Source organism: Hoplias malabaricus, unplaced genomic scaffold, assembly GCF_029633855.1.
Source record: "Hoplias malabaricus isolate fHopMal1 unplaced genomic scaffold, fHopMal1.hap1 scaffold_229, whole genome shotgun sequence".
Classification (NCBI taxonomy): Eukaryota; Metazoa; Chordata; class Actinopteri; order Characiformes; family Erythrinidae; genus Hoplias; species Hoplias malabaricus.
The window spans coordinates 1-60,133 of record NW_027100824.1 but is presented as its reverse complement, the minus strand read 5'-3'; the positions used below and the strand labels follow the sequence as shown (position 1 = coordinate 60,133).

At 37.6% G+C, this 60,133-nt stretch overlaps 3 protein-coding genes across 4 annotated transcripts; 2 read left to right on the top strand and 1 right to left on the bottom strand.

Annotated features, from left to right (window-relative positions):
• The first annotated feature begins 11,736 nt into the window (after positions 1-11,736).
• On the top strand, positions 11,737-32,971 carry LOC136681738 (zinc finger protein 704-like). Its single transcript, XM_066658717.1, has 7 exons — positions 11,737-11,834; positions 13,876-14,117; positions 18,812-18,912; positions 21,446-21,695; positions 24,216-24,323; positions 26,344-26,465; positions 28,021-32,971. The coding sequence occupies exons 1-7, from the start codon at positions 11,765-11,767 to the stop codon at positions 28,130-28,132; spliced, it is 1,005 nt and encodes a 334-aa protein (XP_066514814.1). The 5' UTR covers positions 11,737-11,764; the 3' UTR covers positions 28,133-32,971.
• A 1,927-nt stretch (positions 32,972-34,898) lies between these two features.
• Positions 34,899-43,688, bottom strand: gss (glutathione synthetase). The gene is made up of 13 exons (XM_066658716.1): positions 43,594-43,688; positions 42,702-42,847; positions 42,090-42,235; positions 41,728-41,803; positions 41,428-41,567; positions 41,172-41,288; positions 38,753-38,833; positions 38,526-38,603; positions 38,379-38,448; positions 38,069-38,263; positions 37,668-37,749; positions 37,395-37,584; positions 34,899-37,222 (listed from the first exon to the last, which is right to left on the bottom strand). The coding sequence occupies exons 2-13, from the start codon at positions 42,834-42,836 to the stop codon at positions 37,099-37,101; spliced, it is 1,434 nt and encodes a 477-aa protein (XP_066514813.1). The 5' UTR covers positions 42,837-42,847; positions 43,594-43,688; the 3' UTR covers positions 34,899-37,098.
• Positions 43,689-57,526: 13,838 nt separating this feature from the next.
• LOC136681739 (small ribosomal subunit protein eS21) lies at positions 57,527-60,101 on the top strand. 2 transcript variants are annotated; one of them, XM_066658718.1, is made up of 6 exons: positions 57,527-57,572; positions 57,964-58,049; positions 58,761-58,824; positions 58,936-59,007; positions 59,438-59,493; positions 60,037-60,101. In XM_066658718.1, exons 2-6 carry the CDS (start codon positions 58,000-58,002, stop codon positions 60,044-60,046), a joined length of 252 nt encoding a protein of 83 aa, XP_066514815.1. In that variant the 5' UTR covers positions 57,527-57,572; positions 57,964-57,999; the 3' UTR covers positions 60,047-60,101. The 2 variants fall into 2 exon arrangements, with proteins under 2 accessions (XP_066514815.1, XP_066514816.1); XM_066658719.1 differs by lacking the exon at positions 60,037-60,101 and having other exon boundaries at positions 59,438-59,497.
• Positions 60,102-60,133: the final 32 nt, after the last annotated feature.

The following is a 60,133-nucleotide window of genomic DNA, read 5'->3' as shown; positions in this document are numbered from 1 at the left end:
TGGAAAAACAATGTAGTTGACTCACTGTGGTTTTAAAGAGCTTAGAAAATTTTACTCAGACAGTCATCGTTAAAACATAGCAGCCAAGGAGCTGCCAGCAGTCAGCTTTTGTACAAAATAATGTTGTTAGATCGTCGTATTTCTCTAGCATTGAAACAGGAGGAAACCACAAACCGAAATCAATCTTTACAGTGATTGCTTATTTATTTACGAACTTCATAGTCTTAGACTGTTAGGAATGGTCCGTCCGTGGGCGATGGGACATGCTGAAATTGTCGGTGAACGACATTGTGGAGATTGGCTTGTGTTCGGTAGTGTCTTTGGTTAAAGAGGATCCAGGCACTCTATTCTTTCTCTTGTGAGACAACGCCCTGTCCAGCTGTCCCTGGTCTTCCCAGGGGGATCACACACACACACACACACACACACACACACACACACACACACACACACATACACCCTTCAACACAGAACATAGAAAATGGGGCAGAGAGCAATGGCTATGTTACCCAGCGTCCATCATGTACAATCCTCTACTACATGACTGTATGCATGACTTTGCAGACTTTCTTAAACTACTTAATAATGGCATCTGCTATGCGATATTGACAAAATATTATATTGTAAAAATAAGGTGACAGTATGTTGGCAAACAATATTACGGTCACAGTCAAGTCTTCAGAATCATTTCACAAAATATCCTAATTGGATTTTGATATTTTCACAACATACTTTGAAGAGTTTGCATACTACTCTAAAATTTTACTTTGTCTACATAAGGGGTGGACAACCCACTGCTCGCAAGCTATTTTCCTGTACAGGTGTGGCTCTCCAGTCATAATAAAATAATCTAGATGTTGTTCCGTGTACATTTGGAGCATTTGATTTTCACTCTGAAATGGGGAAATGGGCAAACACGTTTCTGATTTGTAAACAGAAAATCACAAGGAAATGGAAGGAAAATACTTCCTCTGGTTCTGGGGCTGTGGTCAGTGCGATCCGTGTTCACTTTCACTTTTTTACCCCAGGGCACACCCCCAGAACTACACTCTGAAATCATCTTACACACAGTAAAATAGACGTCTCGCAGTATCTGCCGCTGTGTCACAGGACTCTGGGCAAGAACGACGGTCACTGTCTTTGAAATCTTTTCTTCCTCACAGTCCTGCGACATGGGGCAGATATTGCTCTGAAATATCCCAGTCTGGTTTCAAAGCCGTCCCCCTGAACAGGGTCTCTGTTCACAGCAGTATACAATCAGAGTAATCAGAGATAATGAAGAGAAGTAGACTTCCAAAGAGAAAATTCTTTGAGCATCTGGAATTGAAAGTTAAGAAGTTGTGGTTGCTGCAGCATTGGTAGTTGTGAGCATGCATAATTGTGTAAATACATAGCTTGTGGCTCCTGTTAGTAATGTGTGAGGTTGTTTTTGGGTCTGATAAGTTGGCGGGCTCCAGGGACCTGGAGGTTGTGGGTTTGGTGTGTTCTCCCTGTGTCCGTGTGGGTTTCCATAAACTTAATGAAGAACTGACTAGGTTTGAATTTGAGCAAAATATCAGCTATAATCTTTTTTGGATATTATCAGTTCATGCATCGTAGGGAAAACAAGTTGGCTTTACTCAAGACAATAGATGGAAACAATAGTAAAACTCAAAGATGTTCCTTTTTCTAATCCTAACCACAAGACAAATATGTACGTAAAGGCCCACCTTAATGATTTTATTTCATTATAACAATACTACATGTGTACTTGCATAAAGATGGTCATAATACTCAATCCAAATGCCCGGAAGCTAGCAGAACCTAAACGTCTTTAGATTTCTCTCAGTCTAACAAACAATCTCTAACACAAATCCTACTAAAGGACAACTCCATGCACTAGATTTCTATGGTAGCATTCTGTTAAACAATGCTTTAAACAAAAATCTGCCTAAGGAAGGATCCTCTGCATAAATGTGGTAGATGTGAGGATGTTATTAAGCCAGCTGATAAAGATGGAGCAGCTGTTGTTTTGAAGAAAAAACAAAAGAAGTTCTCTCACAGCTTTCAAATAGCAGCTTTTATAGACAGAGCGGCTTTGACATCCCTTCCACAGTTACAGTTCTCCATCTGGTCGACTATTCATCATGCCATTTCTGCAGAACACCTCCCTGATTCTGCTCAGAACCTAATTGTATCCTCACTGTAGCCTCTAAAATTCATAATGAAAACAATCTTGAACGTAATTTGGAAAACATTCTAAGAACCAAACGCTACCTGCCAGCTCTCAACTTTTAACTATGAATGCGAATGGAGTTTTAAAATTATTTCTTCTTGTAAAACCTGAGGAGACCCTCTCACTGACATACCCTTCAGTCAGTCAGGTCTTATTTTAACTGTAGATTTTGTTTAATATTTTACTCACAGATAAGAAGTTTGAGTATGAGCTCTAAAATGAAATTTTGTATGCGAACCCTTTTGAACTGTTTACTGGACCTGGAACCACAGTGATTCGGAAATACACATGACATTTTTGGTTTTGCTACATGCACATTGAATCAGTTCCAACTTTTTATTTCTTCCACCCAGCGCTGGCACATCCTGGCATGAGGACATTTTCTGGATGTTTCAGTTAAGTCTGAGAATTCTGGTTTAAATACCACGTTCTTTATAATCATACAGACTCTCGTTGCTATTTACAGTATGACTTTTTATAATCCAGTGCAAAAACCCCATCCCTTACACACAGCTACTAAGATTCAGCACTTATGCAACAAGAGGGAATATTTCCTCCAGATAAGGACAGAAATGTGTGAATATTTTCACAAGTGTGGGTTTCTACAGGACACTGTCCTTTGCCTAGATAGCCAGAAATTCTTTGGTACTCTTTGGTAATCATTTAACAAATAAAGTGGTGGCTAATAGGGCTGGACAATAATTCAATATCAATAAATATTGCAATATACAATGTTTCGATAACAATGATATAAGCTTTAAACACATTTTCAGTATTTTAATATACATCATTTATAGCATCTCTTACTGACTTACGGGCATTGCCCAATTTGAAATTTGAAATTAATAATATAGACACAGTTAAGAGGTTAATGTTTGACAGTGATGTTTCTTGTTTGTTCTGTGCATTTTTATCTGTACTCTTTATATAGGTAATAGATTTATATCGCATTGACTAAATGTAAACATTTATTGTGATATATATATTGACCATATCGTCCAGCCCTAGAGGCTAATGTTAAAGTTAAAAACGTCTGTATTATACAGAGACCACATCCCTTAAAAAGATGTATAAAAGACGTAACTGCCCCAGATGTGGTACATGTAAATTTAGGAGTTGGTGTGTTCTCCCCATGTCCGCGTGGGTTTCCTCCGGGTGCTCCGGTTTCCTCCCACAGTCCAAAAACACACGTTGGTAGGTGGATTGGCGACTCAAAAGTGTCTGTAGGTGTGAGTGAATGTGTGTATGTGTCTGTGTTGCCCTGTGAAGGACTGGCGCACCCTCCAGGGTGTATTCCTGCCTTACGCCCAATGATTCCAGGTAGGCTCTGGACCCACCGCGACCCTGAACTGGATAAGCGGTTACAGATAATGGATGGATGGATGGACACTAAAATGGTAAAGTAATGAAATGATTCATTCCTCTAATCCTTTCCCCCAGGTAATCTCTGCATATGCATTCGCTCATTAATTTTGACACCCACAACATATTAAAATGTTATTATATATAGTTTTTTGTACTTGTGTCTGTGATGTGTAGACACTATGTAAAACTAAAAGGGGTCTGTTCAGAGTCTTAAAGGCCTTAATCTGAATAATCTTTGAACTGGTGAATAAAGTGTATTTAACTCTGTGATGTGACAGATCTTTAAAATGATTTGTAGTGTTGTGATACAAGTACCATTCAATTTACTGTAAAACGGACTGTATTACAGTTACACTCCCCCCATGGGACTCATCACTGCGCGCGTGCGTGTGTGTGTGTGTGTGCACACGTTCAGACATGCTGAAGCATGAATCACACTCCATAATGTATTGGAATGTGATAGTGGGCTGTTGCAGGAAAACGCTGAGAAACGGAAAGGCTCAATGTCAGGAAGGAGTGTGTGTGTGTGTGTGTGTGTGTGGCGAGTTGGCTGGGAGAGGGAAAGGGGGTAAGCTATGAGTGTGTGGGAAGAGCATGTTGAAAAATTATCTTTCAAAGTTGAATGCAACACTGAAGTTTTGCTGTTACTTAGCTAAATAAAAAACTAAATTGGCACTTATTAAAACAGATTGCTTACCCTCTAACCCTTTGCAGATCATTTTTTGTGCTTTTTGCTGGCTGACGATCTATGCAAAGTAATCATCCTCACACCCCCTCATTCATAATCAGGCTTCTGACCATGTTCCTGCAGGACCTGGTATGTCTTGTTTTGCATTTCTAAAAGAGTCGTCCACCAGGGGTCGCTAGAGAGCTCCTTGTGAATTAATTTACATACAGTACCAGTCAAAAGTTTGGACACATCTTCTCATTAGTCATTGGTGCTATAGGGCTGTTCACTCTATAGAACTGTGTACCAGCCCCTACCTCTGCACAACCCAAGTTATAGCCTCAAACACATTAAGAAGGCGAGCAGTTCTACAAATTAACTTTCGACGAGGCCACAGCTGTTCACTGAAAACCATCTGAGGTGACGACCTCATGAAGCTGATTGAGAGAACGCTGAGAGTGTGCAAAACTGTCATCAAAGCAAAAGGGGGCTACTTTGAAGAATCTAAAGTATAAAACATTCTGGTTTATTTAACAGTTTTTTGTTTACTACAAAGTTCCATATGTGTTCCTTCATGGTTTTAATGTCATCCACATTCATTTACAATGTAGAGAATAATAAGAAACAAAGAAAAACCATTGGATGAGAAGATCCAAACTTTTGACTGGCACTGAACATTTACAATATGTGGAAAATGGCCAAAAACATAAGAAACCCTCACTGTGTGGGTGTGTCCAATCATTTGACTGATACTATGTAAATACCAGGGATCAATTGCACCATTTTGTAAATTGAGCAAAATATTAATATATATTTGAATGACTTACATGATGCAGGTGTTTTCAGGTTCAAAATACAAAGCAAGGCTTGATTAAGTTTGCAGGGGAACAAATGACAGCAGTGAACAGTGGAGCAGTAAAGGCATATATACTTTTATATGAAATAATACAGTTGTTTTTTTCTTATTATTAACTGGAGTGTCGTATTAGGTTGGAGACTAACCCTATCTGTGTAAGGAGCGAGTTTTCACTATGTTTTCTAACACAGCCTACATAACAACCAATCAAATAAAAGCATCCGTCCACTACAACAACACAGAGACCAGTACGCCACGCATATGTAGGTGCGGGGACGAGAACACTGATGCAACAGCAGAAAATATGTTTATTTAAAGGTGAATGAATATGTAAACGGAAGTGTGTCCTCACGAAAAAATGGGACAGTAGGCATCCCAAGAAGGATGATTAATTTTTCGGGACAGACAGTAAAAAAGAGAACAATCCCGGGAAAACCAGGACATGTGGAAACACTAGTATGACGTGTGGCTGGACCCAAAAATGGAGAAACGTCACGTGTGGTGACACACTGAACATGCAGATGCCAGCCCTCAGCTTGTAATTTGTTACTTTTCCTAATGTTTTAGATTTTAACGATGGTATGATTTCAGTAATGGTATCGAGGTATTGTATCAAAAGTCATATTTTTGGTATCGTGATGACATTAGAAGGCACACATCTGTATATTTTAATGGACAATTCATTTGTTGAACTAATGGGGGAAGAACACTGTGGATTTTCTATGGTTAAACACCGGGACAGTGCACTAACATTTGCCAGAAAGATTTCCAAATTCTCTCTTATTCCCTGTAGATGATGTTGTAATGTACTTTCATGTCGTAAATCAACGAACCATGTAGAAAAACAGAGGTGTACAAACTGTTGCATAAAGTTGCACGTAAAGAACATGGCAGTTTGAAAGGTTACTTCTTTAATACATCGCTTCGAACGTGCATTTCCCCTCTGGCCATGCTCTCTTCATTTTCCACACTCCTCCTTTCAATCTATCCATCCATCCATCCATCCATCCCTCCTACTCTCTCCCGTGGAGGCCTTTCTTGCTCCAAGTTGAGCTGCACAAGGAGCTTCTCATTGTGTGTGCACATCCAACCACCTCTCTCTCTCTCTCTTTCTCTCTCTCTCTCTCTCTACCCCCTTCCTTACTCCCTCAGTCTGTGTTTTTCTGATCGAAAATGAGGTGATTGCTTCATACTTTATTTACGCTACTTGGTTCATTCGCTTCTTTTCCACTTCTTGTTTTTTTCCCTTGTTCTTTTTTTTCACATAGATATTTGGAATCTGACCCAGTTGAAGCAAAGGGAAAAAGCTCACACAAACACACACACACACACCCGCATGTGCACACACACACACACACCCGCATGTGCACACACACACACACACACACAGAGTTTTGGCAGATAGTGAAGTGGAGGCCCTGTTTTGCCAAGTCTCTGGGCTTTGGCTTGCAGAGCAGTCCCAAACCAGTTTGCTCTGGTTGTGTATCCGTGCAGTCAGGCAGGGCCTGGGAGGAGGGACTCCTTCATCCAGCCCTTAAAGAGCCAGTGGGGTGTGTGTCTGTGTGTATATGTTTGTTTTTATATATACAAGAGTGTCCAGACTTGGTCGGAAAACCAGAGAAAAACTGGGCTAACGGAGCCTACAAACAGAGGCCAATCAAAATGGAAGAGTGAAAAGTGTATTTTACAATAATTGTTTAAAAGAAAATAGCAAAAAAGCTTAAAATAGTGAGGCTTAAAATGATGAAACAATTGGGGGAAAAAGTCTGTTCCTTTAATTCCCATTGATAGTTATAAATTAGGAAATACTATTTTTTTCGTATAGTCATGATAAATTGAATACATATGGGCCATACTGTAGGAACCCTTATGAAAACAAATGGCATTGAGAAAGACAGACGGACCTCCTGTAAACTGTCTGTCTCTCTCTCTCTCTCTCTCTCTCTCTCTCTCTCTCTCTCTGTCTTTCTCAATGCCATTTGTTTTCATAAGGATTCCTGTAGAGAGAGAGAGAGAGTTTACCTCCTGTAAACCAGGTTGTTTTGTGTGAGAATATGCACACATTCTGCACCTCTCTCTCTCTCTCTCTCTCTCTCTCTCTCTCCCTTTTTCTCATTTCCCTTTCTTCCCGCACTACATTTGTCATTTCAGCAGAGGTTCAGGCTGAAGAGCAAAATGAAGACTTCAACCAGGAAAGGAAAAGCAGGAGTGGGATCAGACTAGAGGAGGAGGGGGGGGGGAGAAAGAGAGGAAGGGGATTTCTGATTATGTAATACAGAGACAGCTTTTCTCTGCCTTTCTTCTCTTTGTTATTAGTTTAGTGCTGACCAAGGTGAACTGTGTGCACAACTTAATTGATGCACATTTGGTTCCTGCAAAATCTTGATTGTTTGTGACAGAAAGTACATTTAATAGTGTCTTATTTTAACTTCTGGGTTTTTCATTTTTTTAAAATTTTTTTTTACATATTTTGCTTTGATATGTTTAGTAATAGTTTCTGTACTAATCCATTTCAAGTGAAGTTTTGTATATTTTAAATTTTTTTGTCAAATGCTGAGATTTTTCAAATGACAAAAAAACAACAACAACAAATTACAGATGCTCAGTTTTTTGGAACCAGCGCAGTTGTATTTAGTCAAAGTTATTTTTATTATTAAAGTTGTAATATTTTGAAACATTACACATTACACATAAGCAGGTGAATTGGTGAAAATGTGGGCAAAATGATTGGGTATAAAATGAGCATTTAAAAAAGGCACAGTCTTTGCAAAGATGGGTTATAGCTCATATTCTTGTGTCAGACAGTTAGCAAATTGTCTAGGCCTGTCGTAATCTCATAAAGTCTGAAATATTGTGGAAATGTCCTGTGGTCAACAACTTGTTTGTGGGAAAAACAAATGGTGAGCTCTCCATGCCAAAGGCAAAAAAAGGGACTGTTATCAGCAAATGGTGCAAAAGCCAGGATCTGTCATGGTATGGAGATGCATCATTGCCCACAACATGGCTGACTTACATATGTGTGAACCTATTTGTAGGTGATCTGGACACATAAGACATTAGGAGAGACATATGAATCAATCAAGGCAAAGGTTTTTCCTGCAAAGGCCATGGTAAGAAAATGCCGGACCTCTTTCTGCACGTGTTACAACGGTGCTGCTTCATAAAAAAGTGATTGCATGTGCTTGACTACAGCCACCATAGACATTTGAGCAGAATGGGCAAACATTAAACACGCCAAACCGTATGAATTCTCAGTTCGTAAACTTTTAAAAAGCGCAATTAAAATGAACTCAAAATGTTTTTAAAATGAAACACGCCTCTGTCCCAAATTTTGCTGTGTTTTACTGGAATCAAACTCTAAACCACTGATGATTCACCCAGAGTTCTCCTACAAGCACTCTGCTAATACCAGATTTCTTGCTATTGCCAGCATTGGATGTGTTTGTGTCTAATTATTTTCTTTGCTGATTAAAAAATAATACATTGAACTTTAAAGTAGAAAAATGATATACATAACAGTACAAACACATTATTAGCATTTTAAACTTGACACCTACTCTCAATACAATGGTTTTTATTTATATAAACTGTGCTGTTTTTGTAATGGAATGTTTTTGGTCAATGTTCTTCCAGTTACTGACTGTATCCAGCATATTTATTCAACAAAACATCAACAGTATGTAATGTAATGGCACGTATCATTAAATTAAACCACTTGTTTCTCTAAACTCTCCCTCGTTGTTTTGAGGAAGAAGAGAAGGCCACTCTAAAACATGTTACACATACACAGATGTTCGTTCATAAAAAATTGTTATTAGAATGTTCAACACAACCATATACACCCCTAACAAAGATCTGCAAACCTGAGTAAACACACAGGTCCACACACATACATAAATAAATAAAGCTAATTATCTGGCTGTACAGTTTGACCATACACCAGAGACCGTGAAGCTGGGCGCATGTTTATTGTGCTGGAATTTTCCATTACACATCATCGGCTCTCTGGGCTTTGGAGTATTTTAGGGAAAATGGTGAGATTCAGATGAGCCTAGTATTCACTATGGGTTTAACATGGTGAAGAGAGCACAGCCAGTTGTCCACAAACTTCTGGCCATATATTATATGTACAGTGTGTATATGTAAGGTGTTGAAGGTAGTGTAAGGACAGATGAACTAATGCAAACAACTGGCCAACATAAGCTACTCATTGCTGAGGTAAAAGTGACCATAGCAACATTTTAAAGAATTTAAAGAAGGGAAAGTGCTAAACTGCAGTGATGATTACACAGAGGAGTGTGATTAGGAGTGACTTAGAATTTGATGCCTGCATCACTCTCCAAAAACGCAGGGACAGACACAATTAGAGGAAAAGTTTTATAGAAAATGAATGTCACATTTTTTTGAAGCATTATATAAAAGATATAAAAAAAGCATTTAACAAAGGCTTGGATTTTGAAAGCAAAAATTGGCTGTTGCTCAATTCCTTTTGCCAAACTTTATATGAGATTTGTCAGCCAGTTAAAACAGAACATTTTTCAAAGCAAGATCGCAAAGAGTTTAGGTCTTTCACCATCTACAGTCCATGTCACGAAATGTTTCAGGGAGTTAGGGTGGAAATGCTGCTGAATGTGTGAGACCATCGAGCCCTCAGGTTATATTGTTTGATAAACAGGCTAATGTGATGAATACAGCCATGTGGGCTCAGGAGAAGTTTGGAAAAGAACTGCTTTATGAGGCTATGCCTTTGCATCAAGAAAGGCAAGTTGAAAATGTATTCTACAAAGAGGAAGGCTTATGATAATTTTGAGCAGAAAAGCCTGCAAGTTTCTGGACCCAAAACATACGAGATGGACAGTGGAAAACAGTCAGAAAAGTTTTCATTAAAAATTTTGTTTAATGAATGTTGGATCCTATGTGGCAAAGATGAAAAAGACCATTCTGACAGTGACCACTGAAAAGTAAAATCAAGTTATCTGTCATGACAGGACTTCATCATTGCCTATAGCATGGGTGATCTGCATATATGTAAGGGAGCTATTGATGCGGAAGCTTGTAATGGTATTTTGGAGAGACATATGCTGCCATCTTGACAGTGTCTATTCCCATGAGCTTCATGAATATTTCAGTAGAACAATGCCAGGCTTCAATCTGCACTAGTAACAGTGTAAATAAGAAAACAGTGTGGCTTTGTGTAAACATACCTCTGTCCCAACTATTTGGATTGTGTTAGGCATTCAATTCTTAAATTTATATAATAGGTTTGTCATTGAAAACACTAAATATATTTTTTGTCCCTTGTTAAATAAAGGTTCCAGTGAATTACAAATTCAGTTTTAATTGCATTTTTTTAGAAAATGTCCCAATTGTTTTCTGAAAACTTGTTTTTTTAACTTGTCTGTAAGTTTTTATTCCATTTGAATTACCACATAAACTCATTTGTAACTTGAATTGTTTAGTTTTGATGCACTTTCGGTATTGCAGTTAGCATCTTAAGAACTGGCAGACATTCCCCCTTAAGTAATGCAAAATGACCCACCTGTGGAGCAGGAATAGATCAATATCCTTATCTTGGTTCATGCTTTTCAACTTTTAGAGTTCTCTCCGTTGTCTTAAAACCTCCACATGCCTCTGAAAATAAGCAGGGAGAAAGAGACAGCCTAGCATACTGAATCTATTTTTTTTTTTTTTTTTTATAAATAAACCCGTTTACAGACACTGGGTCATTGTGACTATATTAGACCTGTTTCAGGCACAAAAACAGACTGGAGAGCTAGCAAATGGTGAAGAAACAGCTTCAGAATTTTATATATATTTATTGTGATTTTTTTTTTATTAAAATGTTGAATGTCGCCTTTAATGAGAGACATGAGGCTTTTGGGTGATCATCAAAGAGACAGAAGACACTGTTACAAGGTTTTAGAAATATAGGGGCTTGCTGTAATGCATATACACCTGTATTCCGTTTATGTGTGGTAAGAGTTACCAAGTAGATTGCGCATTACCTCAGTGTGACAAAAGAGGACTAATTGTAAAACTGAAATAAGAGTAGGTTATAATTCTTGTATTGTGTCCCCAATGTACCCAAGTATTTTGACTGATGGATTTGTACAGTGAAGTTCAAGAATAATAATGCAATTGAATTACCTTTTTTAAATAATTTTATATTTTGGCATGAAACATGCTGAAACAATATCTTTCAGTGGGTGGTGACAGAGTCACAATGTTTGCAGATTTACACAAATACAGATATTTCCTGTACCTTAAAAAATAATGAGCCTAGACCTGTGCCTTTTTGTGTAATTTAGGTACTGGTTTTAAATAGTAGGAAATGTTAATATTTGTTTTGTTTTATTTTGCTTTATAATGCCCTGCATATCCCTCTCTACCAAGTGGATTTAAGATGTCTGGTTCCTATCTCTACTATTATGAACAATTCAAACTCAGTAAGTCTCACTGGGATGGTGCATTTCACATCAGTGCACTCCGAATGACTTCATGTCTTAGTGAGTTAATCATGTAGAAATTTTTGAAAAATGAGCGACATAGCCATTTAAATAAACACCAATCTCTCTCTCTCTCTCTCTCTCTCTCTCTCTCTCTCTCTCTCTCTCTCTCTCTCTCTCTCAGGAAGCCTTCAGGTCACGCTGATAAGGAGGTGATGGCAGCGACTGTTCTGACCACGCTGTCTACCAGCCCTCTAGTGCTGAACACATCCTCCAGTGCTTCAGGTGGGATTGCCCTTAACCTCTCGATTTAATTTCAGTTCATTTCCATTCAAGGCTGCTTCACTGGTGTGACTATATGAAGAATCATCTCAAGTTCAAAGCTGCAGTAACCAAAGTACATTTTAAGGGCAAAACCAGCTCATCTAAACTTTCTTCTAAAAAAGCAGGGTATTAAGAAGTAGTTGGTCTCTCTTTGCAGCAAGAACAGCTTCTGCTCTTCTGGAAAATGTTTGACTATTTTTGAACATTGATTATATGATAGCATTCAGACACAAACAATAGTGAGGCCAAATACTGTCATTGGATGATTATTTCTGGATCCCAGAAGGTGCTCCAACTCATCCCAAAGGTACACAGTGACTGAATTCACTTATAATGAGAGGTGTTTAAATATATTTGGACATATAGTGTAGATGTGATAGCAGTCAGCTTTTTTGATACCCCAGCACCAACAGAACATCATCTTACCCTGGTCATAGACACAGTAGAGCCAGTTGCCATGGCTGTCATCACCACCCAGATTGCAGTCTGTCGTCATGGGCCAGGATGGGCTCTGTCCTATTTATAGCACCATGCCAAGTCATGTTGTGGTTTGCCTGTGCTGCTGATTATCTTTTCAATCAAGCAAAAGCTGAGCGGATTTAACCCTTTTATCTCAACTTCTTTCACTCCCAACCCTCTTTCATTGTATTTATAAAGGGAAGAGAGGTTGTCAGTACCATATTGCATCAATCAAGGTTGATTGATGCGATTTTGTAGTTCTGCACTTACAGACTATAATCCATCTGTTGCTCTCTGTGCTTTGCTTGCACAGTTTCAAATCAAATCAAATCAGAATGAAACAGTTTCATTCTGTTCTGTTATTTAATTTTTTTTATTTTATTCTATTATTCTATTTCACTGGTCTAGGCCACCACAGAACAAGTACGATTTGGGTGGTGAATCATTCTCAGCACTGCAGTGACACTGACGTGCTGGTAGGAGTGGATCAGGCACAGTAGTGCTGCTAGAGTTTTTACACTACCAGTAACCTGCCATTTAAATGATACAAACTTTGAGACTCCCAACAACCCTGCAAGAACTGGTAGTGAATCAAAATAGTCTTCCTAAAAATAAACATTAATTAAAGCTGTTGCTTTGAGGGATTAGACAATAACAAGCCCCACTATTACTTCACATCTCAAACATCTTGCAGTCCATTTGTTCAATGTGAAATGACAGCTCAGCACCATGAGTCTGAAGGAATGTGTAGTGGTCAAACTTCCATAAAAGAGAAACTGCAATAGATGGCATAATAGAAAACCAGACTTTAATGTGGCTTATGTTGTAAATGATGCAATATGCTTTGGTATATTTTTATCGATTTAAAGGAAAGTACAGGGATACTGTGTAAATTCAACCTATTACTTTAATTTTTAACTCTGGAATCTTGTTAAATCTTACTATGCACAGCTCATTTCAGATTCAGGGGTGTGGGGGTGCGGGGGTTGGACTTATTCATTCCATCTGCCCAATCTGCCAAACTGCTTGGCAACTTCACTCCTCCTCTCCAGAGCTCCATTTAGTGTAAACAAACTGACATGTGCTGATTAGTTAAGTCGGGCTCGGCATTCTTCTGAAGGGAAATGGAATTTTCAGGAAATTTAACTTCACTAAATACATATTTGCAGTGTGTTTCCAATGCCGACTCTAATTCGTCCTTTTTGACTCTCTGACTCTGTAAAATTATCTAAGAAATCAAGATCAAGTCCACAATTTTACTTTGAGACAGTCGGGAAATGTTCCAGCAATGACATTTATCAGTGTTTTTTTTTTTTTTTTTCTTCTTTTTTTATAGAACCTGATTGTCATTCATTCATTCATTCATTATCTGTAACCGCTTATCCAGTTCAGGGTCGCCGTGGGTCCAGAGCCTGGAAGCCTACCTAGAATAACTGGGCGCAAGGCGGGAATACACCCTGGAGGGGGCACCTGATTGTCAGACCGATTTAAAATAAATGCAAAACCAGAATACGCTCAACAGTTTTGTGTACTCTACTTACAGGTGCAGTCCCAGAACCCGCCTGCAGGGGGTGGAAGGAGAGCCTGTCAGCTAGCTACAGCAGCTCCACCAGTGGAAACTGGAGCTGGGACGCCAGTGACCAGTCTGTGCCCTCCACACCGTCCCCACCCCTCTCCAACGATGTCAGCAAGAGCTTCCTGCTTTCCTCACACGGTGAAGACAATATTGAAGAGTCTGAGAGCACACACTTCCTGTTTGAGGACCCCATCCCCCGTAAACGGAAGGTAGAATCCAATGTTTTGATTGGAAATGAAACGGTTCATTTCAGGTTTATATTGAAAAGTTTCCAGAACGTGTTTAACGAAGCGATTCCAAAGTAAAGTAGTTGTTCAGAGAAAAAAAAAGTAATTTCTTAATTTTAAATAATGTAATTCATAAGCAAAGAGATATTTGCTTCTGTGATGTTATTTTGCTTCTTTTGAGTTTAACTCAAACTTCAAATGTCTCTATTGGCACTGTCAGAAATCACATAAGTCTGAACTAACCAAGGTTATGATTTTCCAAAGAAAGCAAAGGACAGACATTTAAATGCATCTTGGCTGACTGACATTAGAAAAGAGAACAATGGTGATTTATTTTGCTGAACGGTTGCATTAAGAAAGGCTTGTTTCCTATCAGAATATGCAGGCCATAAAGGTGGTAGGGGTGTCACTGCAGTAGATTACATCAGATTTCCAGGAGCTGATTGTATGTTTTTAACAATTGCACTGATTTTATCTGACTATAGCAAACAAGACACGGAAGTGGGTTTTGAACACTTTTAAATCTTAAAAACACACACACTGTTCTCCATCATTCAAAGGGTTTTGGCCTCTTTAGTGAAAGCCATACACTTACACTGTCCTTTCTGTGTAAGAGGCCTTATAGACTTAATGAATACAGACTAAAACACAGCAGTGTTCAACTCCACGCTGTCACAGAGTAATTGCTGAGGTTGTCCAAAAGCTGTTACATACAGTGAGTTACAGGCCCCCACTGTTCTCTTGGCCCCGTGACAGAGGCTTCTGTCACCATCTCAACTCCAAGAGCCATGGAGTGTTTTCTTTCTCTCTTCTCTTCTTCCATCTCTTTTCCTCTTTTCTGTTTGTGGAATGTTTCCAAAACATCAATGTGGTTTCAATATCAGGAAGCTATTAGCTCTCCTCCCCTTATCGCCTAGTTGTGGAAGAAGCAGGGATGGTGTGTTTAGTGAAACATAAAATGCTGTAAAACGTCCAAAATAATGGGTTCATTGCAGGAGGGGGGAAATGTCTAATGTGATTTAAACATTCCAGTTTTTTCCAAAAGGAAAACGGTAAACCGGCTTAAGTATGTAATGACTGTATCTGTAAAAGGAAAATGAAGAGATCTCTGTAGAGATGGTATTAATACTGATTAGTATTGTACAGATATCTGCCAGTCACTGAAGCAATTAATTAATATCAAACAGTATTATATTATCTGGAGATATACAACAAATAGCTTAAGGTAAATATACTGCAAAAAAAAATAAAAAAATTAAAAATAACATTGAGCAAAAGAAGTAGGGCAGGTTGCAATTATCAGCATCAGCTACAAAATGTTTCCCTCTGGAAATTGCTTTAAAATCAAGACATTTACCTGAACATAAGACAAAAGAAGCTACTTAAAGCTGTGGAAAAATGTCCGCTTTGTGTCACTGACAGTTGTAAGTTACTATTCATATTCCGCAGGAGACTGCAGTATTGGTGGTAGATATGATGTGGGTTTTTTTTAGATGCTAAGTACCTCATGGAACTGGCTTAAATTCACTCACTCACATACACACATACATACATACTTGCACACAATTAGACTAACATTCTCGCCACAGACTCACATTTTTCAATGCTTTACATCCAAAGACATTCTGTGCCCTTGTTCTTTTTAACGCTGATGATTAGACCCTGACCACAAATACTTTGCTTGTGGAGAGTAGGCAATTCCACTTATTATTTCACTGCATGTAGAAAGCCCCAAAACCCTAATATAGTTTGTAGCCAATATAAACCACACCGAAAGGAAAAGGAAATCTTAAGATCTGTTGAAAATTCAACAAAAATTGAACAAAGCATTTTTTTAATAGCATAGAAGAGGTAGTAAGACTATTCATATTACACATGTTTATATAAACTTTGGTTCAATTGTCGGAGATTGTCTAGCCTTAAAAGGGCTTAGTGGAATCTGAGAGGCTATTTAATAGCCTAGGATGGTGTCTGGAAAGGGTTAACTTTGATCAAACCTTCAGAAAACAGCTCTCTCTCTCTCTCACTCGCTCGCTCTCTCTCTGTTGAAAGATGACGCAGATACACACCCACTCACTTTTAGCAGTGCAGGCCAGGGCTTGCTTCTGTGCTCAGTGGGAAAATTGGCTGATTGTAGCATTTTCTCTAGCTGGTCAAATAAAGGGTTTATATTTCTTTACATTTATAGTTTGGGCATTCAGCATCCCAGGTTACAAAAATGCTTGGCTGGTCACTCAGAGAATGTATCCTATCTATCTAGCAGTGGTGCAGGATTTTCTTAGTTATTATTATTGGTCCAAGTGAAATTACAAGTGATAACTTGGCGCCTTTCTTGTGCTTGCGCCTGTAAATTGTCTATCGTGTGGACATTTGCACAGTTTCTGCAGAGATTTCTCCATGGTGAAAACTAATTTAAAATGTAAGCAATGCTCAGAACACGTACAGACAGATAACGATGTAAACACACACAGCAGGTTAAACGACAAGATACTCTCAAACACCACAGTGCAGGAGCCCCGCTTATATAAAACACAACAGATATAGAGTCATTTATCGTCTGAGTTTATTACTGAAACATAATGATGAACAATTACAAACACTTGCTCAAACTCTCTCTCCCAGCTCGGTGCTGCACTAATTAGCGTCCCTCGAGAAACCATTCATACGGAACCAGCAGTAAATCTTTGATAAAAGTATAAATCGAACTACACCTAATAAACTTAAAGGATAAAATTAAAAAGTATAGAAATGTAAAACTACTGAAGAAAAGGCTTGTCCTATGACTAAATTTTTTTTTTTGCTTTAATCCAATATGAATTTGCTTTAATTACAATAAACATAAAGTCATCGGTATTGGCTACTCCAAGGTGCTATCTAATTATAAGTTATGATATCAGCCCAAACAATAAAAATAAAAAATCAAAATCGGTGCATTTCTACTTTCTAATAGATTAGAGATCAGACTGCACATAAGGTATTGTCAAAAGCAAGAGTCAGTGCTCATACTTACCTAGAACGATACAAAATACAGGATTTAAAGGCTTCATTAAGAGCTAGCACTTCATGTAGCATTTTAGGACATTGAGGGACTATGCTGTTTAGAGAACCAGTGAATGTTCATTACATTAGGTTCCAGATGATGGGTCCTGCTGGGATGTGCTTAAAGCTTGTGGGTTCTAGTTTAATGAGGATTTAGTGAGGATTGCTATGATGAAGGCTCCCCTAGTGAATAACCGCCATCAACTACAACTAAAACAGTGTTCTAAGAGGCCTGGCCTCTTACTGTGACTTAGAAAAAAGTTGACAGTGTGAGTATAGTAATGTTGACATATTCTTATTTGAATTACCTAATGCATAATTATGTAGCAGGGTTTTCTCTGTGGTGTTTCTTTCTTCAGAACAAAACTTTCCACTGGTTAGGACTGGACTGAATTTGTCTGATTAACTACAAACATAATAAACAAGTAACAGTTTAATCACGCAATAGCATTCTGATTTCCTGTAGAAGGGATATATTTTGGGAAGAAAACATCACTATAGACCTGAAAGTTCCTGTCACTTCACTGAGTGCAGTCAGATGTTAGAAAACCTCAGTGGCAACTGTATGACAGAACTCTTTACTGTTAAACAATTACAATATAAAATATAAGAGAATCCTATAGAGGAACTAGCTGGGTTTTGATATTTATGGCCTGAGTTAAAGGCCTAAACATTAGTCACCATTTGCAATTGAAAACACACATAAGTGTCTTGCACTAGGTGCTGTGAGAGAGTAGCATAAAAATGAAGGAGAAACGGACTGAAGACATAAGATTTAGAAGAAAATAGGTTGGAAAGTGAAGTGGGTGTGAATGCATAACACACAGGTTCTTACCTGTGAGCTCTCTCTATTCTTTACCTTGTTAACTTTGGCATTAAGAGTCTAAAGCATCTATGAGGCATTATGAACATGCTGATTATGTAAGAGCCAGGGTCTGGAAAGAGGTTGTGGATAGGGAGGGGCCATGCATAATCAAACTTCCATGATAATTAACATTAGTTTTCTTGTCTACATGTGAGTGGATTTACAGTATTCTATCCTTTTAAGTTTATTTACTCTTATTAATTCTTCAAAAAAAATTTTTTTTGCTGTTAAATGTATAATATGTACAGCTTTTAGCAAAGAGCAATTAAAAAAATATAGCAGAAATCTGTTAAAAAATATCCAGAATGATGAACAGGGCCGTGTAGTATTTTAAACTAACTTAACTAAACTCGATTTCAATAACCCTTTGTGTAATTGGTATTCTGACATGTTATATTGCTATTTAAGTCAGTATACTTTGAAGGTTTTTATTTAAAAGATAAGGATCAAATATATCGTGGCAGTCAAACAATGTTATCTAATACATTATAATATAATACAATACAGCACATAACTACTTTAGAGATTATAAATGCTGTGTGTGCACATATCAAAGTCTGTGCGGCTAAATTCAGAAATTACAGAAGCATTTTGTCCCCTCTCTAAGGCTGACATAAGCAAAGGTAGCTAGCAAGCAACATGAAGCTGTTAATGTTCTGTGCTGCTGCATGCTACAAATATTGCGTATGACGAGCCCAGCACAATTCATGTTTAAGAAACTCACTTTTTTTTTACACACAGTTCTTTTGTTTTTCCTTTGACTATGTTTCAGAACTCTGTGAAGGTGATGTTTAAGTGCTTGTGGAAGAACTGTGAAAAGGTCCTCAGCACATCCTCAGGGATCCAGCGGCACATCCGCACTGTGCACCTGGGGTAGGTATCCAAGAGTAAGGTAACAAAACACACAGAGAAAGAGGGAACAACAGGTGCAAAGGCTAGTTAGTTAACACCGAGCTGTAAGAGTGGCAGGTTTTGCAGTGGGGAAAAATAATTAAAAAAAATATATATATATATATACAAATAAATATAAAATTTTTAACCCATTATTATGAAATGTATTGGAGTATGGTCTTGCTGTAATGGTTACAGCAGCATTGTAATAAAATTTGAGATGCTTCATGCATAGGTAAAAATATAGCTGCGCTCAGCTGGTGGGAGGACAGAGCTTTAGAAAAATCTGTAGGGCTCAGTTTGTCTTTGTCACTTTATGATGCAGCTTAAGTGTGCTATCCACTTACCCACCTCCATTAAGGGAAGCAGAAGCTAGATAAGCAAAAGAAAACATTCTGATGGCAGTAGCCAGTATGTTTTTATAGCCTCTTGTTGCTATCCTAACACTCCCTTTCTATTTTGCGGACACATCCTGTTACAGTGTGGTCACCACTGCCCCCAGCTGACTATTTACTGATAGGAGACACAATGCTGAAATATTGTTAACAGAAGGGCTCTTTTTCTAGACTGATTCAGGTTTGAAATTTTTAACACAAAAGGTTGCTGTGTATAGACATTTTTTTTTAAATAGGGTTGATATAAAATTTTTATATAAATTTGAATATAAAATTTATCCCATTTTTGACATTTTCTTCTGTTCTTTGATTGTCTGATATTAACACTATTTAAACAATAAATAAATATAACATAATTTAAGCAGATTCATCTGGCACTGTTGTAGGAAGTATCATTTTTTAAAAATATCATTGAATATGTTTAAAAAAAAAAAATAGTGCACATGTGCTGCGCATGGACTTAGTTAAATTTGCAGACACATCTTGATTCCTTCTTTCAAGCATGGTGTCCTCTCAACAGAGGAAATGCAGACACAGCTTGGTGCTAATGAGTTGTGTGTGTCAAAACCAAGATGCAGGCCAAGACATTTTTTTTTCATAATCAAAGTATAATGTATTTTATTGAATATATGATTTATAAATGTTATTATTGTAAATTTACCATGCTGATTTTAAAGCCTTAGTTGCTAATAAGGTTTATACTCTGAACAGGTTTTGGGTCCTCTGTAATTTTATTTTTATCCGAATAAAACATGTCTGTGTTTTCCCCCAATGTCTTTGGGAAAAATTACAGGCTGAATTATGAATTATTTTTCACTCAGCAGCCAGCTGATCATTTTAATCCTGGCTTGATGCTTTCTGTATTTTAAAAGGTAGATCTTGCCTTGGATAAAATAAGAGTTTGGGCACTGCTCCTTACATTCTGGACTGTGAGTGCTCGTTTTCAAAGATGCTTTCAGAAATTATTTTCTGACCAGCTATGAATGTGAAAGGGGTACTGAACCAGTGGCATGGTGTAGGTGTCCAAAGTTCTCTGAAGAACATTATATACCTGGGAGAGCATTATCAGAAAAAGGAAAAGTATGAAATCAAGTCAAATCAGTGAGAGAAGAGAGATCATGCAGGCTGATAAAAGGATTATAGTGACAGCTGCAGGAATATAGTGTTATTTTTAAAATGCACATTTTCATCAACGTATTATATTGCCAGTTTTTGACAAAGTTGGTGCTTTAGCTTAACATGATATAACTCTGGAATAAAACCTTGCTCACCCTCTAGTTTTTCATTGCCATCCGAATGCAAGAGTTTTATCACAGAGGTGGATTGTACAATGTTTTATTACAGATGCCCCCTAAAAAAAATGAATCCAATCTGAACATGCTTTAGTCAGACTTTGTCACGATCTGTGACCTGAAATAAATGGATGAAAATAAATAATAATGCTCATTAAGTGGTTATTGTTTCAGACAGTTGTAGCGATATGATGAACAACATGTGCAGCTAACCCAGTTACAGCAGTAGCTTCTGTCAACTGAGCTGGCCAGAGAGATTTTTGAGACTGTGTGGCCATTTCACTAGTTACAGCAAGAGGGGCGTGAGAGTGAAGACAGGTTGGCCCGCTCTAAATTAAGGAAAGTTGATGCAAAAAAGAGAATATTTTTGGTCAGTTGTCCTGTATCCAGTTACATGTTCCCAAAGTGTGGCATTAATCACAAGCAGCAATGTGATATGTCACGATGAGACCAAGCTCAAAAAAAAAATCCTGTGCCTTGGACATTTCTTGACAAAGTTAGAAACATTATTGCTACAAATGATCTGAATGACATGCTCCATACAAAAATCCACAGACAATAGGGGAGATTTCTTTATAGTACGAAATAAAACATTTTGTTTTGGTTTTCTGGGCTATAATTTTCTTGAAGTTGAAATTCTTAAGCCAAAATTTTGATTATTCCAGAATTAGGCTAAATCCATTTCCAGGAAACTGACTGTTTGTGATTTAGCCAGTAGTTTATTGACATGTCACAAGCCAATTACAATGGCCATAATTCCAATAATAAAAATATGTAATAAACAATAGAGTGTGCTCAGCAAGCTACTTTCTATATGCACCCATGTAGGCGTAACGGGGATTCAGACTACAGTGATGGTGAGGAGGATTTCTACTATTCAGAAATTGAAGTGAACATGGACACTCTGTCGGAAGGACTCTCCAACCTCACACCAACTTCTCCCACCACGGCTGGACCTCCCCCTGTCTTCCCCCTGGCCAGCGAATTGATACAGTCAGAGCCCCATATAATCCACAGTCCACTCAGCCAATCAGCTCCATCCACACTGTGCCACATCCGGACTGACCACGCCTACCAGGTAATGCTCATATTTGGTAATGCTTATTCAGCACCATATAATCACATGCTATCCTAATCATTTTGTTTATAAATTCAATTTAATCATATTTTATGAGCTGGTCTTGTAGGATATAATATTTAAAAAATGATTTAGCACATTTCTTTTGTGCTCATCAGCAGCAATTTGTGAAATAAAACATATAAAACAACCCTATTTTTTGTGATCTGGAAACATGGGATAAAATCATTCGTTCTGATTTTGTGCCTCGTCTTACATAGATAGCAAAGTTGTCCTGACTCCTTGCCAGGTCTTTGCTATCACAGAGCTGGAGTACAAAGAGGAGGTTAAACAGCAGATCAAATACAACAAGCACTGAGAAGCCAGAATGGAAAATCTAAACTGGAGAAGAAAGGCAACCAAGTGAAAGTGACAAAAAGTTAGCTCATTCTCAACAGGCTCTGAAATCAGTTGTTCTGAAAGGGCTGACAAAAGCAGGTCACACTTTTTTTTCTTCTTTTTTCTTTTTTCTTTTTTTTTTTTTTTAAACAGTTTCTCAAGAGCCCATAAATATGTTTTGACTCAAAAATAAAATTGTAGACATACATCATACAACCCCAATTCCAATGAAGTTGGTACATTGTATAAAACATAAATAAAAACAGAATACAGGTATTTGCAAATCCTTTTCAAACTATATTCAATTGATTACACTACAAAGACAAAATATTTAATGTTCAAACGAATAAACTTTATTGTTTTTTTTTTTTTTGCGAATATTCACTCACTTTGAATTTGAGGTCTGCAACACGTTTTAAAAAAGTTTGAACAGGTGCATGTTTACCACTGTGTTTCATCACCTTTCCTTTTAACAACACTCAATAAGCATTTGGGAACTGAGGATACTAATTGTTGAAGCTTTGTAGGTGGAATTATTTCCATTTTTGCTTGATGTACAACTTTAGTTGCTCAACAGTCCAGGGTCTCCGTTGTCGTATTTTGCACTTCATAATACGCCACACATTTGCAATGGGAGACAGGTCTGGACTGCAGGCAGGTCAGTCTAGTACCTGCACTCTTTTACTACGAAGCCACTCTGTTGTTACACGTGTAGAATGTGGCTTGGCATTGTCTTGCTGAAATAAGCAGAGACGTCCCTAAAAAAGACGTTGCTTGGATGGCAGCATATGTTTCTCCAAAACGTGTATGTACCTTTTAAGCATGAATGGTGCCTTCACTGATGTGCAAGTTCCCTATGCCATGGGCACCAACACACCCCTATACCATCAGAGATGCTGGCTTTTGAACTTTGCGCTGATAAAAATCCGGACAATCCTTTGCCTCTTTGGCCCGGAAGACACGACATCCTTGATTTACAAAAACAATTTCAAATATGGACTTGTGAGACCACAGGACACTTTTCCACTTTGCGTCAGTCCGTCTCAGATGAGCTCGGACCCAGAGAAGCCAGCGGAGTTTCGGGGTGTTGTTGATATATGGCTTTCACTTAGCAGGGTAGAGTTTTAACTTGTAGGTGGAGTGACAAACTGGTTTTCTGAAGTGTTCCTAATGCAGTGCCGCCTGAGGAATCGAAGGTCACAGGCATTCACTGTTGGTTTTCAGACTTGCCGCTTACTTACAGAGATTTCTCCAGATTCTCTGAATCTTTTGATGATATGGATTGTAGATGATGAAATCCTTAAATTCCTTGCAATTATACGTTGAGAAAAGTTGTTCTTAAACTGTTGCTCGCACGGTTGTTTACAAAGTGGTGAACCTCACCCCATCCTTGCTTATGAACGAATGAGCCCTTCGGGGATGCTCCCTTTATACCCAGTCATGACACTCACCTGTTTCCAAATAACCTGTTGACCTATGGAATGTTCCAAACAGTTGTTTCTTTTTTTAAAGATTAAATATCTTGTTTTTGTAGTGTATTCAATTGAATATAGGTTGAAAAGGATTTGAAAATCATAGTATTCCGTTTTTATTTTATGTTTTACACAACGTCCCAACTTCATTGGAACTGGGGTTGTATACAACATGGCCTTTACTGCTTTAGGTTTTCTCTGGGTAACATTATTTTTGTCTCAGTGTTTGTTTGTGTTGGCCATTTTTCAGGTGTTGACACAGAAATCTGCTAATGAAATAATGCACTCAGGGGATGGATTTTTTGCAAGCGGCTGTTCCTATGGCAACCTTTTATTCAGCACGATTAGCTTGTGTGCTTCAGCTCCTAGTGGAGATAGATAATGTTTTCAGCAGTGTGCCACCAGGCAAGATACCAGAGAAGTGAATCTTTGAATTATAGGCTGGAGAAGTAAGATGTAAGGCCAGATAGCAGAGAAGAATATCTTTGGATTTCATACAAGGGATCTCCTAGGGGATCTCAGAGAGGAATTTGTATCTGTGAGTTTTCAAACCTGCAGTGAGCATAAGGGTTATGAGTAGTTCTTAAGAAGTGTGAAGTATGAGGACTCCAGGGCCCAGTAACTGATGCTCAAGCAGCATGGTGTTTCATGCGTGTGTCCTACTTTTCAGGCCACTGCTCCCGTCAACATTCCCAGCATGTCCTCTGAGCTGCCCCACAGCCAGAGTGCCATCAGTGTCTCCTGGCAGCCACCTCCTGTTATCTTTAAAGCCCCATCGGTCAGTGAACATTTAATGTTTTAAATTATGCCTTCAGTATGTATAGTGTGTGTATATATATATATAACTTTTTTTTTTCCATTTACTTATTTGTCAGTCATTTTTCTTCAGCATATAATGCAACAACTTCAATAATTAATGCAATAACATATAACTAACTTAGAATTAATGGAACAAAGGTAAACACAAGTTTTGCCTTTAGTGTAACCCAAACCAGTCAAGGTCAGCACTCATTAATTGCAAATGTGGGTCCACCTGTGTATTTCCTATGGGACTCAATAAAGAATAACTGAGAAACAAAGCTGGTCCCTCATGTTTTAATTATTTAAAGAAGGATATCTGCTTAAAAATAATCAATAATATTAAATAAATATTTATTATTTTGGTTGTTTTTAAAACATTATATATATAAAATCTCCAGGGTAGGTTCATATATGTACATTTTCTTTTGTTACTTCTGTTTTATTATGTCATTTTGTTTCAAATGTAAATATATATATATATATATATATTCTCCCATATGTTTTCTCATTGTGTTTTTTGGCATAATTGTTACAGTGCAAGATTTTTTTGCATGTCCTTACATTGCCCCATGTCTCCTGCATGTGTGGGGGGCTTTTCATTTCTTGCATAGCTTCCTGTTTCCTGCCTCACATGCTTTTGCAAAATATAAAGCAGAGAATAGCTACAGCCTGTTAGAATAAATGACAACTCCGTTTCAGTGCTCAGTGACTCCAAAATTGGTTCATCATCTGTGGAGTTGTATTTGTGTGCTTTCTCACATTAATGTTAGGCAAAGTAAATCAAAGCCATGTCTAAAATATCACTCCCAAAATAAATGTTGAACTATAGCGTCATGTGCACAACCAGAGCCAAAAATAAGATGGAAGTCTGTCTAAAAATAAGACATTCAAAACCAAATTCGTATTCAGCTTGATACATATGTAAGCAAAAATGACCTTATTGATTGAGTACTGTGTTCAATACTGAGCTAAATAAAGATTGCAATCTGAATATTCTGAAATTACTTACTCATCACTATTATTTGCTGCATCACTTTAGTCTATCACTTTAGCTCTGACTGAATTGGAAACTTTTTTTTTTTTTTTTAAGATATTCATCTGATATTAATTGTGTTTAAAGCTATAATTTTTTTGGTACCTTTTGTATATTATAGACAAAATGTATTTTCTAAGTTAAATTTGAAGGCCAAGCAATGATGCCATACTGAGTATTTTTAGAGCACAGTGACAAAATTAACAAATTGCTATTTAATGCTGATTTAAAACATCAAATTGTGTTTCTGTGATAGAAAGATACAGTGTAATAGCAGTAGTAATATCAGTAGGTAATATCAGACCTTCAGGAGTGTGTGGTCTTTGTTGGTAACTGATGTGTAGCACTTTGAATCACGGTGCTTTCCATATAAAAAAACTGAGCGTGATTGTGTATAATGATCAGAACTAGGTGAAAAAAAAATCAATGAGCTGTTCCTCTAACAAATACATAATATACTGTCTGAAACTGAACTAATCAGCTAGAGGATCACAATAAAAATACTGAATTGTTTTCAGTGAATATGAAAAAAAGTATAATTGCTCAGTTTTAATAATATTTCATTATGATTTTTTTTTTTTTTTTTTTATGAATAGATGTTTTCAGAAACACTCACCCCACACACATGGGTAAATATGTTTAATCAGTATTGTTAGGTTAAAGCCTTTTTGAAAGTTGATTTGTCAACTCCTCATTTGTTTTGCTTTAATAAAACAGATTGAAGTGATATGAACAAATATTAATATTATTTAGGGATAATTTCCAATCAAAATAAAAATCGATTTCATACTACAAATATTTTCTATATCACAGGATTTTTCTTTTTTTATAAATAAATAAATTGAATCATATTATGGCACAAGTATTGTGACTGTATTCTGTATTTGAACCTGTGGACATTCTGATCCCTACTGTTTGTACTGTTTGATTCTTACTTCAAATCAAAACTTGACTCTTTTTGCAGGGTGCAGTGAACCATGTCCGCACTGTGAGCATTGGGGAAAAGAGACAGCCCGTCACCCACACCACTGCCAGCAAGACACACACCATCAATGTACCCACACCCAAACCCATTGCTGGAACCAGGTACAGCCTGAGTGTGTGTGTTTAAGAGTGTGTAAAGCTTAGCATTAGAACTGCCACAGATTTTTCAATTTCAAATTAAGTTAATGTAAATGGTCGTCTGCAAGACAGTATTCAGTAAACAATATTACTGTGATTAAAATTGAACACAAGTCAAACACAAACATAGCCATGGTGGTGATTCAGTATGGCAGACAAACTGGAGCCAAAAACAACACTTTGCTAGTGAAAACACACTGTGGGTATAGGCTGAGGCTAATGCTGATGTTGATGTTTCTCAGCAGCTTGAGTTTCAAACTAATAACCTGCTATTTATATGAATAGCATTTACATGGCCACTTTATCACAATGCCTAATATGTAACAGGACTTTTTTTATTTTAACCAGAACAGTGTGAATGTGTATTGCCACTTGTAAACTATCAAATAAGGTTTATGTAGACATCATTTCAGTATCAATATAATGTTACCGATTTGAAGCATAGCATAATGGACATAATGGCATTATGTCCTTCTGCATACTCCTACATTCATAAGAAAAGAAATACAATTTTGACATGCATTTTGGAGATGTAGACTTTGTGGTAAATGACAAGAAGAAGAAGCTAAATAAATCAAACAGGATCTTTATTTGCATGAATAAATGAGTCTGGGAGTGGAGGCTTTAGTTAAACTTTAAACGTCTTGGTCTATTAAATGGCATTATCACTGGTCAAATGCCAATTTTTATTGCTTTGTACTTTGGCTGAAAACCACAAACGGGAAAATTTTAACGTCTTTCTCTTAGCATTTTTATTTTACTTCCTACAGTAGAGATCACATGTGCCAGAGTTTCTAAGTTCCCCGATATTCTTTATCAGACTAAAATATTTATTTATATATAAATGTTGTTTTAAATCAGATATTGGTACTTAATTAATGAAATTAGTTTAGAACAGATTAGATAATTAAATTAAAAAATAAATAAAGGTGAAAGATTGGAGAAATTGAGGTGTCACTGTCATATAATGAATATGATAATATTGAATGTACTAAGGCAGTTTCTAATATTCTGTCATATACTCTTCAATATTTCAATTACTATTCCAGTAACATAATTAAACATTTAACCAGTTTGGCATTGTTAATAATTCAGTTTTTACCAAGGCAATACATTGTTACTTTGCATTTTAAATGCATTTCAAAGGAACTTTTATGTTTCCTCAAATTGTTGGTAGAAACGAGGCACAACTTATTGTGAGGATAAATGTTAGAGGTTTGGGTTTTTGTCAATATCTGGTTTTTGGACTTCTATTAGCAGAGAGGTGCACTTTGGATGTGTAAATTATTAGTGATTTTTTGTGTTTGGTTTTGTATTATATTATTATTTTTTCCCAAAGCGAAAATGTGTTGTTCTCCACTTCCTATTGTTTTAGATGATATTGCCAATTTTGGGTATTTTAATTGTCACATTTACAAATTGAATTGTACTGTAAAAGTGCTTTGCTTTTATGAATTAAAATGTACTTTATTCATAGATACACGCTCACACTAATGCTCTCTAACTTCCTGTTGCCTAGAAAACCCCGTGGAGAAGCAAAGAAGTGTCGCAAGGTGTATGGGATGGAAAAGAAGGATCTGTGGTGTACAGCATGCCGCTGGAAGAAAGCCTGTCAGCGCTTTACTGACTGATCCTGCTCTTTCGCTTCCAACCAAATGAACTCTTCCATCACCCAGTGTTTCACTGACTTGTTTTTGACGCCTTTCTCTCTAGAGCCCCAGAATGGACTCTTACTTCAGGGCTGAGCCACAGTCGAGGCGAGGTAAGGAGTAAAGTGGGTGGGATGTGGCTATTTCAGGAGGTGCTTTTTGTCCTCCACACCACAGCCAGCAGTGGAACATATTTCACTCTTATGAAACATGCAGAAAAAAACAAAAACAAAAACAAAAAAAAGGATAAAAGACAAAACTCAGAGGTAAAAAAAATTATTTGTCTTTTGCAGAACTATTCTAAGGCAAGAACTTTCTTCTTTATGGATTAAGAAAAGAAATCTGAAAAAAATACAAAGCTGATTAAGAAGTTTAAGATCCTTTTTTTTTTCACATGCAGCATGTGTTCATTGAAAGGCGGAGGTTGAAGACTTCTTTGTGTGGCAGTCTTTATAGAGTTCTTTTTTGTCAACAGTGTAAGCTATTTTTATTGAGCTGTTTGGTAGTTTTGGCTTGGTTTAGTTTAATCTCATAATGAAATAGCTCCAAATCAATAGTTTATTTGAACCGCCTACTTTACAAAACTTCTCCCATTATTTGTTTCTTACATGGATTTCAATTTAACCAAAGTTGAACAGTCTGGCACTGGTCCTGACGTCTGGTCTTTCTGGGCCTTTGCTTACGTTTTAAGCACTATTTCACCAGACACAATCTCATACAATCTCAATGATTTCTTGTTAATCAACCACAATCATGGTTATCATGTGTTGGGGAGCAAATAATGCATGCTTACATGCTTTATGCTTAGTAGCTTTATAAACGACAAGGAAATGGCTATGGCACCAAGAGGGTTTATATTAGACCTTCAAATTTATTACAGTAAGCAGTCAAATTAATTCCCAGATTATTACTCACTTTTGTCTCTTATGACACTTCCAAATAGATTTGCACCTTTTGTGAGTTTCCTCACTTCATCAGGTTGGTTGTTCTGATGGGAAAATTTGAGAATATTTTTTCATGAAAGCCTAGTTCAAGGCCTGATTGTGTTGCACCAGCCATTTTAGCTTTCTCATATGAAACAAAGACAATATCGCAACTTTTTTTTTTTGTGAGGATCACAGTATTACTTTAGCTTTCAATGCCTGTTGCAGCTGATAAGACTTGAAAGCTGCAAAATGTGATTTCAAGAAAACATATCAGACAGTTGATTTCCACAGTTGAGCTGTACACCTAAGAGTTTAAGAAGGGCTCAACTCATGACCTGTTTTTCTAACACACAGATTATTCCTGCGCAGAAGTACTATTTGAACAGGATCAGTTTTATATGGGGACACTGGGTAGATGTTTCTCAGTGATTTTAGTCTTGTTTCCATCTCCCAATTCAGTGATTCTTCAGATTGTTTACTCCTGAGCCAGTAAAGATTCCAGCACCTTTTACCCTCCATAAAAGAAAACGTAGAAATGATTGAGGTTTAACTCATTTTCTGCAATTTGTCTTTATTTACATGGGGTCAATATTACAGCATATCCTGTTGAAAAATAGAGTCAATGCACTTTAAGAAGCCATTAGATATATTCTCTTAGGCTCGTATCAAGTTGATTTGTATTGTCCCACATCCAATTTATGACAGTGAAATATATAAATGACAAAAACATATAAACATATATGTATATATAAGTTTGTATGCAGCAGTGCTGACTGTGGGCTTTAAGTTCCCACGCAAATGACAAAGGTAATGGTTTTCTCATAAAACAATCCATCTATTACATTAAATTATAGATGTAAGGCAATGTGTGAATAGCCCAGATCTTTGTGCTTAAAATAACACTAGGTTGTAATTTTAACTTAAAATTACAGCTACAAAATCATTGTGATGTTTCACTGACTTGTAATAGAGGGAATACTTCCTGTGATTTAGGTGGAGGGTAGGAAGCCACACTCCCTCCGTTCTCCCCCTTGATTTCAGGACAGTCGGGGGAACCCAGAAGCAAAAATACCAAATCTTACATAGTGTTCCTTTAATAGAGAGATTTCCCAGGTAAATTAATATTAAACATTACAGACATTCTTTGGTGATGCGTCCCGATGAAAAATACATCCTGTCTAAATAATACTACAGAATAAGAAGATTTTCACAAGTAAGTGGAATGTTTAGTCCAAGATTAAGCTCATTCTGTGTGCGGAACACCATATAATAATCAGTGTTTTCATCTTCGAGGGATTATTTGCTTCCCATACAGCATTATAACAATGCAGAGTCAATAATGATGCATGAATATCAGCTTGCGGCACTTACAAGAAATTGCTACTTTTTTTTTATGAAAGGAGGATGGCGCTTATCTTGTAAAAACTGATTGGTGATGCCTCTCTGAATGTAGACTCTGCCATATGTTCCACTGTGCTAGCCATTCTTTCTTTTTCTTTTGTTCTTTCTTTCTTTTTTCCTTTCTCACCTCAACTTCTCTTTGTGCTGGTGATTTAACCAGCATGGCTGCAGACAATGACTGTTCACTTGTGTAAATACACACACACACACACACACACATACACAGACACACACACACACACACACAAGCAGGGTTGCCATGTTATCCGACCCCAGTGAGTACGGGCAAAGCCATCTCTGAGCTGTCTCCATGACAACACATTGACTTGAACTTATAACCTGACTTTTGATGATGTAAGTACAATAACGCTGAACAGTCATGAGACATGACTGTATAAAAGCATGTAGTTCATCAGTCAGCTATAAATCATGCAAATTAAAGGCGCAATTAATGCTTAAATTATTTTGGAAGACCTCTGCGCCTTGCCATTGGCTGCTTACTTTTCCAGTCAGCCGTGCAGTCCAGTCAGAGCTCACAGCAACTTTAACCCGTCTCCCTTGGTGGTCGAGAAAGAAAGAGAGCAGATCCCTCTAGTGGTCATAAACTTCACTAAGTGCCAATAAGAAGAACAACAAGAGGGAAAGGAAAAAAATGATAAGAATTGCACTAACTTGTACTGCACAAAAAAGTGTATTTTTATGTGGCGTTTTTATATGCATAAATTTGAAGTTTTAAAAAAGTTTTATGGTCGTATAGTAACTGTCTGGGTTAAAAAAAATAGGGTCAGGGACTGGGCCGATACTCAGGCTCCCCAATAATAAGCTTTCTTGGCGGTACTTGCGACATTGTGCTACATTGGGCCTCACAATACAGGTCCACTGAGTTATTAGATTGGCCCTGATTTATATCGTCCAGACTACTCGTATCTGGAGTGTCACTGCCTTCACTTCTGGTCTTGGGAAAGACCCGTTCTTGTTGATGCTCCCGGCTTGAAACATCTTTGTATTCTGTCTGTTGTGTGTTCATGCAGCACTTCTTGTTACCTCTCCATGAGAACCTAACCCCAGTTTCAATCTCCCTGTTAACAAAACATAAGCTGATCTTCAGGTGAACTTACTGCTAACTTGCTAAACACACACCTGTTTTTTACCGAGGGCCTGTAACTTCATCTGACTTCAAGAGCAACTGCCCAGTCCTGCTGCTAGCGCACACTAATGATGCATTTGGACAGTCCTTGTAAGCTTGTAAAAACCTGTGAATTACTGAGTTCACCACTGGGAAGGTGCGCTTCCAGTTTGTGCATACTAAAATGACATTCCCAAAGTATTAAAAGTACAGTAGCACATGTTAACATCACAGTTATGTAGATATGTATCTTGTCCTCTGATTGTACCGGAAGGTTCTGTCTTTATCCCATAGTTACCATTCTTCAGTTTCTTTTTTGAAACAGTGTATTACATCATCATCTACACATTGATGTGCGGGTGATATATACACTGAAACATGATATAAAATGGGATCTTCTAGAAAGTCTGCACCAGCTCAATGACAGGCTTTGTTTAGAGGGTTAGTATAATCCCCCAAGCACTGGTATATATTTGTAAAGGCAATGTAACTGCCTTTTCTTTTCTTTTCTTTTGGGCTGGGTTAGTCACATATGTCAAGTTATTTGAGCTGTGAAGTTTCATTGGCTGTTCGTCTCTGACATCACTAAGCACTGAGCAATCTGACAAATTTGCCAGTTCCAGTAACGGCAATAACTGATAGATTTTCAGGTTTTACACGTTCACAGGGACTGTCTAAACATGCCATATATCACATCCGAAAAGGACTCTTTTGTTCATTGGGCAGGTCTGTTTTTATACTTTTCATGAAGGTCCTCAGAGAGCCGTTCAGTACCTCTTCATTTCCCAGAAATAAGGGGCTAACAATATTTCAGCTCTGTCCAGCCAAGTTTCATGTGTGAGTTCCAGAACAGAAAGCTTTTATGGGGGGGGGGGGATTTTGGATGCAGCTATTGGGGGACGGGGTCTCTCAGGGAATGGGAGAGAAAGAAGCACAAGACAGTGACACTTCAATAGATGCAGGCAGTTCTTTCAGGTTTGGAACCTGACTCTTCAGTTATCCACAAATGCCATGTTCATCTGTTTTATATTTGGGCTACTTTTGCCATGGCTTTGTTTTATAATGTACAATGGAAACTTTAAAAGAGAGAGTTGTTTTTCTATTTTTTTTTCAACTGAGAAACTATACTGAAGATAACCTGTAAATATTCGACATTTATGGTGGGGGGGAGTCGAGGGTGAGGGGGGAGCAATGATGAATGTAAAATCTACGTAAATAAACACCTGTAATTTGTCATTGTTTAGAAAGCTGCATTCTGCAAGATTGAACCACTGACTTCTTTGTTTTCTAAAGATCAATGAATATTTTTAATTTTCACATGCTATAAGAGACATTTTGGTTCGGTGCAGAGGGTGTATTAAAGAGGCGTTCCACTGATTCTTTTGCACATTTTGGGCATAATTCAGTTGTTGAGATGTAAAAAATATATATAAAAATGACATGAGACAAAAATCTTTACCAATATCTACAACACAAATATATCATTTTATTTACCATCGCAAAACTATATCCCTTCCCAGCATTATGTTCTATTACAACTGTAATAGAAGGTATCCTCATGCATTAATTTGCCTTATTACCTGTTGTGTGTGCCTGTAAACCATGAATGCACTTACCAAAAATTATTTTGGACCAAAACCTTACCTTAAATCTATATTATATATGCAAAAGTGTGCAGACACTCCTCCTTTTTATTGATTTAAAGTATGTTGAGGTGCATCTACTATTGACACATACAGGGGTTGGACAATGAAATTGAAACACCTGGTTTTAGACCACAATAATTTATTAGTATGGTGTAGGGCCAATACAGCGTCAGTTCGTCTTGGGAATGACATACAAGTCCTGCACAGTGGTCAGAGGGATTTTAAGCCATTCTTCTTGCAGGATAGTGGCCAGGTCTCTACGTGATGCTGGTGGAGGAAAACGTTTCCTGACTCTCTCCTCCAAAACACCCCAAAGTGGCTCAATAATATTTAGATCTGGTGACTGTGCAGGCCATGGGAGATGTTCAACTTCACTTTCATGTTCATCAAACCAATCTTTCACCAGTCTTGCTCAATCAATCAATCAATCAAATTTTATTTATATAGTGCTTTTCACAACAAAAAGTCGTCACAAAGCAGCTTTACAGAAATCCGGGTCCAAGCCTCCTATGAGCAAGCCAGGGGCAACATATTTGCTGTGCGTATTGGTTCATTGTCGTCCTGATACATGGCACCGCCTTCAGGACACAATGTTTGAACCATTGGATGCACATGGTCTTACTGGTGCAATGTGCAATTAATGAAGATTGGCCACCAGTCTGCTCCAATTTAGCCATGAAACCTCCCACACTAAAATGACAGGTGTTTCAGTTTCATTGTCCAACCCCTGTATATTCGCAAGTCCTCAGAAAAGTACCAAACAAAGTGGAACACATTGAAGCAGCTCTACATGAGCTTAAGGTCCCCATGCTCAATTCCAATCATGGGCTAGAGGGATGTATATGCGACCCAGCATTGGAACTGCATTCTCTTTAGCATTGGAGCATCACTCAATATCTTTGGGGTTAGTTGGAGTGGATTTAAAGATCCAACATTGATCATCTAAAAGCTGATGAGAAGCTTTAATGTCAGCAAAATGAGACAAACTACATAGCAATAGCCTTCATTTCAGAAAGAGTGTTGGATAAGTAAGTGTCCACAATATTTTGGGCATATTTGTGTGTATCATAAAACAATGTCTCAGGAATCGGACAACACATTTATGACATTTCTTCTGACAACGTCCTGTAAAAGGAGCTTTTATAAACATGAAACCTTTTGAAAAACTGACTAGACTGGATTATTTTACATTAAAACTCTTTGAAAACCTCAGTACTTCAAATGAATTATGCATAACGTTTGAAAAGTGAGTGGAATTCCTTTTTTTGTTTCTTAATGCATGTAAAATGGGTTGTTTCAATTCTCACAGAATGCAGCTCTGAGCTTTTCTAGCATCTGTTTCTGCAGCATTACGTTATGAACATCCTTTCGTACCGATCAGTGTTTCTTTTTTTTTTTGTTAATTGAAATGCTTTAATTGTGTACCTGTCTTTTTTCTCTCCAAATACTGAATTTTCTGTACGAAAAAGTCTGTGTGCCGTGTTGTCTACCGTTTGTCAGGCAGGAAAAGGTTCAATCTGAGTTGATAACTTTGCTTTTTGAGTTGGTCCTGCCCTGCACATTCCAACAGACTACTTGTATGTGTCTTCTTTCAGCATCACTGACTGCCTATCAGTCCTTACCCAGGAAATTAAGCTAAACACCCAATAAATGTGCAGTTTCATTTCTCATCCTTTCGCTTCTCTTTTTAACAGATTTGTTGCAATGTGAAGCGTAACAGAGCAAACAGACTTGTATATTAATATACATTTAAAAAGCAAGTGTGTATCAGTTTCAATTGACAGTTTTACTGAGCATAATACTCTTTATCTGTTTCCCATCGCCTTACAGTCTTTTTTTTCTGTCTTGGCCCTGGGGTTGTTTTCTTGTGGCCCAGTTTGCCTTTCTCGAAAAAAAAACTGTTCTCTGATGTTTTAACTGATCTGCTTTGGTTGAAGTTCTCTGCATGTCCAGTAGCTCCGCTGTACTGTCTCACTTTATTGGAAACCTTTTTTGATGTCTCAAAAGTTCACTGTGGCCAGAGAAGAGTGGAATGAGTGATGAGTGGATGGATATGTAGCTGATGTCTGATTAGCTCTGTCAGGAAAAATGATTTTTATGGATATAGAGTTTGATGGATCGACATTAAACATGGATTTCAAAAGGACTTTGGTTCATTTTATTATGCTACACTTCACTTCTTTTTATACACACTTTAAGATACATTGAGGAAAACAATATCCTGTGTCATATTAAAAATATGCTACATCTCAAAGTGTTTGTAGCCATTGGGACGAGTTTTGTTTCTATATAAATGTATCCAACACTTAGTTTAAAGCTGTTTGAGTAGAAGCTGTTTCTCCCATAAAAAAAAGACACCTACCAATGTGTACGTACTTAGTTCTGAAGAAACCATGGATGGGCAGATAATAAAATTATTTTGGATAAAGAACTCAGCTTTGTCACACATACTCTGGCTGAGTTGCCATTTTAATTTTTAGAGCTGGTTTCATATTAATGAATTCAAGGAAAACTTATATTTTGAATAATATACAGTAAAAAATGATTCCTGATGACAGACAGATTTCACTATTGGCGCTTTTCCACTGCATTGAACCTACACGACTCGACTCAGCACGGCTCTTTTACTTTTCCACCGGCCAAATCTGGTCCCTGGAACCGGGTAGGCTTTCAGTCCCAGCTCACTTGGGGTTACAACCGTGCCGAGTAGGTACTAAACGGTGATGTGTAAACCGTGCAGAGAGCTGATTGTCCAGAGCCATGTCAATCACCACGAAATGCAGAGCCCATTCAAATTTAGCACAAACTCACTGCTTGTAAAATGTCTTAAGTTAACCGTGCCGAGCCGAGCTGTGTAGAGTTAAGTCCATTAGAACCGGACCCATGCAGTGGAAAAGCCCATAACAGGTAGAAATGCACTGAAAGATTTAAGAATTTATAGCAAGCTCACGTGGTTACAGCTCGCCTGATTGGCTATTCAGATCAACTGGTTAAAAAAAAAAGAGATGTCTGTGTGATATACAGGGGTTAGACAATGAAACTGAAACACCTGTCATTTTAGTGTGGGAGGTTTCATGGCTAAATTGGAGCAGCATGGTGGCCAATCTTCATTAATTGCACATTGCACCAGTAAGACCATGTGCATCCACTGGTTCAAACATTGTGTCCTGAAGGCGGTGCCGTGTATCAGGACGACAACGCACCAATACACACAGCAAGACTGGTGAAAGATTGGTTTGATGAACATGAAAGTGAAGTTGAACATCTCCCATGGCCTGCACCGTCACCAGATCTAAATATTATTGAGACACTTTGGGGTGTTTTGGAGGAGCGGGTCAGGAAACGTTTTCCTCCACCAGCATCACGTGGTGACCTGGGCAATATCCTGCAAGAAGAATGGCTTAAAATCCCTCTGACCACTGTGCAGGACTTGTATATGTCATTCCCAAGACGAATTGACGCTGTATTGGCCACAAAAGGAGGCCCTACACCATACTAATAAATTATTGTGGTCTAAAACCAGGTGTTTCAGTTTCATTGTCCAACCCCTGTATCTCTCATAAAATACAGAATTAAGCACTAATGTTAGCACAACAGTACCAAAAGAGGTAAAGTACATTTGCGTCAGTCAGTAGTTCAGTTCAGAAGCTTCCATTTTTTAAAAAAAGTTTTTTCATGTGAGCACCTGCTTGAGAGAGGGAATGTACAACATTCAATCACTGTTTAAATCCTTGTCCACTGATCTCAGTGCTGACGGAGGAATGAGGCCCAGAAGCTTTGATTGAAATGGAACCCTGATCTGTTGACTGGTGTGTAGTTCTCCTCTTTGACCACAGAAGGCAGTGTAGTTTAAACCAGAAGAGGATTGTCCAGCACTGCCACTCCAGCAGCTACGCCTCCATCAGCGTGTTCGGAACTTTTGGTCCTGAGCAGATGACCCGCACACTCGTTCATCACCATCACGTTTCCCCTCCTGTGAGTCAACACAAAGTGTTTCTGTGCATTTCTTTACAGTGGATGCTATAGTTTGTAACTAGTTTTAAATATAACCTATAATTTGACAAGGACTGCTCATTGTTTTCCAGACAACCTTAAGTGGGAATGTCACTTTCATGTGAGAACAATCTCTCCATCCTCCCACATACCTGACATAGGCTCCAAACACACCCAGCTCACTGAGACATGTGCCCAGTCTGAGAGGAGCATCCGGTCGGAGCAGGTAATTCAGACAGGGGCGGGGCTGGATCTTGTCCATCAGGATGTAGGCCGTTCTCTCTGTGCTGTTCTTCATGCTCTCCAACACCCGGCAGATTTCCTCCCCGTAAATGTTGTTCCCTGAGAAGACAGACATGTGGGATCTGGCACAAGGATTAAATGTATTTGTGTTGGTGTATTAGAGGTCATGGATCTAAACTCACCACCTCCTTCTCTCTGGGGTTTCAGTACGTACTGGTCTGGGTTGGCTAAAGCCATGGCTACTGTTTTGTCACCTTCATCCCCCTAGTGGCAGAAAATAAGAGATTATACATTCTGCATGCAGGTTTGAGAATGCCTGCAAAAAAAAAATGTCATCATTCCACAAGTATGGCCTCTCACGGATGGGACTTAACTTCTTACCACTCTATGCTTTGCAATATACAGAGGCAGTTTCTAAGACAAGAATTAAGCCCAGTCCTGGACTACACACCATTCTGAATTGTTCTGTTTTATTTATATAGAGGACACTAGGCTTAATCCCTGTCTGAGAAACCAGCTTATTATTTATCAGCCACAGCTCTGTACCAGTAATATAATAACGATTGTAAAAAAGTGTACTTACCATATCTAGTGTGTACAAGCCAGCGAACGTAGCAAAGATCTGGGCCACAGTTTCAGGCTCATCAGGAAAGAAGCGCTCCAGGACCCCCGGCCTCGCCAGCTCCTGCTGGACCTTCTTGGTGCCGGCAAGGTGAGTGCCAATATCAGGACACTTCACAGCACACGAGCGCTCAATCATCAACCGCGCCTCCCAACTCTGTGAAACATGACATACTTCATAGCTGCGGTTTACTACAACTGTCAACTGTAAATGAGGTCCTAAAGCCAGTGGAGATCTATGTTTGAAGAAGTTAGAAACGCAGGCAACTTACTTGTTCCGATTTGTAGTTTTGAGGCATGTATCCATTACGGAAATACACAATGGCAACCTCCTGTCCATCTCTGAAAACACATCAAATGTTTACTTTATTGCAGAATTTGACACTTTTGTTTATGAAAAACATGTTCCAAACACTTACACAAACAGCTTCTTGTCCTTGTCCAACATTCCACCTTTATACACATCTTCAAACTGCCTCCTTATCACAGGAATGTCCCTATACATGCACAACATACAAACACACACATATACACTGCCTTTAAGTTTAGTCATATTTTAAGCTTAAGTTTAATCCCCTTCCTCACTGTTTATCGTGCACAAGTTTTAATCCCTGAAAGGCTTGTGGAGCCCAGTGGTGCAACTTACCTCGACCAAAGCTCATTCTCCACGCATCGATGGTCATAAATATTCCTCTGAACATCCTCAACAAGAAACAACACCACTGCCCTGTGACAAAAATATTATAAATAGAACATTTAAGTTATATTCTTAATACTTATTAACTACGTTATACACACATTATATATATATGAATTTCTTACTGACATGTAGCTAAACCATGGAGGGAACTTCTAATACCTCAGTCAGTACACATCAAAGGTAAGTAGTAACTACTTCTGTCAATACCCAAATTAAATTCTGATGGATTTGAATACCCATATATTCAAAATAGCTGTGATAGATGTTGTGCTGTTAGGTCACTACTGTGTGTTGTTTGATATGTGGGCTTCACCAGTCGCCACAGGCAAAAGGGTTTGTGTCAAGAAAATGATTATAAACAATGAACAGCTATACTTTTCATGATTAAAATGTGCACTACACCATGTGAACAATCCGACTCTGCTGATGATCTGCTGAATAGTTTTAAATCAAAAATCGTAAGTGTTATGGATGAGATTGCACCAGTTAGCGTGAAGGCTGTTTTGCAAACAGAAAGCACCATGGAGAAACGCTTCTGTCGTTCAAATCCAAAAGAGGGAGTGTCGCAAGGCAGAACGCAGATGGCACAAAATGAGTCTTCATATTCACAAAGAAATCTACAAAGATACGCTATGTGATTACAACATGACAGTCCTATTTCTCTAGCGTCATCAACAACAACATTAACAACAGCAAAATCCTCTTCGCCGTGATCGACTGACTCACAAACTCACCCACACCTATGGCCCCTGAAATTGTATCAACTGAGAGATGTAATGAGTTTGCATTCTTTTTTAACACTAAAATCCAGAATATCAGGCGAGCGATTAGTAAATCTATATCCAACAATGAGTCTGTACCCTCTCCATCACCTTATAAAGACATCTTAGTTAAAATGTCAGAGTTCAGTACTGTTATTAATAAAATAAACCCATCCTCTTGCAGCCTTGACACACTACCAACCAAATTTCACACTATAGCACCAAACTTATTGTCTGACACATTCTAAACACCTCACTCATGTCGGGGGTCTTTCTGAGCTCACTAAAAACTGCAGTTGTAAGGACCCTTCTACAAAAGAAAAATTTTGAATCATCTTAGATTAGTAACTACAGACCGATTTCTAATTTACCGTTCACTGGCAAAATCATTGAGAAAATTGTTTTCAGGCAAATCACTAGCTTCTTTTCCTTAAACAGCAGCCTAGACAAATTCCAGTCCGGGTTCTGGTCTAATCACAGCACTGAGACTGCTCTAATCAAGGTAATTAATGACATTCGCTTAAATACAGATGCTGGAAAGGTATCTTTTCTATTATTTTTTGACCTCAGTGCTGCCTTTGATACCACTGACCATAAGATTCTTATAGATAGACTCGCAAACTGGGTTGAACTCTCAAGAACAGCCCTAAAGTGGTTCGTTTCATACCTGCAAGGCAGGAACTACTTTGTAGAAATAGAAAATAATATTTCAGAGACCATGCCAGTGACCTGTGGTGTCCCCCAGGGTTCTATTCTTGGTCCACTTTTATTTCATTTATACATGCTTCCTCTTGGCCAGATTTTACAAAACTATGGACTGTCCTATCACAGCTATGCAAATGATACTCAGATGTACGTGACCCTGTGCCCAACAGACTCTGGTCCAGTTGACTTATTATGCAAGTGCCTTTAACACATCACTAACTGGATGGTACACAACTTTCTGCAGTGGAATAAAGATAAAACAGAGATTATTCTATTTTAATCATTTTATCATGTTTTTGTTTACACTTTTTATGTATTTCCTTTTATTGCACTATTTTAATTGTTTTAAGGGACTGATTTTTTATTTTCTTGCTTTTAATTTAACAGTTTTTTTTCTGTAAAGCATTTTAAATTGCTCTTGTATGTGTAAAGATCCTCTACAAATAAACTTGCCTTGCCTATGTAAATTTACTTTTATTTGTAATTTAATTATTATTTTACCAAAGTAGAAAGTATAATTTATTTTGGGACGATATACAGCACAATTCATCTTGATCATATGGCCACAGATTAGCCTGGCTGTATCCCAAATGGCACCTTACTACCTACACAGTGCACTATTTAGGTACTGAAATACTGCCTCCTGCACCTAAAAAAATAGCATATATATATATATAAAGCAACTTAGGATTACTTGGAAATTTTTTGTGCTTATTTGGCACAAAAAGAAAACCCATCACATGTGGGGCTCATGGCCATGAGGTAAATAGAGAAAAACCATCACATGTGAAGTCAGGCCACAGCTTAAATAAAGAAAAAACTATATATGAGGTCAAATGGAAACAGTAAAGCTACACAGAAATGATAGTTAGCAGTATAACCTTAATGATTAAACTAACTTTTCTGAGCCATACAGTTCCCAGGCCTTTGCCAAGGCTTTGGCCAAACCTGCTGCTGGGTTGTTATCCATAATTTGCTCCTGTTCCTCTGGCCTGTTCGCAACCTTGAGAATGTGCCTGGAATGGGAATGTTAAAATATATGGTAAGCATTAATTTACAACTTTAGATACTTTTGTTGATGATTAGCTAAAGGTTCATTTTTGGATAAAATGTTTCGTTTACTGATATGTTCCACGTGGAGCAGCACACACTCACCGATGGACTGCCGGCATCCGTGAGACAAGACCCCCAAAACTGGCAGCAATGGTGTTGATTTCAATCTGCTTTAAAGACGCACTTCCATCAGCACCCTGGTCCAGCATGTAATCTGAACGATTCAGGCCGAGCACTATAGGCTTAGAAATAAACATTAGACTTTAGCAAAATCATAGTTTGTATTAAATTGACACAAATGATTGTCCGGTGTGTAAACATTACCTAAGGACATTAGTGCACAAAATAACAACAGTAAATCATCATCATTATTACACTGTCACTAATATTATACAAAAATACCGATGCTGGCGATTCCTGTTGCACTTGCTTGTAAATGTTGAAGAGTTTTGCAGTGAAGTCATCAACTCTGATTGTGCTGTTGGGACACAGGGAACAGTACACTTGCTGTGAGCATGAGGAGATTAATCAGTGGCCTCATAAACAAAGATCACTACTCAGCTTTTACTGCCTTTTTTCTCTAGGTGAATGTTTCATGAAAAATGGACTGAAAGGAACCATCCAGAATAAATGGAGGGGTGGGAGGGAGGTGTATATATTGCACAAAGTACATATGAAGAAATGTAATGTTCATGGTTAAACTCAAATGTCAATGAACTGTTATCAAATTTTCACACAGAACTAAATAAAGTAAAAACCAGTACCTGGTGAGAGCCTCCTCCAGAAAGAGTGGATTCTGGCTGATTCTGTCCACTAGTTCATTAAAGCGGGTTTGAACTAGGAGGGCCTGGTGATAGAGTGCCCCGGGCACTGGAGAGGGGAAGAGTGTGAACGGTGCGTAGCTCACTACCTACAAACAAACACACAGCTTACACACATCTATACCGACACTGCTTTGTAGCTAATTCAATGAACGGTCAGTCTTTGGTCGGTGTCCCAAAGCACCAGGGCAGAATTAACTTTCTGTAATCCAGAGACAAAACGCTGCCTTATGAGAGACAGGATTCCAAACATGTCTCTGCATTAATTCCGCCTCGGTGATTGTGTGATGGAAACTTTTAATCCTTTAACATTTTATTTAGTTTTTTATGCTTAGGGTAAAAATTAATAGGAAAAGCTTTTTATGGGTCAATAAATCTATTAAACTGACACATCATGGGTATATTACTATGGGGCCAGTTTGGCAGACCCAGTATGAACCAATGTCTTCTAGAAATTTCAAATGGTGGTTCACTGTAAACTTAAAATTAAACTTGATATAGTTTTGTGAAACATGAAAAAGAAAGAAGAAAATATATCAACGTTTGTGCTTTTACTTCAGGAGAGTTTGGTTTGTCTTTGGTCCGCATTAAGACTCCATACAGCAATGCAGTGTCTTTGGCCACGTCCTCCAGCCTTTTTATTAAGTCCTCATTTCGCAAAACATCCTCTGGGATCCCATTGGTACACATTGTGCATTTACCTGGAATAAGATTAAACAGGATTTCTGTCATTCTCACTTTCCTCAAATTCATGAAGTAGTTGCTGCAAGTCTCCTAAACAGAGATGTGTCGACAAATTTCCATACTCTGGAAAAAGTAGTGTTACTGTGGATTAACGCTGGACAATAATTCACAATATAAAATATTCCTATATAAATTATTTACAGTATCTGTCACTGATTGACGGTCATCACAGGGCGCTGCCATCAGTTCATTGCAATCAGTTTTAAAGTTAGTTTAAAAATATTAATATTGACAAAGCCAAGAGGCTTTAGTTTGATGACGTCATGTTTCTTATAGCCCTTGGCAGATTCCCTGTGGCTGTTTTATCGTTCATATCGATATCGGAATTGTACTGACCGAAACTAAGAAATATACCGTGATATAAATTTTGACCATATCATCCAGCTCTAACTAATTAAAAAATAGCTGCAGTAAAATGAAGTCACTGAGCAAAACACATGAGAAAATAGCCACTAAACATACAATATGTTCATAGTTAATGTAACTAAATGGAAAGCAAAAGTATACATTTATTCCACACTCTGAGTAAATGCAGTTATTAGCCACCGCTGAATCTGAGAGCTGAGAGCTGCTGTAGGAGTCAGAGGAAAACGCCGCGGTCACCGTGACTCTGCATTTCGCTACTCTCTGTCCTTCACTGAAATTTGTTCTCAGTGTTCTCGCTTTTTATGTTAGAGAACTCCAGTTAAAATCAGTAGCTCACCCGCTGTCTGCACACGCTCTCTCTCTGTCCTTCTTGGCTCAAAGCTGCTTACGATTCAGTGTTTAACCGGAGCCCAGCACTCCTCTGTGTCTGTTTTTACCACGTGATTAAAGTGAAACCGGTTCTGAGCTACGTTTCCTCCGACACCGGTGTCCGGCCTCAGCGTTGTTGCCCAACCACCGCCGTCAGCGCTACACACACCACCCGACACACCAAAGTCTGTGACCGTCGAATTCTGTGACCCTAGAGGGCGCTACTTTATAGCTTTGCCATAGGGGGTCACAGTTTCTGACAGCTGCCGTCAGAATTGGTGACCCCCACTGAATCTCCATATAAACCCTATAAACATTCAGGTTTAAGTACATTTATGTTATTAATATTCAGTGGGGTCACAAATTCTGACGGCAGCTGACAGAAACTGTGACCCCCTATGGCAAAGCTATAAAGTAGCGCCCTCTAGGGTCACAGAATTCGACGGTTACAAAATTCGGTGTAACACCGGCATTTCAAAATAACGGGCCTTTCTATAGCGGTTAATTATAAAATAAAATAAATTGACATTAATAAATTTAAAAATTAACAAAAAATCATAATAGTTATAATAACAGATTTCTAAAATGTTTAAGGTAACAATTTCAAATTCTCAATCCATTCCCGCCATTTACAACTTGTTTATCTTTTTAGTGAAAGACATGCATCTTCAGTTCTTTCCACTATTTGCAAATCGTCGTTTATGGCTTTTTTTTTTTTTTTTTTTTTAATATATATATGTTTGCTTAACATGATCTCCTTAACATGGCTTTTGAGTGGAATTTTCTATGTGCGTACTTTTGTGATTCTATGTACAGTTATATATATATATATATATATATATATATATATATATATATATATATATATATATATAATTATTATTATTAATATTATTAAATTTTAAGGTAACATATTTTTTAACAATTTGTTTGTTTGATTTCCTTGAAAACACTACTTTTGAGTGGACGTTTCCTTATCTGCATGCATTTTTGTGGTTTAATGTTAAAATCAAGAGTAATATAAAATATAAAAATGTATGCAGGATCACAGCTGCCTGCACCAGTGTTTATTACAGACCAAGCCAACTTAACGCACTGAAAGTATCAGACTCCACCAACTTGCTGCAGGAAAACTGGTGTGTCCTTCTCCCTCAATCCTCAGAAGTGACTTTGAGCAATGAACTTGACCTCAACTGTGCCCTGGCCGCTGGGGATGTGTGGCTGCCACTGTGGGTGTGTTCACCGCCCCTAGTGCACTAGTGTATGTGTGTATTCACTGCCACAGATGTTTGATACGTTTTATACGTTGTTCAGTGGCAAATATATGCACACCACAAAGAAAAAAGCAGCCTTGACAAACGTTTTGTAAATAGTAAGCTCAGCACGTCCTGGGCAGAAGTGTCATATTCTAACTTTCACAGATGAAACTCCCTTCACCATCAGCAAAACTGCTTGTATTTGAGAGTTTTACGCCTTGTTGGCATTTATCATTTTGAATGTTCATACAGTACCACACATTGTTTGTTTACAGATGTAAATTTGCACATAAATATGATTGTACAAATGATCACATAACCACAACATGATTTGCATGAAATGGATCAAACAGATGCTGATCAAGGTGAACCCATTGAACAAAAGGATCTAAATATATTCATGCTTCATAAGCTTAGCCTTGTAACACACAGTGATATGAAGTTTAAGGAAGAAATATAAAACATTGCCTATGGAAGAACTGAGTGATGGTGTTGATTATAAATTGTTTAATCATATGGTGTCTTGCTATCCCTTTGGGCCACCATCCCCTTATTGTGTGTGGAAGTGAGCAACATGTTTGTAATCTTCTTAGCTTTATTTTTATATTTATTTCTATTATTCAACCTGATATTTGGAACAGCTACTCCTCCTAACGTTCCACCTTCTCCATGTCCATCTTGATCTGTGCTTGAATACAGATTTGGATCTCACTCCTCTGTGTTTAATCACTTGTTCAGTTTCACACCATTCATTTAATAGAAGTTGAAGTTGGTAATCCAATCTAATTACCAATCTAGCTCTCTGTGATTATGGTCTGAATTCCCTTTTTCAGCACATTTTCTTCTAAAATCCATGAACATCTTTTAAACTTTTAATGGTAGAGTAATACATGTAAATCCTGTAACTTTGAAATTGTTTCACAACCAGGATTATTAACCAGGAAGTTAATAATAATAATAATAATAATAATACATTTTATTTGTAATGCACTTTACATTTCAAGGAAAAGTTGTAAGTTTGCCATAGGAAGGGTAGAATGTGATTTTTGTGGTGTGTTAGCAAAGACTTTTTTCAAAATGTTCTTGTGTTTTTAAAACTGTAAAAAAGACATTCTTGCATAATCTGCACAGGATTTGCACCAAATACATTGAAAAACTGTTTTTACTGAAATTATGTGCTTTGTTAGACAAATTGGGGAATACACATTTGCTTGTAGTGAGGAAAATCAGATGGACCAAGGTGTTCCTATAATAAAACTCACTACTACTCCTCACTCAAAGTTTAAACAAAGTTACTCCTCCGCGGGTTTTAAGATAAAATCACTAAACTTTTTAGAACTGTGCTACTCAGAATAAGGGGTAACAGTCGGGGATGGTGTTCAATTGTCTATAATATATCATGTACATTTAATAGTTCCCATTCTTGTTATCGGGCATAACAAGATCGAGGCAATAGCACCATTTGGAGGGGAGCTGCTGCCAGCAGGATGAACTAAAAAGAAATTTGAAAATACATTTAATAATATCTCATAGGGAGTAAAGGGCTTAGGACTAGAATAACTTTGACTGATTTCTACAACTGGCAGGAACAATAGGGGCAGTGAGAGTAAAGCAACAGCACCTAAACCCATGTCTCAAGTGCCCTTGAACACAACATTTAACTCCTCAACTGCTGCCCAGGCAGATTCAACTGCTTATAGTGGAATTTGAATATTATATAAACCTCTTACTTTTATTTTGCCCATGTACCAATTTCAAATTTTATATTTGTTTATATTTACACAATAAAATAAATATTTGAGATTTGATTTGTTTAGTACATAGTTGGTATTTGAAAATTTTGAAACATTTTCTTTGTATTTATGTCAGTTAAATAAATGTTCAAGAAAATCAACATATCTTGTAATTTACAAAATATTTCTCGTTTATTTTTGATCATACAGTGGGACACTTGGTTCCAGAATGAATTTTACTAAGGTTTGATACCATTAAACTGTTACTAAGGCTTAGTAATGAAGGGCTCAGTCATTCACAAGGATGGGGCGAGGTTCACCACTTTGTAAACAACCGCATGAGCAAATCATCCAACAGTTTAAGAACAATGTTTCTCAACGTACAATTGCAAGGAATTTCATCAGCTACATTCCATAATATCATCAATAGATTCAGCGAAATCTCTGGAAGTAAGCAACAAGGCCAAAAAGCAATATTGAATGCCTGTGACCTTTGATCCCTCAGGCAGCACTGCATTAAAAACAGACATCCATCCATCCATTATCTGTAACCGCTTATCCAATTTAAGGTCGCGGGGGGTCCAGAGCCTACCTGGAATCATTGGGCGCAAGGCGGGAATACACCCTAGAGGGGACGCCAGTCCTTCACAGGGCAACACAGACACACACGCACACCTACGGATACTTTCGAGTCGCCAATCCACCTGCAACGTGTGTTTTTGGACTGTGGGAGGAAACCGGAGCACCCGGAGGAAACCCACGCGGACACGGGGAGAACACACCAACTCCTCACAGACAGTCACCCGGAGCGGGAATCGAACCCACAACCTCCAGGTCCCTGGAGCTGTGTGACTGCGACACTACCTGCTGCGCCACCGTGCCGCCCTAAAAACAGACATATTAATGTATATTAAGACATGGGCTCAGGAACATTTCAGAAAACCATTGTCAGTGAACACAGTTTGTCGCATCTACAAGTGCAAGTTAAAACTCTACCCTGCAAAGTGAAAGCCATATATCAACAACACCCAGAAATGTTGCCAGCTTCTCTGGGTCCGAGGTTATCTGAGACGGACTGACGCAAAGTGAAAAAGTGTCCTGTGGTCTCACAAGTCCATATTTCAAATTGTTTTTGTAAATCAAGGATGTTGTGTCTTCCGGGCCAAAGAGGCAAAGGACTGTCCAGATTGTTATCAGCGCAGAGTTCAAAAGCCAGCATCTCTGATGGTGTGGGGGTGTGTTAGTGCCCATGGCATAGGGAACTTGCACATCTGTGAAGGCACCATTCATGCTTAAAGGTACATACAGGTTTTGGAGAAACATATGCTGCCATCCAAGCAACGACATCCCTGCTTATTTCAGCAAGACAATGCCAAGCCACATTCTATGCGTGTTACAACAGCGTGGCTTCGTAGTAAAAGAGTGCAGGTACTAGACTGACCTGCCTGCAGTCCAGACCTGTCTCCCACTGAAAATGTGTGGTGTATTATGAAGTGCAAAATACGACAACGGAGACCCTGGACTGTTGAGCAACTGAAGTTGTACATCAAGCAAGAATGGGAAAGAGTTCCACCTACAAAGCTTCAACAATTAGTATCCTCAGTTCCCAAATGCTTATTGAGTGTTGTTAAAAGGAAAGGTGATGAAACACAGTGGTAAACATGCACCTGTTCAAACTTTTTTGGAACGTGTTGCAGACCTCAAATTCAAAGTGAGTGAATATTTGCAAAAAAAAAAAAAATGTATTCGTTTGAACATTAAATATCTTTGTAGTGTATTCAATTGAATATAGTTTGAAAAGGATTTGCAAATAATTGTTTTCTGTTTTTATTTATGTTTTACACAATGTCCCAACTTCATTGAAATTGGGGTTGTAATATTAAAGTATGAAAATGACCATATTGCTGAGTACTGTACAAACATAGCCTTTAACTGGCACCAGTCCCTAACGCATGATTGAAAGCCTGGAGCACCTTAGATTTCCTATACACAGCCTGTGTGTACACTCATATTTATAATTCTTTGAAACATGGAAAGCCATAAAATTATCCTAAAAAAAACCCATAAAGTTTTATAGGACTCTATATAGAATAGTTGCATATTGTCACGTTTCAAATAAAAACATATCTCTATTTTTGTGGATTTTTAATTTACTACATCTTTTGAATGCAGCTGCTGTCCTTTACATTGTGTGAAAATTTGATGAATGCATCAATAGACATGCTCCAAAATGATTTGGAATAAAATCTTTTTACATCAACTCCCAATGACATTAGGAAGGATTTTCTTCTGTAAAGTCACTTTATTGGAGATACATCCTTGTCTTTGAACAGGGATGATATTTGTTTCCCAAACATTGTGGGTGTCAAAATAAAAGATATGTTAAATAAAATGATACCAGCACTCCGTAACTACAGAGGGTAATGTACTAAATAACCACAGTCCATAAAAGGAGCTCTATATCTCTTTATATGGTCAATGGTCATTATTTTGCATAGCATTCCTCTTTGTTATTTAAATACCACCACCACCTACTAACTCCCACAATAATTTTTCACGGTACTGAATACATGAATATCTTACCTTTATGGAAACATAAAAATAAAGGCAATTAGAAAATGATTCCATTGTCGGCGCCACATTGTTCCACCTCCTGCTTATAGTTACATTCCCACACTGATGAAAAGACTTCTAGTAAGCTGGAGCAGGAACTTCCATGGACACAATGCTTGCATTTGAATCATGCAAATCTGTACTGTCTAATGTCTGTTTACTTCAGATCTTCAAGAGTAACAGTGATGTTGTGAAATTTCTGAAAATACAAAACCTAAAAATCTTAGCCCTGTTTGTACCAGCAATGCAGATGTGGATAAATGGTCCAGAACTGAACTCTGATGAAGTTCAATTCATTCGATTTTAAGCCAAAAGGAAGTTTTCAAAATGGTTGTTTCAAAAGGTTGGTAGACACCTTTTAAAATGATGCTCGGCTGGCCACGCAGAGTTTGTATGATATTCACAGATAAGTATGATATGGGGATGCTCTGAGGCACCAACACTTGAGTTTAAGCTCAATGCCAAGAGTGGGTAACTGAGATACAAAGCCCACCAACATTTGGCTTGTGACTGGAGGGCATTGCTCTCTGGCGTGATGTAGCACCATTGAGCAGCACTGGGATGAGCTGGAATGGCATTTGCGATTCAAAACTAATCCTCCAATACATTATCAGTACCAGACATCATTAATTCTCTTGCGGCTAAATACAATTACATCTTCACAGAAATGTTATAATGTTGGAAGGTCTTCTAAGAAGAGCAGACACTGTTACTGCAGCAAAGGGGTAAACAAACTCAATAAAAATAATTAATGTGAATATATATTCTGTCTGAGGGGGGGCTTCAGAAATGTGAAATATACAGACACTATGAGCATTAATACAAACATTAACTGTCTCGTATTCTTTGACCTGTAAAATACAGCTACATTATTTCCATAAACAATCTAAAAGGTTAGTTCAACAGACAATAACTCATGTTTCCACTCTGCATCAGTCCTGTTTGGTTGAACTTTAGCTCAGAGAATTTGGATATTATTGACATGTATGGCTTCCGCTGTACAACGTGGATATTAACAGAATTCTTTTTGTTTTTCTTAAAATATAAGAGCCATTGAAAAGATATTTATCTAACTGTACTGTGGTGTCCGAGGGACAGAATGTCACAGGTGTTCCTTTAGGGGTTTTAGATTTGCCCTTTACAAACAAATAGAAATGTTCCAGGTTCTGTGTATATTATGTAATATAGGAAGAGAAATCAACTAAACTCTTGCAACCATTCACTGAGGAATATTGTTCTGTTTGACAAACCTTGACCCATCCTTTATCATAAGGGGCTCATCCTAGTGCTGGGCGATATGAGCGCAAATCACTATCATGATTAATTGTACATTTTATCATGATTACGATTAATTAACGATTATATTCTTTTTGTATTTTTCACCCTCATGGTTAAAGCTGGGATATGTTTTCTAATGTTGCTGGGAGCTTGTTCCTCTCTCTTTTTTTTTTGAGCATTGGTAAGTGATTGTGCTTTGGTCGCCTAGTTTTGTTCAGGATCGTCTTAATTAATTCAAAGCAAAACACATCCAAACTACAGACACTGTGTTTTTCTTTGATACGGGCTGCTGGAGACGCTCAGTCGGCCTCTGCAGTAACAGAATAAAAAAAATAGTTTAAAAATTGATATAATCGATATAGACAAGATTATGTCGATTAGAAGTTCTGAATGTCGAGTTTGATTAGTTTTCAATTAATTGCCCAGCCCTAGCTCAGTTTGTCCTGGATATGGTTGTCATATTAAACTCTTAAAACTATTAAACTATTAAACAAAGTTCATCAAAAGTGATTTTTGGAAGAGTTAACTGGATCTTTTGTTTTCTGGACCATGATGCAGGCGCCAGTTTAAGCAGAAATGTACACCAAGCAATGACCCTGATGAGGTAAAACAATGAATATTTCCTCTTACATTATTTCTCCATTTTTGTTTAAATTTCACATACTCTCACAGATATTTTGGAATTGACTTTGCATTTCAGATTCAACTGTAGACCTCCTTACACTGGAAAACCATCTCTTTTTGTTCTGTATATGAACAGAAGAAGGGCAGCATGTATTTTAACAGTTCTAAAGTGAATTGTATTTCTTTGTTCACACTAATTATTAACACATGAATATTTATTGTAAATCCCTCTGGGGGTTCTATAAAAAGTTATCAATGGGATAATAGGCAAAATACTGAAGTATATGTGGAGGTTATATTTGTTTGTTTGTTTGCTACATATGCAAAGCAGACTGTGTGGTACATTGTGGCAAACACCATGACATGGAAAGGTCACTGCTGGGATTCCCTATCCCTGGGGGTTCCTAGCTATGATTAGGCAAATGTGTGGGAGTGGGTGAGTATTTCCTCCCACACAGAGGATCTCCCACCTAGGGCAATGCTAGTCATGGAGCATTCCCAATAGATACCACATTGTTATAATAATGAATTATGTATTAGCCTCAGGATGGCTTTGCAGGTGTTATTTTTTTTATTTTTTATTTTTAATCTGTGTAAGGGTGTATGAGAGCGACAGAAGACATCCTCCTACAGGTGCACAGGTGCTGACACATTCCTAGCAGGTATCACATTGTTATTCTAATAATGTGTACTACTTAGGATTAACATCTAAATGGTTTGGCAGTTATCTTTAAGTCTTCATATTAAAGATAAATATGCTTTCTAGATTGCTGGATGTGTACTTCCTTTTTTGTGACTGACAGTTATTTACCAACAATTGTTGGTTTATCATCAACCAAAGATGATATGTAGTAGTCAAGCAGCTATGAACATTTCCACTCCTAACAAGTAGCAGAGGGTTCTCTGAAGCAGCTTCACATGAAGCTGTGTTTGCCATGTCAAGGGCCAAGGTTGGGCAGGAGGTGTATAACCCCACCACCACCTCTGCCCAAACACTGTGTGCAGAACAGTGATAGAGTCCCATTCAATACACTTTGGATGAATTAGAACCATCCAAAGCTTCCACACACAAAACGTTTCAAACCAAGATTTTCAGGCAACACTCTAAAGGGATGGGTGCAGTGGGCCGTTCTGGCTGCTGCTTTACTTCAGGCAAGTACAGTGATACGGAATGAGAAAAATAAGAAAGCTAGCTGTTTGTGAATTTGTAAGGGAATTTGGTGTAAAGGTAAATTGGTTTTGATGAAAATGTCTACACTAAAGTGAAGGTTGCTTTTACAAAAATCAGAGGAAAACATAACGCTAACATGTAAAGAAGGACAAGTAAGTCTGCTTTTAGAAAACACAAATTACAATTTTTGAGGTGTCGCCTTCAGGGTGTGTTCCTGCCTTGAGTCCAGTGATTCCGGGCAGGCTCCGGACCCACCGTGACCCAGTTACGGACAATGAATGAATTAATTTGATAGCATTCAGAAAATTATGGATATGGAACTGGATGATTAGTTCTCGATCAGAAAAGGCACTCAGATTCATGCCAAATGTTTGAATAGTGATGTATCAGTCCACAGTTCCATTGCCCCAAAGCCAAATGTATAACTCTAGGGGGCCCAATGCCCCAAAAGCCTTGTATAACTCTAGGCCATGTCTGGCACTGAGGATGGTGATCCTACGCCTGGGATAGCAAACTAAGAGGAGAAGGGATTTTACACAGCTCAGGCTTGTGAGTAAAATAAAGTACAACATTACAAGGCCTGGGGTCATTTGCCAAAAAGCGTATCATGCACAATGAAAAGGCATCTTCAGAATATTCAAAGATTTTTAAGGGTTTTGTTCTAACAGCAGATTAACAATGTGTGAATGTGAACGATGTTTCACAGTAGAATCCTGTATTTCTGTGCCAGAAATGGGTTTTGGCTATAGTTTTCAAAAGTGACCAAACAAACAAAAAAATCAGAACACAAGGTGTTTCCCCAATAAACACAGCTATTTCCACACCTGTTGTATTCAAATGTAATATTCCACACAAGCACATACTCACCTGCACCTATCAGAGATACTGGAGAGTGGGATGGCTGCATCTTGTTTGTTTTCTTTCTGAATATTTGCTTATAATATGTTAATGTCACAGTGCAGTGGAGCATTGGCTCTTTAGGTTCCATTATGGAAATAATAGAGCATAGACTCCTGCTGCTACTGCTTTGTTGTATGCAAAATTGTTTGGGAAAGAGGTTGGTCACTTACGTCAGTGTGGCATCCAAATCCACTTACTATTAAATATAAAGCAATGAGCAAAGCAGCACTGTCTACTTGCTACTGTACCTTGAGGAAAGCTCAGATCAGCTACTGTATTGTACTGTAATCTCTCTTTCTCTTCTCTTGTATCCTGAATCGAGTGAAACAACTGAATCATGCAGCAGTTTGTGAAGATGTCCATCGCTCTACTGGTGAGTGTAACCCTTTTTTGTTTTTTTTAAACATTGCCTAAGTTCTTATAACTAAATTATTACATGTTTTGTTATAATATGCTACATGTACTATAGTTAAATAAATGCTGGTGTACACCTGTTTTTTCAACATGAAGTTGTAATGAAGTTTATTATGAGGGCAAATTCTTAACTGTGATTCAGTATTCAGATCATTAGTGAGCTCAAGTAGTGATGATTTGCTGATTTGTTTAGGATCACAAATACTCCTCCATCTCATCCCAAATGTAAAGGATGGAGGTCCATCTATCCTGAGCCCTATGCCTGTGGTGATTTCTACCACTCTAGCCAATGCTTAGCATTAGACATGACCTTGTCCACGGTTTTTAAATTGTATAGTCCCTAAGTAATTATAAGGAATGTCTATAAACAAACAGCATACATTATAAGTGCTGTAGAAAATGTCAGATGTGAAACTCAGCTTTGTGAAAGGTCTTGTGCATATAAATTAATTGTTTATGTGTACATTTTTCTTGTTTTTGTGTAGGTTGTGATGTTTGTTGCAGCCTCTGGTTGTACCATTCATAGGCATTACGGTTGCTCCAATTCCACTCACAAAGAACACAAAGAACAGCAACTCAGAAACTGCATTGATGAAATGATGACAAATGTCTCGGTCATACCAGTAAACCATGAGCTTGAAAACAAATCTCTGTCTCCTTGGACATATGAGTAAGTGGACTCTTCTCATTCATGAGTCTTGACAAGAAAAGAATGTTGTCACTGTTAGAACAATTCATACAGTCCCATCATTTGACAATGGCACCTTTACACTGGGTCAAAACTTGATGATAAATGAAAAAATAAAAATATTCCAACCATTGCTATGGATAAAAATAATCATGAATTAAAGCATGCATCGAAGTCTCCTGTAAATTTGCCATGATTTTGTGGGACAGTAGTGATTCAAAAAGATATTTTATGCATATAAGGTTTCACTAAATGTTTTCACTAAATGATCTTTTGCAGACCTGATGTAGACGTTAACCGGCATCCACAGATCATCCAGAATGCAAAGTGTGACCCGAAAGGATGCCCTAATCTAAATGCCTCAGCTGAGCCTATTTACTTTCAGATTAAAGTCATCATGCGAGAGAAATGCAGCGGAGATAATTTATATAAAATCAGCGTGCAGCCTTATAAGATTAAGGTTGGGTGCACATGCATTTCTTACTGAGTAAATTCGTAAACCTAGTACTGTCCACTTATATGTGCTTAAGTTCAATTTTAATGGATTATATATTATTATATATACATAAAGTGAAGGAATTGAATTGCATTCAATTTTGTTGTGTTTAGTTAGTAATATCCTCTGTGCTGTTCTGTGATTGGTCACATTACTGACTAGCCTAGCAGTTTATTTTAAACTAAATAATACTTGACATATTAAGCAGTTTCACTGCAGTTCTTAGAGTTGCTCAGTACTTTTATGAATGTACCTTTTATTTTATTATTTTATATGTTTTTACTCTAGCAAAGAATCTTTTACTTCAGTATGGTTTTAGTAAAACCTCCGGATCACAGAATCGATCAAAAAACAAAAAAGAAATATATTCTATAATTGCCGTACACACTTTCTTCCTAATAATTCCTAATTGAAGCCATTCGCTTTAAGTCGGCTGTACGCCAAAAAATAATTTATGAGCTGAAAGGAGAAAACTAAATATATATAGTAGAATGGTAGATGACCTTTAATGAACTTTAGTGAGCTTAAATTTGCCTCATTGTTTTATCATAAAAAGTATTTTACATGAAGGATACGACAGCCTTCGATATGCCATAATGTTACAGTATCCAGTTAATGCTTGTAATACTAGGTTTGTATTATCATTGCTCTATGGGTATCAAATATATGTAATATTTCAGTGTGTTGCAGCGATGCATGCAGTCCTGTCAGACATGTATGTGCCAAAAAACTAAAAAACATTTTGTCTGATATTTTCTCTCATAGAGATTACTTATCTCAAATACTGTGTCTGCTGAATCTAGAGAGTCATTTTATCTGACTCCCCAAGAGCTGTGTACTATGTATAACAGAATAGCAACTGGTATGAATAAGAACTGTTTGTAGAGATCTGTTTAGTGACATGTTTCATTCAGTTACAAACATTATAATAAAATGGATTTGTACCAAACACTATGACTCATGATTTTTATTCTCTTTAATATTTCAACATGTTAAAGCAAACTAAGACCGTAAACTAATCTACAAAGGTATTTTTGAGATCATAAATATGCTACATTGCAAGACAACTTCCTGAGATTATTAGTAAATAAAAATAATAATAATAAATAATAAAAAAAATGTGATTTAGAGAAAAAAGAGGTTGGTTTTTTTAGAAGTAAAATGAACATTTGATCTCAAAACAACTGCAGAAATATATACATACATATGATTTCTCATTGTCAAGTAAATGGGGACATTATAGGTGAAAATATATTCCACCATATTTTTAATTATTGATGAATTAGGAATATATCGCAATATAAACATTTCTGTAAGCCTGTTTTATTTAGTCAACAGTGGTTTATTCCACTACAAAGAACAATAGTTAACAAATATTTTTATTGTGTAAAATAATACAATTCTAATTGAACATAAACGAGGTCAAACTGAAATGTTGGGATTGCTTTCTTTTAAAACATGTGAACATTGTAAATATTTTAAACCCAATATAACCCTACAAATAAAGGCTTTGGTGCTACAAAGTCTACTGAAGAATTGAAAAGGTATTTGGATCCAATGTTTTTATCCCTTGAAACAACTTATCCCTACTGTATTATTGAAAATATGGCCTTGCATATATGCACTATTATTGCTATTTATCTCAAGCTGTTTTTTTTTTTTTTTTTTGGAGGTTGGGGGCAGTTCTACAGTTTCATTTTAATGCTACGTTCTGGTGACCACAAGTCTGATGGCCTCAGCCCTGTACAGTCTTGCACATGCAAACAGCAAACAATGTCCTAGGGTGCAAGCATGAGCAGTGAGACAGGGGGACAGTGTGTACAAAGCCGAATATCCCTAAAGCACTAAGCAAAGTTTATGACACTGATCCATCCCACAGAAACTCATGGGAACACACTTCTTAAACAACCTTCCCATGCAAGGGTGTGTGTGTTAGACTTGTTTGCATATCTCTGAGATCACAAATGACAGAGCTGGTAATAAAATTGTGTGTTTGTAGCACTTTGGATAATTCAGTTCAGATGTTGGAGACATTTCCCATTTAAGTTAATATTATCCACCTATGAAGCAGGAATAGATTCAATATTCTCATCTCAGTTTGTGCTTTTAAATGTTTGGAGTTCTCTCCATTGTCTAAAAAACTCCAGATGTATTAGCAGAGAGAAAGACTGAAGCTTAGCAAACCGGACTAAAACAGTGTTTTTTACTCATTTACAGACACTTCACATTTACTAGAAACTGGAGAACTGGAGGAGGAATTAGTGAGGAATTTGAAAAATGTTAAAAATGAAAAAATGTCGCCTTTAGTTGACAAAAGCTAACTACTTCAAATCTGTTGATTAAAGTAGTGCGTTTTGTATTTAGTGTAGAACAAATGAGAATAATTGAAAAATATATTTGATTTTAAAAATAAGCAGAAGTGAAAAGCTTTGAACAACAAAAATGTTCTATTGCCCTCGTAGTGCACGATGGAGATAATGAATCATAGAATCATTTATATTAAACCATTAGCTACCAGTATATACCGTTTGTATATTGTGTATTGAACTAGGGAGGGAGTAAAGCATCATTTGAGATTGCTGTGTTCAAAAGCACACCCTAGGGTACTAAACGTGTCACTCTTACTGCATCTATAGGTGACTGTCGGAGGGTAGTGGACTACACACTATGTAGTCTACGAGTGCGCGGATTGGGACACAAAGACTTTTTCATCTTATTTCATTTCCGGTCGACTCGCTCTTCTTCCTTTTCGCGTCAGCCATTTGTGAAGTGAGGTAAGGCAAGAGCATGGTCCTCAGGAAAAGCGAGGTTTTTTAAGTTATTAACTCAAGCAGTGCCCTTCTTTTTCGGTCGGTGTAGGTGTGATGTGTTTATTTCGCATGTGGTGTGTGTATAATGTTAAATAAAGATGTTTAATCTCATAACGTCTGCCTGAAGTGAGCCGCGGATTTCACTCCTGTGTTCGGAGCGGTTAGCCGCGCTGCTCCATCTGCCCCCACTTCTCGAGATGAAGCGTTTACTCTCTCTCTGTTGTTTAACTATACATACGAAAGTGTAGTCGGCATTTATTCCAAGTTTTCGCCTTAAAAATGTTAAATTTCAGCAGTAACATTGCTCTCACAGTCTGTTCACCAAAAATGGCTTTTCTTCTGTGCTCGTGTTTAGCCCCTGGCAGCCTCAGGCCTTTAGCAAGCCCTCAACATGCAGAACGACGCTGGTGAATTCGTGGACCTCTACGTGCCCCGAAAATGGTAAGACTATAATTACTGAATGTTTTTAAACATTAGAGGAACGCATTACTTATTTGTTTGAAGCGTTGTTTACACACTTCATTTCACGAGTGCGTCTTATTTGTATTATTTGTAAAATATTTAAATATTTAGCAGCACGGAGATCCCAGAATCGGATCATTACCATCAAACGTTTGCTGCTGTAATATTATTGAATTCGTGTAAACGTGTGAAGTTTAAATGACAGTCCTGTGTTTGATGTTCAGTGATTTGTGAACGAGCAGAGCATATATCTGTCAGCATTACTACTGTAACATCTGCATTTTTCTTTAGTTAATGCTTTTGTGAGCTTTCAAAATGTCTCTTCATTTTAGAAACATTCTGACAGCTCCAGTCTGAATTGTTAAGTTTTGTAGAGATTTGTGTTGGAAAATATTACATGACAATTGTATAGCTGCATCACCCTTAATTCCCATTTCTCTGCGTTTTCAGTTTTAAATGTGTTGGTGTGTGTTGTTGACAACATGCCCATGCCAATGTGTTGATATTTAGAAATATGGGGAAACCAGGTTAAAGCTGATACCCAGTATTATATGCATGTCTACTGATGTAAATACAAAGCATATTAAATTATGGATTTTTAAAGCAAGTATCTGCAGATGAAACCGATCCTTGTGCATTGTTTACTAGCTGCTCTGTAAAATTCCACTCCCTTGTCTTTTTTATTCTAAGCTCTGCTAGCAACAGAATCATTGCTGCGAAGGACCATGCCTCAATCCAGATCAACATTGCTGAGGTAAGGGAGTCACTTGTTACACTTGTTGCTTTTAATGCAAGGTTTGTCTTGACATGGTTGTATGAAAGATCTCATTCATTCATCTTTTTTTTCCTCCTCATTAAACCTTAGGTTGACAAAGCCACAGGCAGGTTTAATGGACAGTTCAAAACCTATGCCATCTGTGGTGCCATTCGTAGAATGGTAAGATTTCACCTTGGTTTTATCGACAAGTTTTTATAGTGCTGGATCCTTGGCTATATTTTGCTATTGGTAAAAAGTGTACTCAACCAATTGTAGAGCTGCATTGTATCTAGTGTTTCATGGTCTAAATAGGACACATGTTATGCATGCAAATTCTCTCAAATGAATAGCTTACCCAAAAGATTATTCTTCCAGCATTGTTCATGGTACCGATCTCTGCTTTTCTTACACTAGTTATTGGGGTAATTACTCTAATCAAAATGTATGTGCCATGGCAATTATGTATACATTTTACTAAAAGTATGAGGGAAAGGGTTATTATTAATTTTTTTTAATCCCCTTTGATTTTGAGCTTTATTTTTGTATAAAATTATTAATGTGTTAAATTGATAATGTTCAACATAACTTTTTTTCTCCCCCCCATCCACAGGGTGAGGCTGATGACTCTCTCCTAAGGCTAGCAAAGAACGACAGTATTGTCTCAAAGTAAGTTGCGTACTTGTTATCAATAGTCAAGTGTCAATCACATCATACTCATGTTTCAGTAAATTTAGTATAACGTCAAAAATAGTGTGAATATAGTCAAATGTGTCTGTGCATTGTATAAAATGACAAGCAATTATTTACAATTATAATATAGAATCTATTGAAAACAGTGCATTTTTAAGTTGAGCTTATAAAACAGTTGTGTACGTTTTTGAGGGATGTGTAGGATGACAACATTTGTAAAATGGGACCGATGGGTGACTAATTTAGATTTATACACGAAGTGTCTGAAAACTGTCCAAACATGAACTAAAAATCAGCACTGTTGTTTTTCTGAAAATGTTTTCTAACACTTGGAGTAGTAACTTTGGACAGTACCGGATTTTAAGACACAGCAGAGTACTCGCTATTGAGTTTCTCATTTTGAATATTATTAGTTGCAGGCTTAATGAAGTGAAATTTGGTTTATCAGGTTTTAATGTAACATAGTATTGGATCCAGTCTGTTTACCTAAGTGTTTATTTCTGTTTTATTTTCTTCCAGGAACATCTAAATACAAAGATGGATGCCTGGAGTTTCTTTGTTAAATAAAATGTAAAAACATTTTGCATTGTGTGTTTGTGTTTGCTATTGATCCCCA

Coding starts and splice junctions, on each gene's coding strand:
- LOC136681738 (XM_066658717.1), top strand. CDS start 11,765: ATGGCAGCGACTGTTCTGACCACGCTGTCTACCAGCCCTCTAGTGCTG. Junction 21,696..24,215: donor GGACTGACCACGCCTACCAG/GTAATGCTCATA, acceptor CCTACTTTTCAG/GCCACTGCTCCCGTCAACAT. Junction 26,466..28,020: donor AAACCCATTGCTGGAACCAG/GTACAGCCTGAG, acceptor CCTGTTGCCTAG/AAAACCCCGTGGAGAAGCAA.
- gss (XM_066658716.1), bottom strand. CDS start 42,836: ATGTGTACCAATGGGATCCCAGAGGATGTTTTGCGAAATGAGGACTTA. Junction 41,289..41,427: donor CGGATGCCGGCAGTCCATCG/GTGAGTGTGTGC, acceptor TTCCCATTCCAG/GCACATTCTCAAGGTTGCGA. Junction 37,750..38,068: donor GCTTGTACACACTAGATATG/GTAAGTACACTT, acceptor TTCTGCCACTAG/GGGGATGAAGGTGACAAAAC.
- LOC136681739 (XM_066658718.1), top strand. CDS start 58,000: ATGCAGAACGACGCTGGTGAATTCGTGGACCTCTACGTGCCCCGAAAA. Junction 58,825..58,935: donor TCCAGATCAACATTGCTGAG/GTAAGGGAGTCA, acceptor ATTAAACCTTAG/GTTGACAAAGCCACAGGCAG. Junction 59,008..59,437: donor GTGGTGCCATTCGTAGAATG/GTAAGATTTCAC, acceptor CCCCATCCACAG/GGTGAGGCTGATGACTCTCT.